The 71,969-nt window shown below is 47.3% G+C and overlaps 1 protein-coding gene across 1 annotated transcript; it reads right to left on the bottom strand.

Annotated features, from left to right (window-relative positions):
• Nucleotides 1-25,689: 25,689 nt before the first annotated feature.
• Nucleotides 25,690-64,589, bottom strand: COMMD4 (COMM domain containing 4). Its single transcript, XM_063930424.1, has 8 exons — nt 64,478-64,589; nt 49,763-49,834; nt 40,592-40,657; nt 40,467-40,506; nt 29,428-29,547; nt 27,950-28,030; nt 26,944-27,108; nt 25,690-26,183 (listed from the first exon to the last, which is right to left on the bottom strand). The coding sequence occupies exons 1-8, from the start codon at nt 64,478-64,480 to the stop codon at nt 26,143-26,145; spliced, it is 588 nt and encodes a 195-aa protein (XP_063786494.1). The 5' UTR covers nt 64,481-64,589; the 3' UTR covers nt 25,690-26,142.
• Nucleotides 64,590-71,969: the final 7,380 nt, after the last annotated feature.

Here is a 71,969-nt window from a genome sequence, read left to right as displayed (position 1 = left end):
ACTGGCAATTCTGACGAGTCCTCTCCTGCCTGGGATTCCTCCGATGCATCCTTGCGTGTAACGCCTACTGCTGCTGGCGCTGCTGTTGTTGCTGCTGGGAGTCGATGGTCATCCCAGAGGGGAAGTCGTAAGCCCACTTTTACTACTTCCACCAAGCAATTGACTGTCCAACAGTCCTTTGCGAGGAAGATGAAATATCACAGCAGTCATCCTGTTGCAAAGCGGATAACTGAGGCCTTGACAACTATGTTGGTGTTAGACGTGCGTCCGGTATCCGCCGTTAGTTCACAGGGAACTAGACAATTTCTTGAGGTAGTGTGCCCCCGTTACCAAATACCATCTAGGTTCCACTTCTCTAGGCAGGCGATACCGAGAATGTACACGGACGTCAGAAAAAGACTCACCAGTGTCCAAAAAAATGCAGTTGTACCCAATGTCCACTTAACCACGGACATGTGGACAAGTGGAGCAGGGCAGGGTCAGGACTATATGACTGTGACAGCCCACTGGGTAGATGTATGGACTCCCGCCGCAAGAACAGCAGCGGCGGCACCAGTAGCAGCATCTCGCAAACGCCAACTCTTTCCTAGGCAGGCTACGCTTTGTATCACCGGTTTCCAGAATACGCACACAGCTGAAAACCTCTTACGGCAACTGAGGAAGATCATCGCGGAATGGCTTACCCCAATTGGACTCTCCTGTGGATTTGTGGCATCGGACAACGCCAGCAATATTGTGTGTGCATTAAATATGGGCAAATTCCAGCACGTCCCATGTTTTGCACATACCTTGAATTTGGTGGTGCAGAATTTTTTAAAAAACGACAGGGGCGTGCAAGAGATGCTGTCGGTGGCCAGAAGAATTGCGGGACACTTTCGGCGTACAGGCACCACGTACAGAAGACTGGAGCACCACCAAAAACGCCTGAACCTGCCCTGCCATCATCTGAAGCAAGAAGTGGTAACGAGGTGGAATTCAACCCTCTATATGCTTCAGAGGTTGGAGGAGCAGCAAAAGGCCATTCAAGCCTATACAATTGAGCACGATATAGGAGGTGGAATGTACCTGTCTCAAGCGCAGTGGAGAATGATTTCAACGTTGTGCAAGGTTCTGCAACCTTTTGAACTTGCCACACGTGAAGTCAGTTCAGACACTGCCAGCCTGAGTCAGGTCATTCCCCTCATCAGGCTTTTGCAGAAGAAGCTGGAGGCATTGAAGGAGGAGCTAAAAGGGAGCGATTCCGCTAGGCATGTGGGACTTGTGGATGGAGCCCTTAATTCGCTTAACAAGGATTCACGGGTGGTCAATCTGTTGAAATCAGAGCATTACATTTTGGCCACCGTGCTCGATCCTAGATTTAAAACCTACCTTGGATCTCTCTTTCCGGCAGACACAAGTCTGCTGGGGTTCAAAGACCTGCTGGTGACAAAATTGTCAAGTCAAGCGGAACGCGACCTGTCAACATCTCCTCCTTCACATTCTCCCGCAACTGGGGGTGCGAGGAAAAGGCTCAGAATTCCGAGCCCACCCGCTGGCGGTGATGCAGGGCAGTCTGGAGCGACTGCTGATGCTGACATCTGGTCCGGACTGAAGGACCTGTCAACGATTACGGACATGTCGTCTACTGTCACTGCATATGATTCTCTCCCCATTGAAAGAATGGTGGAGGATTATATGAGTGACCGCATCCAAGTAGGCACGTCACACAGTCCGTACTTATACTGGCAGGAAAAAGAGGCAATTTGGAGGCCCTTGCACAAACTGGCTTTATTCTACCTAAGTTGCCCTCCCACAAGTGTGTACTCCGAAAGAGTGTTTAGTGCCGCCGCTCACCTTGTCAGCAATCGGCGTACGAGGTTACTTCCAGAAAATGTGGAGAAGATGATGTTCATTAAAATGAATTATAATCAATTCCTCCGTGGAGACATTGACCAGCAGCAATTGCCTCCACAAAGTACACAGGGAGCTGAGATGGTGGATTCCAGTGGGGACGAATTGATAATCTGTGAGGAGCGGGATGTACACGGTGATATATCGGAGGATGATGATGAGGTGGACATCTTGCCTCTGTAGAGCCAGTTTGTGCAAGGAGAGATTAATTGCTTCTTTTTCGGTGGGGGTCCAAACCAACCCGTCATTTCAGTCACAGTCGTGTGGCAGACCCTGTCACTGAAATGATGGGTTGGTTAAAGTGTGCATGTCCTGTTTATACAACATAAGGGTGGGTGGGAGGGCCCAAGGACAATTCCATCTTGCACCTCTTTTTTCTTTCATTTTTCTTTGCGTCATGTGCTGTTTGGGGAGTGTTTTTTGGAAGGGCCATCCTGCGTGACACTGCAGTGCCACTCCTAGATGGGCCAGGTGTTTGTGTCGGCCACTAGGGTCGCTTAGCTTACTCACACAGCTACCTCATTGCGCCTCTTTTTTTCTTCTTTGCGTCATGTGCTGTTTGGGGAGTGTTTTTTGGAAGGGCCATCCTGCGTGACACTGCAGTGCCACTCCTAGATGGGCCAGGTGTTTGTGTCGGCCACTAGGGTCGCTTAGCTTACTCACACAGCTACCTCATTGCGCCTCTTTTTTTCTTCTTTGCGTCATGTGCTGTTTGGGGAGTGTTTTTTGGAAGGGCCATCCTGCGTGACACTGCAGTGCCACTCCTAGATGGGCCAGGTGTTTGTGTCGGCCACTAGGGTCGCTTATCTTACTCACACAGCTACCTCATTGCGCCTCTTTTTTTCTTCTTTGCGTCATGTGCTGTTTGGGGAGTGTTTTTTGGAAGGGCCATCCTGCGTGACACTGCAGTGCCACTCCTAGATGGGCCAGGTGTTTGTGTCGGCCACTAGGGTCGCTTATCTTACTCACACAGCTACCTCATTGCGCCTCTTTTTTTCTTCTTTGCGTCATGTGCTGTTTGGGGAGTGTTTTTTGGAAGGGCCATCCTGCGTGACACTGCAGTGCCACTCCTAGATGGGCCAGGTGTTTGTGTCGGCCACTAGGGTCGCTTATCTTACTCACACAGCTACCTCATTGTGCCTCTTTTTTTCTTCTTTGCGTCATGTGCTGTTTGGGGAGTGTTTTTTTGGAAGGGCCATCCTGCGTGACACTGCAGTGCCACTCCTAGATGGGCCAGGTGTTTGTGTCGGCCACTAGGGTCGCTTAGCTTACTCACACAGCTACCTCATTGCGCCTCTTTTTTTCTTCTTTGCGTCATGTGCTGTTTGGGGAGTGTTTTTTGGAAGGGCCATCCTGCGTGACACTGCAGTGCCACTCCTAGATGGGCACGGTGTTTGTGTCGGCCACTAGGGTCGCTTAGCTTAGTCATCCAGCGACCTCGGTGCAAATTTTAGGACTAAAAATAATATTGTGAGGTGTGAGGTGTTCAGAATAGACTGAAAATGAGTGGAAATTATGGTTTTTGAGGTTAATAATACTTTGGGATCAAAATGACCCCCAAATTCTATGATTTAAGCTGTTTTTTAGTGTTTTTTGAAAAAAACACCCGAATCCAAAACACACCCGAATCCGACAAAATAAATTCGGTGAGGTTTTGCCAAAACACGGTCGAACCCAAAACACGGCCGCGGAACCGAACCCAAAACCAAAACCCGAAAAATTTCAAGTGCACATCTCTACTTTTATTATGTATTTACAGTTTCTTATATAGTGCAGCATATTCCGTTACGCTTTACAATCGGAACCAACAGTGATGAGTCAAACTGGGTAATAACAGACAGACATAGAGGTAGGAAGGCCCTGCTCGCATGCTTACAATCTATAGGGAATTAGGAAGGATACACAATGATAGGCACTATCTAGAGCAGAGGTGGTCAAAAGGTAGATCGTGATCTACCGGTAGCTCGTGGAGCATCCGCTGGTATATAGCGACAGACTTAACAGAAAATAACTGTAAGGAGCCTGCCGCCGCCGCTGCTTCTCTTCACAGTTCCCAGGGATGCAGTGTGCGGGTGCGCGGTGACGTAATGAGGTCACCCACGATGTGAGGAGCCTGAGCACTAGTTGGATCCAGTTTGATCCAGCCGGCGGTGGCGACGAGAGGAGAAGTAGCCAGCGGGAGGTTATGCTGCGTGACTGCGGGGAGAAGGAGGACTGAAGCTAGGCAGCGTGACAACTTGTCAGGTAAGTTATGCAAAGGGGGGTTTCATCACAAAGGGAGGGACGATTTTTTTTACACAAGGGTGGATCTTCAAAGGGTGGAGGATCTGCACAGAGGATTATTGTACAGGGGGCTATTATGCAGGGGAGTGGAAGGGGAGGGTATCTGCAAAGTGGGGGATTTGCACGGAGGAGGGTATTGTACAGGGGGCTATTATGCAGGGGAGTGGAAGGGGGGGTATCTGCACAAGGGGGGATTTGTACAGAGGGGGGTTATTTGATGTTGTCATTCTTAGTGCTATTTTTAAATGTGCGCATTATTATTGGTGCGGTTATTTGATGGCATCATTATTGCTATTTTTAAAATGTGAGCATTATTATTTGTATTATTTGACGCCGGTAGATCACCGGTACGTAAGTGAACAAAAAGTAGATCCCATGAGCACAGAGCCTGCCCAATGTATCCTTGATACCTCCATCCACCCTAGTACATGGTCAGACCATGGCCCGGTCACTGTGGACGTCCCGGGTCCGCAACCTCCTGCTCGCCAACCGGCGTGGAGGTTGAATGACAGACTCCTTCTTAACCCCCAAACGAAAGTTCACATAGCCGCCGAACTATCCCACTACTTTGACACAAACACTTCTCAGTCTGTTTCTCCTATGCTACTATGGGACGCTCATAAGGCGGTTATACGCGGCTGCCTGATCAGTGCCTCCTCCCATAACAAGAGGGTCAGAACCAAACGTATTCGTGAGCTCTCGGACCTGGTCGCTTCCCTTTCGCTGGAGCACAAGAGGTCGGGGTCCGCGGCAGACCTCTCTTCCTTGTCCTCAGCCAGGGGAGAATTAAACATGCTCCTAACGGCTAAGGTAGAAACTGGCTTGAAATGGCTCAACCAGTCTTTTTATGAAAAAGGTGATAAGGCCGATCGCCTACTAGCCTCTAGGCTCCGGACCAGACTGGCAAGGAATAACGTTCTATCTGTCCAGTTTTCCCCTGATAAGAAAACGGGTGATCCTAAGCGTATCACTGAGACTTTCTCTCGCTTCTACGAGAGATTGTACAATGCTCATGGGCCCACTCAATCGAGCCCGGACTTCCATACAGCCCTTCACACTTTTCTGTCTCACTGCCATTTGCCCTGTCTGAGCCCATCGGTCTCTGCAGAACTGAATGCAAAGATCTCCGACGAAGAAATTGCAGCAGTCGTTAAAACCTTAAAACTTAACAAGGCTCCAGGCCCAGATGGCTTCTCGGCCGCCTATTACAAGACTTTTCTCCCCCAGCTGGTGCCCCACCTTTCAACCCTCTTCAATGCTGTCTTACAGGGAGCCTCTTTCTCCAAGTCTGCTCTGGAGGCTAAGATCAAAGTCATCCCCAAGGATGGCAAGGATACATCCAATTGCGTTAATTACAGACCTATATCACTACTTAATTCTGATATTAAGATCTACGCGAAAATCCTTGCCCTCCGATTGAACAGCGTCTTGCCCCATCTTATCCATAATGACCAGGTAGGATTTATCCCCGGCCGCCAAGCCCGAGACAACACGAGGCGGGTTATTAACCTGGCTCACTATATCAACCTCACACATACTCCTGCTCTTTTGCTTTCTCTGGACGCGGAGAAAGCATTTGACAGGATAGGCTGGCCCTTCATGTTTGAAACTCTCGCTCACTTTGGCTTCCAGGGGGAAATCCTCACGGGGATACAGGCCCTGTACTCGAACCCCTCCGCCAGGGTCTCCGTGAATGGAGTGCAGTCGGACCCTCTGGATATCTCCAACGGCACCAGACAGGGCTGCCCACTCTCGCCCCTGATCTTTGCATTAGTAATAGAACCACTAGCAGCCCGTATCCGAGCCTCGACCGACATCGGGGGGCTAGATGTGGGGGGTTCTGTTTACAAGATTTCCCTATTCGCAGATGATGTCCTCCTCTCGCTTTCCTCACCACACACCTCTCTGCCGAACCTTTTTAAACTCCTGTCTGACTACGGCCATGTTTCGGGCTACAAAGTCAATTGGTCTAAAACGGAAGCTCTTCCCTTCCACATTCCCCCCTCTCAACTGTCCCGCATGCAAACCAACTTTAAATTCTCCTGGTGCATATCTAAAATCCGATACCTGGGGATCTTTATCACACGCCGATACGGAGACCTATATAAGGAGAACTTCCCGCCGTTGCTTAACAACCTTAAGGCCGATCTTCATAAATGGCAATCTTTGATTATCTCCTGGCTGGGCCGTATAATAGCTCTGAAAATGAACATTATCCCCCGCTTACTTTATCTGTTTCAGACACTACCAGTGAAAGTTCCGGACTCCGTCTTGGCACAGATCCACTCTTGGTTGCTCCGCTTTGTGTGGAGAAATAAAGTCCCAAGGATAGGCTTCTCTACTCTACGCAAACCGGTGGAAGAGGGAGGCAGAGGTTTCCCAGATATTCGCCTTTACTATCTGGCCACGCATCTTAGCCAAGCGGTGGCATGGTTCGCCTCTCCGCAGTCCACTCGTTGGCTCCAGCTGGAAACGGAGCTTAGCCACACTCCATCTTTGCCGTCCTTACTTTTATCCCCTTCTAGAGCTAGATCTCCTCATTTGCAACTGCACCCTGTGCTGGAATTCACTTGCCAGCTCTGGGACTACTGCACTCGTCACTTTCACCTGCTGTCATCCCCCTCAGTGCTTACCCCCTTGTGGGATAACCCTTCTTTCGCTCCAGGTCACTCTCTGGCCCGCTCCCGCCCATGGTTGGAGAGGAATATCCGCTTTGTTCTGGATGTACTACACGAGGGTACATGTGCACCCTTACCGGAGATCATATCAAAATATAACTTCCCGGACGCGAATCCTTTTACCTATCTCCAATTAAGACACTTTGTCTCTTCTTTGTCGAACTCGGCCCCGTTCCAACCTTTAACCACCCTGGAGTTCTACTGCTATCACAAACCGCTTGTCCGAGGAATCATTTCCCTGCTGTACTCCCTTCTCCAGGCGTGGGGCAAGTCGGCGGCCCCGGCCTTTGTGCTCCAGTGGGAACGAGACCTGGGACCGCTGCCTGATGACTATGACTGGTCGGACGTCTTCACTGCGGCCGCAAAATCCTCCATTTCAACTCTAGTAAAGGAAAACGCCTACAAAATATTATATAGGTGGTATTTTGTCCCCTCTAGACTACACAAAATGTTTCCCTCCTCTTCGCCCATGTGCTGGAGAGGATGCGGCGGTCATGGCTCTTTCCTCCACATCTGGTGGACGTGCCCTAAGATTATGCTATTCTGGGACTCAGTCGCACACTTGATGAGCACAGTACTCCAGACCCAAATATACAAAGACCCTTGGTCTTTTCTACTAGGCCTCCCCGTTGTTATCGTCCCTCCACAAGCCGGTAAATTACTGACACAGATCTTAAACGCGGCCAGGTGCTCAATTGCCCTCCAATGGAAACAGAGAGAGGCCCCCCCTATCAAACAGGTCATCGATAAAGTATGGTTCTTCGCAAGCATGGAAAAAACACTGCATACCTTCATAACAGATCTTCACAGTTTTTCCTGATCTGGGAACTATGGTTCGATTCTCAGGCTCCCGCAAACAGAATACGCTCCCCTGGGGGCTCGGTGGCTCTCCTACTATGATTTCGGTAGTCTCCTGCCCTGTCGAGTAGATTGGGTTTTACCTTTCGTGTTCCCTTTCTGTGTTCCTCAAGGGTTACCTCCCGTATCACACACTAGCGCTCTAAGTGGCGTCTGGAGACGCACCGGCGGTTCCCTCTAACCCTGTCTCTTCTCCCCCCACTCTATCCCTCCCCCCATCTTTCCCTCTCTCTTTCCTTGGTTTGTCTTTAGTCTGTTCCTCTTTACTGCTATATCCACGAGTTTAATGTTTGGTTCCCATCTGATTGTATTGCTTTTGTAACTCCAGAAGTATAATTCACCGCTATTTCCCGCGGTTACATCTCTGCTCTTAGTATCATATTGTTTAACGAAAAGGCTTACCCAGCGTGTGGTGGGGGGCCGTTGTAACCCTTTATAACCTGTAAAATTAAATAAACAATTGAAAAAAAAAAAAGTAGATCCCAGGTGCCAAAAGTCCGGCCACCCCTGATCTATAGCATAGCGGTCCCACAAGATCACAAAAACAGTCCTGATGGGATGTAATTAGATATGAATGCTTCTGAAGGTTATGTGGGCGGTTCAGGAATTTGATATACTTGCCTGAAGAGGTGAGTTATCAGGGAACGCTTGAAAGTTTGGAGGCTTGAGGAGAGTCTTCTAGTGCGTGGGAGGGCATTCTATAGGGTGGGTGCTGACCGAACAAAGTCCTGCAATTGTGAAGATCTTGTGCAGAGCGGAGAGGTAGAGTTGGGAGATATTTTGAGATAAGCGAAGAGATATAGGTTGGTGTAGTTTGGTTAATAGCTTTCTCTAACGTCCTAGTGGATGCTGGGAACTCCGAAAGGACCATGGGGAATAGCGGCTCCGCAGGAGACTGGGCACAACTAAAAGAAAGCTTTTAGACTACCTGGTGTACACTGGCTCCTCCCACTATGACCCTCCTCCAAGCCTCAGTTAGATTTCTGTGCCCGGCCGAGCTGGATGCACACTAGGGGCTCTCCTGAGCTCCTAGAAAGAAAGTATATTTTAGGTTTTTTATTTTACAGTGAGACCTGCTGGCAACAGGCTCACTGCATCGAGGGACTAAGGGGAGAAGAAGCGAACCTACCTGCTTGCAGCTAGCTTGGGCTTCTTAGGCTACTGGACACCATTAGCTCCAGAGGGATCGACCGCATGGAACTGGCCTTGGTGTTCGTTCCTGGAGCCGCACCGCCGTCCCCCTTACAGAGCCAGAAGCAAGAAGAGGTCCAGAAAATCGGCTGCAGAAGACATCAGTCTTCACCAAGGTAGCGCACAGCACTGCAGCTGTGCGCCATTGCTCCTCATGCACACTTCACACTCCGGTCACTGAGGGTGCAGGGAGCTGGGGAGGGGGGGTGCCCTGAGCAGCAATAAAAACACCTTGGCTGGCAAATATATCACAATATATAGCCCCAGAGGCTATATATGTGATAAATACCCCTGCCAGAATCCATAAAAAAGCGGGAGAAAAGTCTGTGAAAAAGGGGCGGAGCTATCTCCCTCAGCACACTGGCGCCATTTTCTCTTCACAGTGCAGCTGGAAGACAGCTCCCCAGGCTCTCCCCTGTAGTTTGCAGGCTCAAAGGGTTAAAAAGAGAGGGGGGGCACTAAATTTAGGCGCAATATTGTATATACAAGCAGCTATTGGGAAAAATTCACTCAATATAGTGTTAATCCCTAAATTATATAGCGCTCTGGTGTGTGCTGACATACTCTCTCTCTGTCTCCCCAAAGGGCTGTGTGGGGTCCTGTCCTCAGTCAGAGCATTCCCTGTGTGTGTGCGGTGTGTCGGTACAGCTGTGTCGACACGTTTGATGAGGAGGCTTATGTGATGGCAGAGCAGATGCCGATAAATGTGATGTCGCCCCCTGTGGGGCCGACACCAGAGTGGATGGATAGGTGGAAGGTATAAACCGACAGTGTCAACTCCTTACATAAAAGGCTGGATGACGTAACCGCTATGGGACAGCCGGCTTCTCAGCCCGCGCCTGCCCAGGCGTCTCAAAGGCCATCAGGGGCTCAAAAACGCCCGCTCCCTCAGATGGCAGACACAGATGTCGACACGGAGTCTGACTCCAGTGTCGACGAGGTTGAGACATATACACAATCCACTAGGAACATCCGTTACATGATCCCGGCAATAAAAAATGTGTTACACATTTCTGACATTAACCCAAGTACCACTAAAAAAGGGTTTTATGCTTGGGGAGAAAAAGCAGGCAGTGTTTTGTTCCCCCATCAAATGAGTGAATGAAGTGTGAAAAAGCGTGGGTTCCCCCGATAAGAAACTGGTAATTTCTAAAAAGTTACTGATGGCGTACCCTTTCCCGCCAAAGGATAAGTTACGCTGGGAGATATCCCCTAGGGTGGATAAGGCGCTCACACGTTTGTCAAAAAAGGTGGCACTGCCGTCTTAGGATACGGCCACTTTGAAGGTACCTGCTGATAAAAAGCAGGAGGCTATCCTGAAGTCTGTATTTACACACTCAGGTACTAGACTGAGACCTGCAGATAGTGCTGCTGCAGCGTGGTCTGTAACCCTGTCAAACAGGGATACTATTTTGCGAACATAAGCCGTTGTCGTATATATGAGGGATGCACAGAGGGATATTTTGCCGGCTGGCATCCAGAATTAATGCAATGTCCATTCTGTCAGGAGGGTATTAGAGACCCGACACTGGACAGGTGATGCTTAGGTTTCCTCACAGCCTAAGAAAGCACTGTATTTTCAGGTACAGTCCTTTCGGCTTCAGAAAAGCAAGCGGGTAAAAGGCGCTTCTTTTCTGCACAGAGAGAGGGAAAAAGCTGCACCAGTCAGCCAGTTCCCAGAATCAAAATTCTTCCCCCGCTTCCTCTGAGTCCACCGCATGACGCGGGGGCTCCACAGGCGTAGCCAGGTACGGTGGGGGGCCGCCTCAAAAATGTCAGCGATCAGTGGGCTCGCTCACAGGTGGATCCCTGGATCCTTCAAGTAGTATCTCAGGGGTACAAGCTGGAATTCGAGGCGTCTCCCCCCCGCCGTTTCCTCAAATCTGCCTTGCCGACAACTCCCTCAGGCAGGGAGGCTGTGCTAGAGGCAATTCACAAGCTGTATTCCCAGCAGGTGATAGTCAAGGTGCCCCTACTTCATCAAGGACGGGGTTACTATTCCACACTGTTTGTGTTACCGAAACCGGACGGTTCGGTGAGACCCATTTTAAATTTGAAATCCTTGAACACATACATAAAAAAATTCAAGTTCAAGATGGAATCGCTCAGGGCGGTTATTGCAAGCCTGGAGGAGGGGGATTACATGGTATGCAATAAATTGTGGAAAACTGCTCTAATCAAGCTGGTAACAATCCCCAGGTGCTGCGGGAGGGGGTTACTCTAGACAAGAAATACAAAAGGGATTTTTCCCACGCACTCTGCTGGCTGTTAGTAAGAAGAACTGTATACACTATGTAATAATAGAAATTTAGAGCTCTTCGTTACATATGTTTTGCAAAAGATATGATAAGCCTCCAGGCCACTTCACGGCTGCTCTATTGCTGGAGGTCCCTAACTAAGCATAAGTCCAGGGCTTGGACCCCACAAAGCCGGCTCAGGCCCGACCACCTTAGGGCAGCACACCATTGAAATACTAAAGTGTTAATATGTGTTAAGAAAGAAGCAGAAGCTATGGGTTAGAAAGTGCTACAAAAATAAGGGTGTTAATAAAATACTCAAGAGTAATATTAGTGAAAAAATAGGAGTGTTACATAAGTGCTAAATAAATAATATGGCGTGCTACTCCAAGGCGGCCCAGCCCCACCAGACCTGGGGGGTACCACTCCCCAAACCCATGCACAGCATAATAATAATAATAATAACATCCACTATGGGTCATACAATTGCTTAATGTATGGCCACATGATAATGGCACATACAAAACATATCCAGATTGAGAGCTAGTTTACCTGGAGGCACCCCTGTATCCTCCAAATGGCACCACAGGACCCAGCATGCCCTCCTAATGCTGGCTCCATCTATGCCTCACTGAACTGCAATAAATTGTGGAAAACTGCTCTAATCAAGCTGGTAACAATCCCCAGGTGCTGCGGGAGGGGGTTACTCTGGACAAGAAATACAAAAGGGATTTTTCCCACGCACTCTGCTGGCTGTTAGTAAGAAGAACTGTATACACTATGTAATAATAGAAATTTACATGGTATCCCTGGACATCAAGGAGGCTTACCTACATGTCCCCATTTACCATCCTCACCAGGAGTACCTCAGATTTGTGGTACAGGATTGCCATTACCAATTCCAAACACTGCCGTTTGGACTGTCCACGGCACCGAGGGTCTTTACCAAGGTAATGGCAGAAATGATGATACTCCTTCGAAAAAGGGAGTTTTAATTATCCCGTACTTGGACGATCTCCTTATAAAGGCGAGGTCCAAGGAGCAGTTGTTGGTCGGAGTAGCACTATCTCAGGAAGTGCTACAACAGCACGGATGGATTCTATACATTCCAAAGTCACAGCTGGTTCCTACCACACGCCTACTGTTCCTGGGGATGGTTCTGGACACAGAACAGAAAAAAGTGTTTCTCCCGCAGGAGAAAGCCAAGGAGCTGTCATCTCTAGTCAGAGACCTCCTGAAACCAAAACAGGTATCGGTGCATCACTGCACACGAGTCCTGGGAAAAATGGTAGCTTCTTACGAAGCAAAATTCCATTCGGCAGGTTCCATGCAAGAACCTTTCAGTGGGATCTCTTGGACAAGTGGTCGGGATCGCATCTTCAGATGCATCGGCTGATAACCCTGTCTCCAAGGACCAGGGTATCTCTACTGTGGTGGCTGCAGAGTGCTCATCTTCAAGAGGGCCGCAGATTCGGCATACAGGACTGGGTCCTGGTAACCACGGATGCCAGTCTTCGAGGCTGGGGGGCAGTCACACAGGGAAGAAATTTCCAAGGACTTTGGTCAAGTCAGGAGTCGTCCCTACACATAAATATTCTGGAACTGAGGGCCATTTACAATGCCCTAAGTCTGGCAAGGCCTCTGCTTCAAAACCAGCCGGTACTGATCCAATCAGACAACGTCACGGCAGTCGCCCATGTAAACCGACAGGGCGGCACAAGAAGCAGGATGGCGATGGCAGAAGCCACAAGGATTCTCCGATGGGCGGAAAATCACGTCTTAGCACTGTTAGCAGTGTTCATTCCGGGAGTGGACAACTGGGAAGCAGACTTCCTCAGCAGACACGACCTACACCCGGGAGAGTGGGGACTTCATCCAGAAGTCTGCCAACTGTTGGTAAACCGTTGGGAAAGGCCACAGGTGGACATGATGGCGTCCCGCCTAAACAAAAAGCTAGATATTGCGCCAGGTCATGGGACCCTCAGGCAATAGCTGTGGACGCTCTAGTGACACCGTGGGTGTACCAGTCGGTTTATGTATTCCCTCCTCTGCCTCTCATACCAAAGGTACTGAGGATAATAAGAAAACGAGGAGTAAGAACGATACTCGTGGTTCCGGATGGGCCAAGAAGAGCTTGGTACCCAGAACTTCAAGAAATGATATCAGAGGACCCATGGCCTCTACCGCTCAGACAGGATCTGCTACAGCAGGGGCCCTGTCTGTTCCAAGACTTACCGCGGCTGCGTTTGACGGCATGGCGGTTGAATTCCGGATCCTAAAGGAAAAGGGCATTCCGGAGGAAGTCATTCCTACGCTGATAAAAGCCAGGAAAGAAGTAACCGCAAACCATTATCACCGTATTTGGCGAAAATATGTTGCGTGGTGTGAGGCCAGGAAGGCCCCAACAGAGGAATTTCAGCTGGGTCATTTTCTGCACTTCCTACAGTCAGGAGTGACTATGGGCCTAAACTTGGGTTCCATTAAGGTCCAGATTTCGGCTCTGTCGATTTTCTTCCAGAAAGAACTGGCTTCACTGCCTGGAGTTCAGACATTTGTAAAGGGAGTGCTACATATTCAGCCCCCTTTTGTGCCTCCTGTGGCACCTTGGGATCTCAACGTGGTGTTGAGTTTCCTAAAATCACATTGGTTTGAGCCACTTAAAACTGTGGATTTTAAATATCTCACGTGGAAAGTGGTCATGTTATTGGCCTTGGCTTCGGCTAGGCGTGCGTCAGAATGGGCGGCTTTGTCATGTAAAAGCCCTTATCTGATTTTCCATATGGATAGGGCAGAATTGAGGACTCGTCCCCAGTTTCTCCCTAAGGTGGTATCAGCTTTTCACTTGAACCAACCTATTGTAGTGCCTGTGGCTACTAGGGACTTGGAAGATTCCAAGTTACTGGACGTAGTCAGGGCCTTAAAAAATTATATTTCCAGGACGGCTGGAGTCAGGAAAACTGACTTGCTTTTTATCCTGTAGGCACCCAACAAAATAGGTGCTCCTGCTTCTAAGCAGACTATTGCTCGCTGAATTTGTAGCACAATTCAGCTGGAGCATTCTGCGGCTGGATTGCCGCATCCTAAATCAGTAAAAGCCCATTCCACGAGGAAAGTGGGCTCATCTTGGGCGGCTGCCCGAGGGGTCTCGGCTTTACAACTTTGCCGAGCTGCAACTTGGTCAGGGGCAAACACGTTTGCTAAATTCTACAAATTTGATACCCTGGCTGAGGAGGACCTTGAGTTCTCTCATTCGGTGCTGCAGAGTCATCCGCACTCTCCCGCCCGTTTGGGAGCTTTGGTATGATCCCCATGGTCCTTTCGGAGTTCCCAGCATCCACTAGGACGTTAGTGAAAATAAGATTTTACTCACCGGTAAATCTATTTCTCGTAGTCCGTAGTGGATGCTGGGCGCCCATCTCAAGTGCGGATTGTCTGCAATACTTGTATATAGTTATTGTTAACTAAAGGGTTATTGTTATGAGCCATCTGTTGAGAGGCTCAGTTATGTTTCATACTGTTAACTGGATATGGTATCACGAGTTATACGGTGTGATTGGTGTGGCTGGTATGAGTCTTACCCGGGATTCAAAATCCTTCCTTATTGTGTCAGCTCTTCCGGGCACAGTATCCTAACTGAGGCTTGGAGGAGGGTCATAGTGGGAGGAGCCAGTGCACACCAGGTAGTCTAAAAGCTTTCTTTTAGTTGTGCCCAGTCTCCTGCGGAGCCGCTATTCCCCATGGTCCTTTCGGAGTTCCCAGCATCCACTACAGACTACGAGAAATAGATTTACCGGTGAGTAAAATCTTATTTTATATTCTAGTAGAAGTATTTTAAATTGAATAGGGTAGAATATGGGGCAACCAATGGAGGTACTAACTAGGGAAGCCAATCCCGGGCCATTTTTTAAATTCCGGGTATCGCGATTGAAAAATGGTCAATCCCGGGATTGGCTTTAGACTGTGTCCAGCCGTCACCCCGCCCCTCCCCACCCGCCCTGCAGACATAAAAAAAAAAAAAAAAAACTACAAACCTGCACAGAGAGGTAGCGGGTGAGGAGGATCCGGCAGGTGAGTGCTGGGGAGCCGGCGGGTGAGTGCTGGGGAGCCAGGAGGAGGCGGCGGGTGAAGTCCGCCGTACTTTCCGGCTCTGCGGCTGCTGACAGCGCTGCGTGACCTCACAGGCACAGGTCACGCTGCGCAGGGGGAGACAGGAGGAGAAAGCCGGGCAGCGTCTGAGCGTCCTGAGGACACTCAACGCTGATCCCTCAATCCCCAGGATTGGAGCTTCCATTCCCGGACGTTTTTGGGCCTAAATCCCGGGATCCCGCCGATCCCGATCCCGGGATTGGCCTCCCTAGTACTAAGAGTGGATCCACAGACGTTGTACATCTTGCTCGGTAGATTAGCCTTGCAGCTGCATTCAAATGGATAGTAGTGGTGAGTCTTTTCTTGGGAAGACCAGTAAGGAGACTATTGCAGTAATCAATGTGGGAGACAGAGTGCGTGGATTACATTTTTTGCAGTGACTTGTGTAAGAAAAGGTATTTTGGATGTTTTTTAGATGTATGTAACATGATTTAGAGACAGACTGAATGTGTGGCACAAAGGACAGTTCAGAGTCATGGATGACACCTAAGCATCAAGCTTGTGGGGTAGGGTCGATTGTCATTGAAATGTTATGGCACACAGGAGTCTTTCTGGGCAATTGTATATGTATCAGAGTTGGTTTACTATTACCTCTTCTCCTACTTTTAAAGCTTCTGCCGGGATTTAATCAATATCTGGTGCTTTTCCATTCTTCAGCTTTTTAATTGCTCATCTAATTTCGTCTGCATTTCGGGGTTATCCATTAAGTCACCACAATATTGATGGTCACTGTTTTTCAGTAACTCAGGGTTTAAGTTTTCAGGCCTGGAGCAATTTAATATGTGCTTAAAGTGTTCTTGCCATTTTTCAAATGTGCTGCTCATCACCGTTCCTTTGTCACAGGAACCACCCCTCCCCTTTTATCCGGGCTTGGGATCGGCTGTGAGATTTATATAGGTTGAGATACTCGCTGAAAACACCAAGCTACCTGGTTGCAGATCGCGGACCACAGCTAGCCATGGAAAGACAAAGGCTGCCAGCGGCATTTCAAATTTGGCATCAGCCGCAGGCCAATTACAGCTTGCAGACTGGCAGCCAATCGGATGAGTAGTGTGGAGGAAGAGTGTCTGTTAAAAGTTCATGTCAATACAGAGTCTGAACTGCTGGCCCTGTGTATAAAGACTTTTTGCTGTGTTTTGCCATGGACCCTAAATAAAGCTGGTGTGTGTGTATATGAAATAACTCCAGACAATACGTTAAGCCAACCCACTACAGGGGCAGATTTTTATGTTTGCAAGAGTAAACACTGCACCCGATTCAGAGATTGAATGTTTTGCACAGTACCTGCATCTTTGGATGCAGAAGCCCAGCTCTGCTCCCTCCCCACTACCACACAGCGCTACGGCTTGGGGAGATTGCAGGACTTGTTCTGTACATGCGCAGGTCCTGCGCATAAGCAGTCCCAGAAACATTGGAGATGTATGTAAACCATCGGGTTTACATACATTTATGAATCAGGGCCAGTGTACTTGTATAGTTTTAGTGCTCTCCACCCCCATTTAGTTTTTAGAACAGAGACAAAATACAAAGGGGGTCATTCAGACCTGATCGCACGCTAGCTTTATTTGCAGGGCTGCAATCAAGTCAGAACTGCGTATGCACCGTAATGCGCAGGCGAGTCGCATGGGTACAAAGCGGATCGTTGCTGTGCGATGGGTTTTACAAATAATCCATTCGCACAGCCGATCGCAAGGTGATTGACAGGAAGAAGGCGTTTGTGGGTGGCAACTGACCGTTTTCTGGGTGTGTTTGGGAAAACACAGGCGTGTCCAAGCGTTTGCAGGGCGGATGTCTGACGTAAATTCCGGCCCCGGACAGGCTGAAGTGATCGCATCGGCTGAGTAAGTTCTGGGCAACTCAGAAAATATACAAAGTTTAGTTGTACCACTCGGCTGCACATCTAAAATACACTCCCCGGTAGGCGGCGACTATCTGATCGCAGCACTGCAAAAAACTGCTAGCGAGCGATCAGGTCTGAATGACCCCCCAAGTGTAGGTAGATTTTACAAATTAAGGAAAATAAACTACACTGGAGAGAAGAAATGCTCTGAAGCATGCACAGTAGAACTGAAGTACAACCAGATTTAATAACTTGCAGTCTATTTGTAAGCTTCTGGGGAGGGGAGACTGTTGTGCAGAGTGAAAACACATACTGCATAGTTATCAAAACAGGTTTATTAATATAAACAAATGTATGCTGTATTCAGTGCAAACTCTTGCCCAAAGTTATTTACATAGTTTCATTTTAGAATAAGGTATTTAACACTTATTGGGTGATCTGTCATCTTAATATCAAGGCATTTTAATATTCATTAACTTTAAGTGCAAGAGGCAGGTCTCGCTAAACTGGCAGCATTCTGCAATGTTATGGATTTTAACAGTGACACGTTTGCGAAGATATATACAGTGACAAAAAGCCATGAATGAGATACATCCATACTAGGCAGAAGTGATATGTGATAGAGCTTGTTGGAGAAAATGCTTTTCTTGCTGTAATATAGGATCTACCTTATCTTATTTAGCTCACATATAATGTAGAGATGAGCGGGTTCGGTTTCTTTGAATCCGAACCCGCACGAACTTCACTTTTTTTTTCACGGGTCCGAGCGACTCGGATCTTCCCGCCTTGCTCGGTTAACCCGAGCGCGCCCGAACGTCATCATGACGCTGTCGGATTCTCGCGAGACTCGGATTCTATATAAGGAGCCGCGCGTCGCCGCCATTTTCACACGTGCATTGAGATTGATAGGGAGAGGACGTGGCTGGCGTCCTCTCCATTAGAATAGATTAGAAGAGAGAGAGAGAGAGAGAGATTGTGCAGACAGAGTTTACCACAGTGACCAGTGCAGTTGTTGTTAAGTTAACTTTTATTTAATATATCCGTTCTCTGCTATATCCGTTCTCTGCCTGAAAAAAACGATACACAGCAGTCACACAGTGTGACTCAGTCTGTGTGCACTCAGCTCAGCCCAGTGTGCTGCACATCAATGTATAAAAGCTTATAATAATTGTGGGGGAGACTGGGGAGCACTGCAGGTTGTTATAGCAGGAGCCAGGAGTACATAATATTATATTAATTTAAAATTAAACAGTGCACACTTTTGCTGCAGGAGTGCCACTGCCAGTGTGACTAGTGGTGACCAGTGCCTGACCACCAGTATAGTAGTATATTGTTGTATACTATCTCTTTATGAACCAGTCTATATTAGCAGCAGACACAGTACAGTGCGGTAGTTCACGGCTGTGGCTACCTCTGTGTCGGCAGTCGGCACTCGGCAGGCAGTCCGTCCATCCATAATTGTATAATTATATACCACCTAACCGTGGTATTTTTTTTTCTTTCTTTATACCGTCGTCATAGTCATACTAGTTGTTACGAGTATACTACTATCTCTTTATCAACCAGTGTACAGTGCGGTAGTTCACGGCTGTGGCTACCTCTGTGTCGGCAGTCGGCAGGCAGTCCGTCCATCCATAATTGTATTATTATAATATATACCACCTAACCGTGGTTTTTTTTTCATTCTTTATACCGTCATAGTGTCATACTAGTTGTTACGAGTATACTACTATCTCTTTATCAACCAGTGTACAGTGCGGTAGTTCACGGCTGTGGCTACCTCTGTGTCGGCAGTCGGCAGGCAGTCTGTCCATCCATAATTGTATTATAATATATACCACCTAACCGTGGTTTTTTTTTCATTCTTTATACCGTCATAGTGTCATACTAGTTGTTACGAGTATACTACTATCTCTTTATCAACCAGTGTACAGTGCAGTAGTTCACGGCTGTGGCTACCGCTGTGTCGGCAGTCGGCAGGCAGTCCGTCCATCCATAATTGTATTATAATATATACCACCTAACCGTGTTTTTTTTTTCATTCTTTATACCGTCATAGTCAGTCATACTAGTTGTTACGAGTATACTACTATCTCTTTATCAACCAGTGTACAGTGCGGTAGTTCACGGCTGTGGCTACCTCTGTGTCGGCACTCGGCAGGCAGTCCGTCCATCCATAATTGTATTATAATATATACCACCTAACCGTGGTTTTTTTTTCATTCTTTATACCGTCATAGTGTCATACTAGTTGTTACGAGTATACTACTATCTCTTTATCAACCAGTGTACAGTGCGGTAGTTCACGGCTGTGGCTACCTCTGTGTCGGCAGTCGGCAGGCAGTCCGTCCATCCATAATTGTATTATAATATATACCACCTAACCGTGGTTTTTTTTTCATTCTTTATACCGTCATAGTCAGTCATACTAGTTGTTACGAGTATACTACTATCTCTTTATCAACCAGTGTACAGTGCGGTAGTTCACGGCTGTGGCTACCTCTGTGTCGGAACTCGGCAGGCAGTCCGTCCATCCATAATTGTATTACAATATATACCACCTAACCGTGGTTTTTTTTTCATTCTTTATACCGTCATAGTCAGTCATACTAGTTGTTACGAGTATACTACTATCTCTTTATCAACCAGTGTACAGTGCGGTAGTTCACGGCTGTGGCTACCTCTGTGTCGGCAGTCGGCAGGCAGTCCGTCCATCCATAATTGTATTATAATATATACCACCTAACCGTGGTTTTTTTTTCATTCTTTATACCGTCATAGTCAGTCATACTAGTTGTTACGAGTATACTACTATCTCTTTATCAACCAGTGTACAGTGCGGTAGTTCACGGCTGTGGCTACCTCTGTGTCGGAACTCGGCAGGCAGTCCGTCCATCCATAATTGTATTACAATATATACCACCTAACCGTGGTTTTTTTTTCATTCTTTATACCGTCATAGTCAGTCATACTAGTTGTTACGAGTATACTACTATCTCTTTATCAACCAGTGTACAGTGCGGTAGTTCACGGCTGTGGCTACCTCTGTGTCGGAACTCGGCAGGCAGTCCGTCCATCCATAATTGTATTACAATATATACCACCTAACCGTGGTTTTTTTTTCATTCTTTATACCGTCATAGTCAGTCATACTAGTTGTTACGAGTATACTACTATCTCTTTATCAACCAGTGTACAGTGCGGTAGTTCACGGCTGTGGCTACCTCTGTGTCGGAACTCGGCAGGCAGTCCGTCCATCCATAATTGTATTATTATAATATATACCACCTAACCGTGGTTTTTTTTTCATTCTTTATACCGTCATAGTGTCATACTAGTTGTTACGAGTATACTACTATCTCTTTATCAACCAGTGTACAGTGCGGTAGTTCACGGCTGTGGCTACCTCTGTGTCGGCAGTCGGCAGGCAGTCCGTCCATCCATAATTGTATTATAATATATACCACCTAACCGTGGTTTTTTTTTCATTCTTTATACCGTCATAGTCAGTCATACTAGTTGTTACGAGTATACTACTATCTCTTTATCAACCAGTGTACAGTGCGGTAGTTCACGGCTGTGGCTACCTCTGTGTCGGAACTCGGCAGGCAGTCCGTCCATCCATAATTGTATTACAATATATACCACCTAACCGTGGTTTTTTTTTCATTCTTTATACCGTCATAGTCAGTCATACTAGTTGTTACGAGTATACTACTATCTCTTTATCAACCAGTGTACAGTGCGGTAGTTCACGGCTGTGGCTACCTCTGTGTCGGCACTCGGCAGGCAGTCCGTCCATCCATAATTGTATTACAATATATACCACCTAACCGTGGTTTTTTTATACCACCTAACCGTGGCAGTCCGTCCATAATTGTATACTAGTATCCAATCCATCCATCTCCATTGTTTACCTGAGGTGCCTTTTAGTTCTGCCTATAAAATATGGAGAACAAAAAAGTTGAGGTTCCAAAATTAGGGAAAGATCAAGATCCACTTCCACCTCGTGCTGAAGCTGCTGCCACTAGTCATGGCCGAGACGATGAAATGCCAGCAACGTCGTCTGCCAAGGCCGATGCCCAATGTCATAGTACAGAGCATGTCAAATCCAAAACACCAAATATCAGAAAAAAAAGGACTCCAAAACCTAAAATAAAATTGTCGGAGGAGAAGCGTAAACTTGCCAATATGCCATTTACCACACGGAGTGGCAAGGAACGGCTGAGGCCCTGGCCTATGTTCATGGCTAGTGGTTCAGCTTCACATGAGGATGGAAGCACTCAGCCTCTCGCTAGAAAACTGAAAAGACTCAAGCTGGCAAAAGCACCGCAAAGAACTGTGCGTTCTTTGAAATCCCAAATCCACAAGGAGAGTCCAATTGTGTCGGTTGCGATGCCTGACCTTCCCAACACTGGACGTGAAGAGCATGCGCCTTCCACTATTTGCATGCCCCCTGCAAGTGCTGGAAGGAGCACCCGCAGTCCAGTTCCTGATAGTCAGATTGAAGATGTCAGTGTTGAAGTACACCAGGATGAGGAGGATATGGGTGTTGCTGGCGCTGGGGAGGAAATTGACCAGAAGGATTCTGATGGTGAGGTGGTTTGTTTAAGTCAGGCACCCGGGGAGACACCTGTTGTCCGTGGGAGGAATATGGCCGTTGACATGCCAGGTGAAAATACCAAAAAAATCAGCTCTTCGGTGTGGAGGTATTTCACCAGAAATGCGGACAACAGGTGTCAAGCCGTGTGTTCCCTTTGTCAAGCTGTAATAAGTAGGGGTAAGGACGTTAACCACCTCGGAACATCCTCCCTTATACGTCACCTGCAGCGCATTCATAATAAGTCAGTGACAAGTTCAAAAACTTTGGGTGACAGCGGAAGCAGTCCACTGACCAGTAAATCCCTTCCTCTTGTAACCAAGCTCACGCAAACCACCCCACCAACTCCCTCAGTGTCAATTTCCTCCTTCCCCAGGAATGCCAATAGTCCTGCAGGCCATGTCACTGGCAAGTCTGACGAGTCCTCTCCTGCCTGGGATTCCTCCGATGCATCCTTGCGTGTAACGCCTACTGCTGCTGGCGCTGCTGTTGTTGCCGCTGGGAGTCGATGGTCATCCCAGAGGGGAAGTCGTAAGCCCACTTGTACTACTTCCAGTAAGCAATTGACTGTTCAACAGTCCTTTGCGAGGAAGATGAAATATCACAGCAGTCATCCTACTGCAAAGCGGATAACTGAGTCCTTGACAACTATGTTGGTGTTAGACGTGCGTCCGGTATCCGCCGTTAGTTCACAGGGAACTAGACAATTTATTGAGGCAGTGTGCCCCCGTTACCAAATACCATCTAGGTTCCACTTCTCTAGGCAGGCGATACCGAGAATGTACACGGACGTCAGAAAAAGACTCACCAGTGTCCTAAAAAATGCAGTTGTACCCAATGTCCACTTAACCACGGACATGTGGACAAGTGGAGCAGGGCAGGGTCAGGACTATATGACTGTGACAGCCCACTGGGTAGATGTATGGACTCCCGCCGCAAGAACAGCAGCGGCGGCACCAGTAGCAGCATCTCGCAAACGCCAACTCTTTCCTAGGCAGGCTACGCTTTGTATCACCGCTTTCCAGAATACGCACACAGCTGAAAACCTCTTACGGCAACTGAGGAAGATCATCGCGGAATGGCTTACCCCAATTGGACTCTCCTGTGGATTTGTGGCATCGGACAACGCCAGCAATATTGTGTGTGCATTAAATATGGGCAAATTCCAGCACGTCCCATGTTTTGCACATACCTTGAATTTGGTGGTGCAGAATTTTTTTAAAAACGACAGGGGCGTGCAAGAGATGCTGTCGGTGGCCAGAAAAATTGCGGGACACTTTCGGCGTACAGGCACCACGTACAGAAGACTGGAGCACCACCAAAAACTACTGAACCTGCCCTGCCATCATCTGAAGCAAGAAGTGGTAACGAGGTGGAATTCAACCCTCTATATGCTTCAGAGGTTGGAGGAGCAGCAAAAGGCCATTCAAGCCTATACAATTGAGCACGATATAGGAGATGGAATGCACCTGTCTCAAGTGCAGTGGAGAATGATTTCAACGTTGTGCAAGGTTCTGATGCCCTTTGAACTTGCCACACGTGAAGTCAGTTCAGACACTGCCAGCCTGAGTCAGGTCATTCCCCTCATCAGGCTTTTGCAGAAGAAGCTGGAGGCATTGAAGAAGGAGCTAACACGGAGCGATTCCGCTAGGCATGTGGGACTTGTGGATGCAGCCCTTAATTCGCTTAACAAGGATTCACGGGTGGTCAATCTGTTGAAATCAGAGCACTACATCTTGGCCACCGTGCTCGATCCTAGATTTAAAGCCTACCTTGGATCTCTCTTTCCGGCAGACACAGGTCTGCTGGGGTTGAAAGACCTGCTGGTGACAAAATTGTCAAGTCAAGCGGAACGCGACCTGTCAACATCTCCTCCTTCACATTCTCCCGCAACTGGGGGTGCGAGGAAAAGGCTCAGAATTCCGAGCCCACCCGCTGGCGGTGATGCAGGGCAGTCTGGAGCGACTGCTGATGCTGACATCTGGTCCGGACTGAAGGACCTGCCAACGATTACGGACATGTCGTCTACTGTCACTGCATATGATTCTCTCAACATTGATAGAATGGTGGAGGATTATATGAGTGACCGCATCCAAGTAGGCACGTCACACAGTCCGTACTTATACTGGCAGGAAAAAGAGGCAATTTGGAGGCCCTTGCACAAACTGGCTTTATTCTACCTAAGTTGCCCTCCCACAAGTGTGTACTCAGAAAGAGTGTTTAGTGCCGCCGCTCACCTTGTCAGCAATCGGCGTACGAGGTTACATCCAGAAAATGTGGAGAAGATGATGTTCATTAAAATGAATTATAATCAATTCCTCCGCGGAGACATTGACCAGCAGCAATTGCCTCCACAAAGTACACAGGGAGCTGAGATGGTGGATTCCAGTGGGGACGAATTGATAATCTGTGAGGAGGGGGATGTACACGGTGATATATCGGAGGGTGAAGATGAGGTGGACATCTTGCCTCTGTAGAGCCAGTTTGTGCAAGGAGAGATTAATTGCTTCTTTTTTGGGGGGGGTCCAAACCAACCCGTCATATCAGTCACAGTCGTGTGGCAGACCCTGTCACTGAAATGATGGGTTGGTTAAAGTGTGCATGTCCTGTTTTGTTTATACAACATAAGGGTGGGTGGGAGGGCCCAAGGATAATTCCATCTTGCACCTCTTTTTTCTTTTCTTTTTCTTTGCATCATGTGCTGATTGGGGAGGGTTTTTTGGAAGGGACATCCTGCGTGACACTGCAGTGCCACTCCTAGATGGGCCCGGTGTTTGTGTCGGCCACTAGGGTCGCTAATCTTACTCACACAGCTACCTCATTGCGCCTCTTTTTTTCTTTGCGTCATGTGCTGTTTGGGGAGGGTTTTTTGGAAGGGACATCCTGCGTGACACTGCAGTGCCACTCCTAGATGGGCCCGGTGTTTGTGTCGGCCACTAGGGTCGCTAATCTTACTCACACAGTCAGCTACCTCATTGCGCCTCTTTTTTTCTTTGCGTCATGTGCTGTTTGGGGAGGGTTTTTTGGAAGGGCCATCCTGCGTGACACTGCAGTGCCACTCCTAGATGGGCCCGGTGTTTGTGTCGGCCACTAGGGTCGCTAATCTTACTCACACAGCTACCTCATTGCGCCTCTTTTTTTCTTTGCGTCATGTGCTGTTTGGGGAGGGTTTTTTGGAAGGGCCATCCTGCGTGACACTGCAGTGCCACTCCTAGATGGGCCCGGTGTTTGTGTCGGCCACTAGGGTCGCTAATCTTACTCACACAGCTACCTCATTGCGCCTCTTTTTTTCTTTGCGTCATGTGCTGTTTGGGGAGGGTTTTTTGGAAGGGACATCCTGCGTGACACTGCAGTGCCACTCCTAGATGGGCCCGGTGTTTGTGTCGGCCACTAGGGTCGCTTATCTTACTCACACAGCGACCTCGGTGCAAATTTTAGGACTAAAAATAATATTGTGAGGTGTGAGGTATTCAGAATAGACTGAAAATGAGTGTAAATTATGGTTTTTGAGGTTAATAATACTTTGGGATCAAAATGACCCCCAAATTCTATGATTTAAGCTGTTTTTTAGTGTTTTTGGAAAAAAACACCCGAATCCAAAACACACCCGAATCCGACAAAAATAATTCGGTGAGGTTTTGCCAAAACGCGTTCGAACCCAAAACACGGCCGCGGAACCGAACCCAAAACCAAAACACAAAACCCGAAAAATTTCAGGCGCTCATCTCTAATATAATGTGGAATATACTAATAAGCATCACGTTCAGGGTATTACAGGTTTGAGATGCTATCTGAAGACAAATAGTCGACTGCCTCTTATGAAAAACACCAATTCAAAGCCAATAATCTCCCAGAATCCAATGCACCATGCCTGGCCAGGAATACCGCTCCTTGCCAGGAGGCTGAGAACACCTTACATCAGTGGTTCCTAAACTTTTTTGAATCACGGCACCCTAGAGTATCAGATTTTCTTTCATGGCACCCCTAGGCCAAAAGTTTTTTATTGAGAAATTTAGAAAGAAATATTAAAATAAGTAAATTGTGTTATATGTCATCCTTAATTTAAGGGACAAGATTTGCATCAGTTTGTCCACATATTTCAAGATTCACAGCCACCAGCACTGGTTTTGCCTTTAACACTGACCATAAATAATTTATAATTAGTCCTGGACCACAACCCAGGGCACCCCTGCAAGTGCTCTAAAGCACCCCAGGGTTCCACAGCACACAGTTTGAGAACCACTGCCTTACATGGTTACGAAGACTTGGGAAGTCCACACAAGTCAACCTTTCTAAATATTCACAAGGTGTTGTTCTTATAGAACAGATTTCCTACTGAAGCTATTCCCAGCAATGTGTGACATCTTATTGCTCTGAAGATCTTCAGCTGAACATAATAGTTCTCCAAGAGCACAGCTCTCAGTTCAGGGCATCCATCATCTCACGAGCCTGTTTTAGTTCTAGAAACAAAAAAAAACAAAAAAATCTTGTTATTAGTGATGCACTGTTCAGTCAAAATAAAATTATTTAGATACAGCACACACAGAATAAGAAGTCAGTATAGTAGTGTTCACGCTAGGCTGTTTTAGCAGGGCGCCGCGCCCTGCCCGATTTTTTTAAGGGCAAAATCCGCCCGGCCCTTTCTGCGGCGCCCTGCTAGAACAGCCGCCCGCTTTTTGCCCTCCCAGCGTGTAAAGATGCCGTGCGCATGCGCGCGGCATCCATTCACGCTGTGAGAGAGCTTGGGGAAAGCCCAGCACCCCAACAGTGACACCGCCGGCCGCCCGCGCCCCCCAGTCTGTGGGCTGAACCGCACACTTTTATTACATGTATTGACCACGCCCCCTATTTTGCATGGCCACACCCCTTTTGACGCGCACACGCTTGTGCCACTCACAGTCCGGAGCCCTGCGTGTGTGATAGATAGATAGAGAGATATACACACACACACATATACATATATATACATATACATACATATATACACACACATACATACACTTATATACATATACACACATACATATACACACGCACACAGACAGACAGGGCTTTGATATACCAAATCATTAGCTAGAAATTGAACATAGTTAAATTTGATCTTTCAGCACTAAGGGACTAGAAATACTTTTTCTGTATCCATGTACCTGTTCTCTATACACACAATGAAACAGTGGCAGGATAGGTAGTTGCCTTCAGTTCATATAATAGCCTTCTCACCTGTAAGCAACACTCTTAATTTACTGGCCGACAATGTTACAGGTCTGGAGCGACCAGTGTTGGTCACATGAAGATTTAGATGGACCAGAGGCTCATTCACTTCATGTAGAACACTGGAGCTAAGGGTCTGGTCTACACGCCAGCTCAAAGATGATAAGCGTGACACTGCAGAGATATAAGAGCACCCATTAATAACTGTGTACCAATAATAAACCGTAGTTACAAGACTGAAAGCAATAATTAAAAAAAAAAAAAAAAAAAATATATAGCAATTTAATTTTCCAAGCAAAACACAGTTTACAAGAGCATAATAATTTTTCATTTTAAGTAATTTTACAGTCCGATATATCAACCATAACAACATAAAATGTCGCAGGTTCTTGGCAAAGGACTGAAGTCAAGTATTTCACCCAATATAATTATACGAAGATGTGTTTATCGGGTGAATAAAGCATATAAGCTTCCACTAAGTTGATAAAAAACCTTATCAAATGTAAAAAACACATTTGGAACCTAAGCAGATTGTAAATGCAAAATGTGACAACCAGCTCTGCGTAGGTAGTAAAATGCATTTAATTTCTCTTTCGATTTTTGGGAAGCATTTTATATTTGCAGGCAAATTGAATCAAACTCTGCGTTGGCCCCATAAAGTAACTACTGTAACATAACTGCGCCATGGCAGTTGACTGGAACTAAAATATAGCAATGAAAAAGGGGCAAGGGATGTGGTGTAACCTGGCCGCACACGCTGCTGGACCCAAGGACTGGGCAGCCGGATCTCATCTGCATTACCCATCTATACATGTGGGCAAATTCTGAATGATCCTTCTGTTCAGCTCTCATATGGATTGGGAGAATTAGATCATGCACTGTATAACAACCCTTGAATTAATAATAGAGGAAGTCTTCCAGAAAGAGGAGGAAGTTTTCTTTAAAAATATATTTAAATATAGGCGTGCAATAGAAATTTAGCAATGTATAAAATAACTGTTTTATGAATACTTACAGCGAAGGCTGTTTTCCCTCAAGGTCTCCTGTAAAGCAGTCTGCTTCTCTTCATAAGAGCGACAGAGAGAGGCTGCGTGTTCTAACAGAAAACATTAAGACATAAGATAAACAGATAGGTCACATAACTCACATATGCACACACAGACCTGACAAGCATCACATAAACAGTATTCCTCAAAAGTAACATTCATACAACAAACTAACAAATGTGACATGCTAAAAGTAAGTTACGTTCAATACATTCAATAGAATCAAACACCTTATTGCACGTACAAGCGGTTTAACAATGGGGTTAATTCAGCGCTGATCGCTGCTGTGCGTTTCCGCACAGCGGGTGATCAGCAATAGACTGCGCATGCACCGCAATGCGCAGGCGCGTCGGACGGCTACAATGGCCATCACCGGTCAGCGACGGGATGGTGCGAAGGATCCATTCACATGGGCGTTTGCAAGGTGATCGATAGGAAGAGGCCGTGGGAGGCAATTGAGCGTTTACAGGGAGTGTCCGGAAAAATGCAGGTGTGACCAAGCATTTTGTGGGATGGTGTCCGACGTGAGCTCCGGCCCCCGATCAGCAGAATTCAATCGCACTGGAAGAGTATGTCCTGGGCTGCGCAGACACTGCACAAACTGATTTTTATCTGCTAAACAAACTTGCACAGCGAAAATACACCCCACCCCCCCCGTAGGCGGCAACTATCTGATCGTAGGACAGCAAAAAACCGCATCCCAGCGATCAGATCTGAATTACCCCCAAAGATCCAAAAGATAGGTCAGCAAAGAATAAAAAGAAAATTGGAAGAGCAACTTAGTGCCTGACTCAGATGTACGCTATTGCACAGCCGCTGCGACTTTGTACTAATATGCCAATCCTGCAAGATGCGTCTTGGCTTCTCTGATCTGCTGCTATATCTGTAGAAGCAGGCACTGGATCATCTGAGTGAATATCCAACATCTGAGTAACCCTCAGGTAACTCTGGATGGCCGTGTTTTCGTGCTGTTAGAGCCAGTGTATCCGAGTCTGTGGAATCAGCCACTGGCTTCAGCATGCTCCGAAAATGGCGCTGCGGCTTAGGGGGCACTGTAACAGTCATCACAGACGGATCTGAACATGCGCAGATCTGAAAACATCTGAGATGTTATAGCAATCTCTCCACTATGAATGCTATCACGCTAACTACTTTTGATCAATAATACAATAATATGTAATTGGATTGCGATCTTCTGCAACCCACTTAAATAGCTTAAAATAAGATAATCCCTTCCAGGATAGCCAATCCTCAAACTGGTATTCACAACTCTCACTTTCCCCATCTTCACCACATTCTCATGTGTGCATTTGTAGGTAATTATTTCACTTTATATCTAGACTGCATGACTGCAAAGGGTACAATAACCAATGCAATTGAACTAAAACAAACCATGTTCTAGAAAAACAGCCAGAGTCTGGACTGGAATAACAGACTTCCTTCTCACCTCTGGGAAGACCCAACTGCTGGAGCTCACTGGACAGATTGTCACTGCTCACATTATGCTTGGCTGCACTTGAAAGAATGAAGCACAGGACAGCAACTGTGGCTTTAATGTCACCAGATTCTGCAGAACAAGGAAGAAGACATCCCATGAAAAATACACTATTTGATTACACACAAATGCAAATATAAATCAGGGACTGGATAGCAACTTTTTACCTGAAAATGGGGGGAAGGGGGATGGGGGGGGGGGAATAATAGCAAGTGTCCCTGTGTCTCTACAAGCACACCGCAACAACAGAAGATAGGCATAAACTATATGTATGCAAGTACGACTAAAGCACGTGTGCATTTCGAAGACATCTCCACTTATGGATAAAGATGCGTAGCTGGGCTGTAATTGCCAAATTCCTGTGTGATAGAACTGCAGCAACAGAGTTGCTTAGTGTAAATACGCCTGTATCCATGCAAATCTTTTGCAACTAGTCTAGACTGATGTGCAATGATGATTAATTTAAAAAAATAAAATAAAATAAAAATCAGGGTTGGAAACACCAAAACAAAACAAGTTTAAAAAAAATAAATAAAAAAAGTTTAAATTGAATCATGTATTAGAAACCTTGATCAACCAGGTTTTAGGGTTTTCTAACATTGATAACGTTACTAGGTTTTGATTTGATTTATAATTTCTATTTCATCTGAACATGTAGATTTTTCCTTCTCTTACTTAAACCATCTTCTATTCCAAACTCCCTTTGACTGCACCAAATCCCTCGGTTTTATGCCACCCCGATACTTATTTCAGTGTCATCTGCTGATGTACATATGTTTATATAGCCTGTACTTGTCTCATATTGTTTTGAATTGTAAGTCATTGTTTCCTTGTTTTGCTTATTTGTTTATGTACTCTGTAACTGGGCGCTGCGGATCACATGTGGGATTATTATAATTATTATTATACTAAACATACAAAAAGTACAATTGGCAGGGTTGGCTGGTTTAAACCAAATGTGTTGTTTTGTTTTTTTGTGTTTTTTTTTTTTTTTAATGCTATTATCTATTCTGGCACGGCGCTGTGACTTCTTTAAAAAAATGAAAGCCTATTATACCAAAAAAACTAGTTTATTTTTATTCAAAATGTTTAACGCTTTTGTATGTGTTTCTCTGAAAAGTGCTTCTGCATTTGCCATGTAGTAGTGGTGGTAGTAGTAGTAGTAGTAGTGTCGTCGTCAATTTCATCTATATCGGATTGTACTTTTTGTATGTTTAGTATAATAATAATTATAATAATCCCACATGGGATCCGCAGCGCCCAGTTACAGAGTACATAAACAAATAAGCAAAACAAGGAAACAGTGACTTACAATTCAAGACAAAACCAGCCAACCCTGCCAAACACACTCATACAAGTTGGGTGTACCACAAGATCTATACAGTTCTGCATGGTGGATAATATTCACAGGCTTTTCCATACATGCAAAGCAGGAGCCTGTGTGTCCAAGTCCATCTACCCATCCTCAAGCACAAAGGGAGAAACTGCCCATCTCTTACAAACAAATCTATCTAAAATCAACATACAAACATGACCGCTGACACGGATCACAAAGGCAAATCATAAATATTATGATTAATACATGCAGTTAGCAACATACCACTCAATTAGTAGCAAAAGGAGTGTGCCATTGTAACAGTGTTTAAACACCAGCAACAATAACTAAACTCGCCCCAGACTTGCTTTTTTTATGTACACAGGGCTGCAAAAAAAAGCCAACCCGGTCAAAGCTACCGTTACTGCGGCATATAGCTGCACTTTCTTCCACGGTGACCCTCCTTGCGCCTAATTGAATCAACCCCTATAGCAGAGGTTCTCAAAAGCAGTCCTCAAGGCACCCCAAACAGTCCAGGTTTTAAGTATATCCATGCTTGGCCACAGGGGACTTAATTTGTACTTCATAGTAACAGTTTCTGAGGTTGAAAAAAGACAATTTGTCCATCGAGTTCAACCCATTTATGGTCTCCTATGCTGTATTATTTTTAGGACTAATTTTATCTGCTGTGGATGACGGCCGTTGTGTTTATTCCTCTTTTTTTGACTATAGTGCGTGATCTTCCCACCATAACTCTGTATATACTTATCCATTAAGAATTTATCTAGCCCATTTTTAAAAGTAATGACCGATTCCACCTTTACTACTCTCTCAGGCAGGGAATTCCAAACACATACTGTCCTTTCTGTGAAGAAATTTTTTCGCCTGTGTGCGAAATCTCCTCTCCTCCAACCTGAGCTGATATCCATCTCATCAAAAACAGATCCCCTGCAAGCTCCGTATATTGGGGGTAATTCCAAGTTGATCGCAGCAGGAATTTAGTTAGCAATTGGGCAAAACCATGTGCACTGCAGGGGAGGCAGATATAACATGTGCAGAGAGAGTTAGATTTGGGTAGGGTGTGTTCAAACTGAAATCTAAATTGCAGTGTAAAAATAAAGCAGCCAGTATTTACCCTGCACAGAAACAAAATAACCCACCCAAATCTAACTCTCTCTGCAAATGTTATATCTGCCCCCCCTGCAGTGCACATGGTTTTGCCCAACTGCTAAAAAATTTCCTGCTGCGATCAACTTAGAATTACCCCCATTGCCCCCTTATTTGTAAATGTTAATCATGCCCCCTCGTAATCTCCTCTTTTCCACTGTAAACATGCATAGCCTAGCAAGCCTTTCCTCGTATTCCAGCATCTCCATTCCCTTGATCAGTTCGGCTGCCCGCCTCTGAACCTTTTCTAGTTCCAGGATATCCTTTTTGTAGTATGGTGCCCAAAATTGTGCACAGTATTCAAGATGTGGCCTCACTAGTGATTTATATAATGGGAGTATAACACCCTCGTCCCTTGCATCAATTCCCTGCTTAATGCATGCCAATACCTTGTTTGCCTTCTTAGCTACAATCCTACTTTGGGTACTGTTGCTAATTTTATCTATGTGAACGCCTAAGTCTTTTTCCAGTACAGAATCCCCTCATTTTACCCCATTTAGTGTGTAGTGGGTATTTTTGTTCTTGCTACCAAAGTTCATTACCTTACACTTGTCTGTATTGAACCTCATTTTCCATATTGCTGCCCATGCTTTAAGTTTAAATAAGTAATTCTGAAGAGACTCAGCATCTCCCTCCGAATTTATAACCTTACACAGTTTGGTATCATCTGCAAAAATTGACACCATGCTCTATAGACCTATTGCTAGATCATTTATGAAAATGATGAACAATAGTGGTCCAAGGGGTAATTCAGACTGGATCGCTGCAGCGCCCACAATCTAAATTACTATGCGCAGTGTGCATGTGCAGACAGTGAGATGCTATCAGCATCTCACTGGTGCGATCGCCTCTGCCTGATTGAAAGGAAGAGGCGGAGCAGGAGGGGGCGTGCCAAAGGCGTTAGGACGCCGTTGGCGGGGCGGGGTCTGGACAACGGAGGCGTGCCTGGACCGTTAGGGGTGGGGAGCTGGGGGAGGCAGCGGGCCACGGCAACTGCGTGACGACACGCACAGCCGCTGCGACCCAGGACGCGGCCAGTAGCTCCCTGCCAGCTGCGCTGGAAGGGTGCTACTTGTCAGGTACCGGATGCTTTTGTACCTGCGGGGGAGGGGGAGAATGAGGGTCTGACATGTGGGGCGGATGAGCCCTGTGCTGGGCGTCCACCCGCATGTCAGAGTAAATGATCGTAGATGTGCTAAATTCAGCACATCTATGATCAACTCTGAATAACCCCCCAAGTACAGGCCCTTGTGGCACTCCACTTAGTGCTTCAGTCCAATTTGAAAAAGTTAAATTTTCCACAACTCAGTACTCCCTATTATCTAACCCAAGTGCATATTGTGCTCCCTAGCCCCAGTTCTTGTAACTTATAGATAAGTATCATGTGCGGTACTGTGTCGAAAGCTTTAACAAAGTCTAAAAAGATTACATACACCTCCTTACCCTGGTCTAGGTTTGCCCGGTTTCATAAAAGCCTAACAAGTTTGTTTGACATGATCTATCCTTCTCAAATCGATGTTGGTTCCTAATAACCTTATTGGCTTCAAGGAAATTCTGTACACTATCCCTTAAAATACCTTCCAGTACTTTCCCCACTATAGATGTAAGACTAAATGGTTTATAGTTACCTGGTTCAGATTTACTTCCCTTTTTGAATATCGGCACTACTTCCGCTATAGGCCAGTCTTTGGGAACCATGCCTGACGTAAGCGAGTCATTGAAGATCAAAAATAATAGGATTTTAATACTTACTGGTAAATCCTTTTCTCCTACTCCGTAGAGGATGCTGGGGTCTCCAAAAGGACCATGGGGTATAGACGGGATCCGCAGGAGCTTGGGCACACTAAAAAGACTTTGACTGGGTGTGAACTGGCTCCTCCCTCTATGCCCCTCCCCCAGACCTCAGTTATAGGAACTGTGCCCAGGAGAGACGGACATTTCGAGGAAAGGATTTCTGTCAACTGAAGGGCGAGACACATACCAGCCCACACCACAAACATACCGTACAACCGGAGTAGCAGGAAACCAGATAACAGTATGAACTAACAACAGCAACAAGCTGAATATAACCGATACACAACCCACGTGTAACCAAAAAATAACCAGTAACACAACAACAACTGCAAGGAACAGTCTGCACTGGGATGGGCGCCCAGCATCCTGTACGGACTAGGAGAAAAGGATTTACCGGTAGGTATTAAAATCCTATTTTCTCTTACGTCCTAGAGGATGCTGGGGACTCCAAAAGGACCATGGGGTCTATACCAAAGCTCCAGAACGGGCGGGAGAGTGCGGACGACTCTGCAGCACCGATTGAGCAAACGTGAGGTCCTCGTCAGCCAGGGTATCAAACTTGTAGAACTTAGCAAAGGTGTTTGAACCCGACCACGTAGCTGCTCGGCAAAGTCGAAGTGCCGAGACCCCTCGGGCAGCCGCCCAAGATGAGCCCACCTTCCTGGTAGAATGGGCCTTTACAGACTTCGGCAATGGTAGCCCAGCCGAAGAATGAGCTTGCTGAATCGTATTACAAATCCAGCGTGCAATAGTCTGCTTACAAGCAGGATTTCCAATCTTGTTGGAAGCATACAGGACAAACAGAGCCTCTGTTTTCCTAGTAAGAGCCATTCTGGCGACATAAATCTTCAAGGCTCTTACAACATCAAGAGATTTTGGAACCGCCACAGCATCCGTAGCCACAGGCACCACAATAGGCTGGTTTATGTGAAACGAAGAAACCACCTTCGGCAGAAATTGTTGACGAGTCCTCAATTCCGCTCTATCAGAATGAAAGATCCTGTGAGACAAAGCCGCCAACTCGGACACTCGTCTAGCAGATGCCAGAGCCAAAAGCATGACCACTTTCCAAGTGAGAAACTTTAACTCAACCTTACGCAAAGGTTCAAACCAGTGAGACATAAGAAACTGTAACACCACTTCAAGATCCCATGGTGCCACGGGTGGCACAAATGGAGGATGTATATGCAGCACTCCCTTCACGAAAGTCTGAACCTCAGGAAGGACAGGCAATTCTTTTTGAAAGAAAATAGATAAAGCCGAGATCTGCACTTTGATGGAACCCAATTTCAGGCCTGCATCTACGCCTGCCTGCAAAGAATGGAGGAAACAACCAAAATGAAACTCCTCCGCAGGAGCTGCCTTGGTTTCACACCAGGACACATACTTCCTCCAAATACGGTGATAATGTTTTGCCGTAACCTCCTTCCTAGCCTTAAGGAGAGTGGGGATGACCTGCCCAGGAATACCCTTCCGAGCTAGGATTTAGCGTTCAACTTCCACGCCGTCAATCGCAGCCGCGGTAAGTCCAGAAACACGCAGGGCCCCTGCAGTAACAGGTCCTCTCTTAGAGGAAGCGGCCAAGGATCTTCTACCAGCAATTCCTGAAGATCCGGATACCAAGCCCTCCGTGGCCAATCTGGAACAACGAGTATTGCCTGAACCCCTGTTCGTCGTACGATCCTCAGCACCTTTGGAATGAGAGGAAGCGGAGGGAACACATACACCGACCGAAACACCCACGGACTTACCAGGGCGTCCACTGCACTGGCTTGGGGGTCCCTTGACCTGGAACAATACCTCGGAAGCTTTTTGTTGAGGCACGACTCCATCATGTCTATCAGAGGAATTCCCCAATGCCTTGTCACTTCTGCAAATACTTCTTGATGAAGAGCCCACTCTCCTGGATGGAGATCGTGTCTGCTGAGGAAGTCTGCTTCCCAGTTGTCCACGCCCGGGAGGAAGACTGCGGACAGAGCGCTCACCTGCTGTTCCGCCCAGCGAAAGATTCTTGTGGCCTTCGCCATTGCCGCCCTGCTCCTTGTTCCGCCTTGGCGGTTTACGTACGCCACCGCTGTTAAGTTGTCCGACTGGATCAGGACAGGGAGACCATGAAGAAGGTTCTTCGCTTGCAGCAGGCCGTTGTAAATGGCTCTTAACTCGAGAACATTTATGTGGAGACAAGATTCCTGGCTTGACCACTTTCCCTGGAAATTTCTTCCTTGCGTAACTGCGCCCCAGCCTCGGAGACTTGCATCTGTTGTCAGCAGGACCCAGTCCCGGATTCCGAATCGTCGTCCCTCTAGGTGAGAACCTTGCAGCCACCACAGGAGAGAGATCCTGGCCCTGGAAGATGGACTTATTTTCCGGTGCATGTGCAGGTGAGACCCAGGCCATTTGCTTAGCAGATCCCACTGAAACACCCAGGCATGAAACCTGCCAAACGGAATGGCTTCGTAAGCCGCCACCATCTTCCCCAGTACCCGAGTGCATTGATGAATCGACACACTTGTCGGCCTCAGAAGCTCCCTGACCATGGTCTGGATTTCCAGAGCTTTGTCCTCCGGAAGAAATACTCTCTGTAGGTCCGTGTCTAGGATCATGCCCAGGAAGGTCAGCCGAGTCGTCGGAGTTAAGACTTTGGCAAATTTAAAATCCAACCGTGATGTTGCATAACCGTCAGGGAGAGTTCCACATTCTTTAACAATTGAAAGTTTTCAAGTATGGATTGAGGGATTTTAGGTTCAGAATCGGTCTGACCGAACCGTCCGGCTTCGGTACGCCAAAGAGGCTCGAATAGAACCCTTCCCCCCGACGGGGGAACGGAAACAATGACCCTCTGTTGACACAACTTTTGTATCGCAGCCTTTACCACTTCTCTTTCGGGAAGAGAAACTGGCAAGGCCGACACAAAAAAGCGGCGGGGGGGGGGGGGGGCGGCATCTCCTGAAACTCCAGTCTGTACCCCTGGGACACTATGTCTAAGACCCAAGGATCCAGGGCCGATTGGACCCAGACCTGACTGAAGAATCGGAGACGGCCCCCCACCGGTACGGACTCCCGCAGGGGAGCCCCAGCGTCATGCGGTGGACTTGGTAGAGGCGGGGGAGGACTTTTGGTCCTGGGTGCCTGACACTGCAGGCAACTTCTTTCCCCTTCCTCTACCCTTTGAGGCGAGGAAGGACGAGCCCTTACCTCTTTTGTATTTATTAGGCTGAAAGGACTGCATCTGCTGATGGGGTGCCTTTTTCTGTTGTGTGGGAACATAAGGAAGAAAAGATGACTTACCCGCAGTAGCAGTAGACACCAGGTCAGCCAGGCCGTCACCAAACAAGACACTACCTTTAAAAGGGAGAGCTTCCATATTTTTCTTGGAGTCGGCATCTGCATTCCATTGATGAATCCACAGCGCCCTCCTGGCCGAGACCACCATGGCATTGGCTCTTCATCCCAAGAGGCCAACATCCCGCGCCGCATCCTTTAGGTAATCTGCAGCGTCCTTGATATAACCATGAGTCAAAAAAATATTATCCTTATCAAGGGTATCCATATCAGAAACCAAATTTTCAGCCCACTTAGCAATAGCACTACTCACCCATACCGACGCCACAGCAGGTCTGAGCAATGCACCAGTATTAACGAAAATGGGCTTCAATGTCGTCTCCAACTTGCGATCCGCTGGGTCCTTGAGAGCAGCTGTGTCCGGAGACGGAAGCGCCACCTTCTTGGACAAACGGGATAGAGCCTTGTCCACATTGGGAGACGACTCCCATTTGTCCCTGTCGTCAGAGGGGAAAGGATATGCCATCAAAATTCTCTTGGGAATCTGCCACCGTTTGTCAGGCGACTCCCAAGCCTTTTCACAAAGCGCATTCATTTCATGAGAGGGGGGAAATTTTACCTCAGGCCTTTTCCCTTTAAATAAACAAACTCTTGTGTCAGGAACGGCAGGTTCCTCAGATATATGTAAAACATCTCTGATGGCTATAATCATGTACTGAATACTCTTGACAACCCGTGGATGTACAGAAGCGTCATTGAAATAGACATCGGAATCAGAGTCCGTGTCGGTACCTGTATCTGCCATCTGGGTAAAAGAACGCTTTTGTGACCCTGAGACGGTCTGTACCTGAGACCAAGCCTCCTCCATGGATTTTCTCCATGTTTGTGTCTGCGAATCAGATTTATCCAGTCTCTTAGATAATAGAGCCACATTTGCATTCAGTGTACTCAGCATAGTCATCCAATCAGCAGTCGGCTGTGCCGTCAGAGTCATACCTAAATCCCTCTCTGCACCTCCAATAACTTCCTCCGGGGAGGAACACCCAGGCTCAGACATGTCGACACGGAGTACCGACACACCCACTGGCCACAAACACGGGGACAGACCCACAGGGAAGCCTGTAGAGAGAAACACAGAGGGAGTATGCCAGCTCACACCCCAGCGCCCATATACTAAAAGAAATAATATATGTGACCAGTGCTGTCTATAATCTTATGAAAGCACCAAATTTTATGTGCCCCCCCCCCCCCCCCCCCGTTTTTGCCTCCCTGTTACTTGCAGGAGCTTGGAGGTCCGGGCCAGCATCTCTGCAGCACTGTAGAGAGAGAGAAAATGGCGCTGGTGAGCAATGTGCGGCTAAGCCGCGCCCCTTCCCGGCGCGCTGTAGCCCGCTCAAATTCAATTTTTTTTATCCTGGCGGGGGTACTCTATACGGTGCCCGGACACCATATAATCCGTTCTGCCAGCCCACCGACCCCAGTAACTGCTGCCCAGGGCGCTCCCCCCTAGCGCCCTGCGAGTGCCGTTGGTGATACGTGTGGGAGCATGGAGCGCAGCGCTAACGCTGCGCTGTACCTCGTTACTGAAGTCTTCTGCCGTCACTGAAGTCTTCGGTTCTTATAATACTCACCCGGCTTCTTTCTTCTGGCTTCTGTGAGGGGGGTGACGGCGCGGCTCCGGGAACAAGCAGCTAGGCGAACCAAGTGATCGAACCCTCTGGAGCTAATGGTGTCCAGTAGCCTAAGAAGCAGAGCCCTTAACTAAGAAGAAGTGGGTCTGACTTCTCTCCCCTCACTCCCACGATGCAGGGAGCCTGTAGCCAGCAGGTCTCCCTGAAAATAAAAAACCTAACAGAAGTCTTTCTAGAGAAACTCAGTAGAGCTCCCCTACTGTGTGTCCAGTCACTCCTGGGCCCAAAGTCTAACTGAGGTCTGGGGTAGGGGCATAGAGGCAGGAGCCAGTTCACACCCAGTCCAAAGTCTTTTTAGTGTGCCCAAGCTCCTGCGGATCTAGTCTATACCCCATGGTCCTTTTGGAGTCCCCAGCATCCTCTAGGACGTAAGAGAAAGTGGTCTTGCTAGTTCGGAGTGTAGTTCCATTAGAACCCTAGGGTGAATTTCATTGGGACCAGGTGACTTATTAATTTTATTTATTTTTTCTGTCAATTTGATTTAACCATCTGTGCTAAACCTTGGATATACTTTAAACCTGGACTGTTGAGGTGCCTTAAGGACCATGTTTGAGAACCTCTGCCCTATAGGTAAAAACAATTAAGATCTGACACCCCACTCTTAATTAAAACTTGGTTCCCAGATCTGCCTTCCCCTTCCACCCTCATTTAAACCAGATGCCAGATCGGACAGCCTCCCTCCTCCCTCAATTACTGTTTAAGCAGTCTCAAACCTATAACTCGCTCAAATCATATCCCAGAACTGCCCTTCTCCTCCAGATGTGAAAAACCCTCCCAGTGAAAAATCATGTCCCAGAACTGCCCCACCTAGATTTAACAACCCCATCTTTGTCCCTGAATTAAAATCAGTTCCCAAAACTGCCTCCCCTATACCTGACAACCCCTCCTTCTCTCTCTCTCTCTCTCTCTCTCTCAAGTAAAATCATGTCCCAGCTGCCCTCCAGCCAATAAGAGATCCATTTCAAATGAGACCCAAGATCTATGGGGGGTGGCCCAGTACAACTACTCACCCTCCTCCTGCTGAGTGGATGGCCAGCACAGCCTGTAGTGTAGTGATGCCGCAAAGGCTATGCTGTTGTATGTGTCTGTAGAACCGACATGACAGGTGGCTGGGAGGAAGGCAGAAGATGCTGCTCAGGTGCTCCAATTGTGGCCAGGAAGCATCTTCTGCTTGCCTACTGCATACCTCCCAACATGACCCTCTCCACGAGGGACAAAATGCACTGCTTCTGGATTTTTCTCTTAATGTATGATTGCCGGCACCTGTTTTGAACTGGTTAATGGATAAGAAAGGTGTTTCCCCACAGGTGATGGTAATCATACATTAAGCAGGAAGTCCAAGAGCAGAGCATTCTGTCCCTCCTGGAGAGGGTTATGTTAGGAGGTATGCCACTAGACGCAGCCCTAAGTCCTTAGAAGTATACTGGCCCACCACACTATTATAGTGAGGGTGGAGCCATGATCAAAATTTTGCAATTTATCTGAGTGCACTTGGTCATGACTAATATAGAAGTTGTACACTGCAAGGGACACTGCAGAAAGTTATGTAACAATTATAAGATTCTATTTATGTGCCTGGATTACTTTTAACAAAAAATATATTTGGTACATTTCATCTAAATCTTATTTTACAGTCTGCCAGTTTCAGGAAAAGTTCATCTTCTGTAGCAATCTGTGGTAAGATATGGAAACAAACATATACTAACAAAAACATATGGAAGGTATAAAGTCAAATTTCTCACCAAAGCGAGCATCTGATGTCAGCTTTAGAATCTTTTCATACTGTTCAGTAAACAAAACAGGCATGAGGGAAGCAGGTCACTATTATAGCCTTCACACAACTTTCTACCATGCCAATATGACTTACGTCAATAACGTCCCCCAGCTGTTCCTTCAGTACTTGGGCACATATCAGCTTCAACTTGACAGAGGACTGAGAAGAAGAAAAACAAAAAGACAATACTGAGTATAGGATATGGGGGTGCCCGGCGGTCAGGAGACTGCCGGTTACAATACCGATACTGGGATCCCGGCATCTGAAAATCCCGCCTATTCCCACTCGTCCATGACACCGACAGAATGGGAATAGAACCTGTGGCAAGCACAGCAAGCCCGCAAGGTGCTTTGTTACTCTGGTTTCTAGGTAGACATGAGTTTTTCACAATTTTTTAAATTTTTATTTTAACCTTTTCATACTTTACGATCCACGTGGACTACAATTGGGAATGGTAACCTGTGCCGAGTGCAGCGAGGCACCTCGCCCCGAAGCATGGAGAGCGAAGCGAGCCATGCAAGGGGACCTGGTGCACTATTTGGGGTTCCCATCACTCTACGAAGAAAACAACACCCAAAAAAAATAAGAATTTACTCACCGGTAATTCTATTTCTCGTAGTCCGTAGTGGATGCTGGGAACTCCGTAAGGACCATGGGGAATAGCGGGCTCCGAAGGAGACTGGGCACTTTAAGAAAGAATTAGGACTACCTGGTGTGCACTGGCTCCTCCCTCTATGCCCCTCCTCCAGACCTTAGTTAGGGAAACTGTGCCCGGAAGAGCTGACACAATAAGGAAGGGATTTGGAATCCCGGGTAAGACTCATACCAGCCACACCAATCACACCGTACAACTCGTGATACTAAATCCAGTTAACAGTATGAACAACAACTGAGCCTCACGAACAGATGGCTCATAACAAAAACCCTTTAGTTAGGCAATAACTATATACAAGTATTGCAGACAATCCGCACTTGGGATGGGCGCCCAGCATCCACTACGGACTACGAGAAATAGAATTACCGGTGAGTAAATTCTTATTTTCTCTGACGTCCTAGTGGATGCTGGGAACTCCGTACGGACCATGGGGATTATACCAAAGCTCCCAAACGGGCGGGAGAGTGCGGATGACTCTGCAGCACCGAATGAGCAAACTCAAGGTCCTCCTCAGCCAGGGTATCAAACTTGTAGAATTTTGCAAATGTGTTTGAACCCGACCAAGTAGCAGCTCGGCAAAGTTGTAAAGCCGAGACCCCTCGGGCAGCCGCCCAAGAAGAGCCCACTTTCCTCGTGGAATGGGCTTTTACAGATTTAGGATGCGGCAGTCCAGCCGCAGAATGTGCAAGTTGAATCGTGCTACAGATCCAGCGAGCAATAGTCTGCTTAGAAGCAGGAGCACCCAGCTTGTTGGGTGCATACAGGATAAATAGCGAGTCCGTTTTCCTGACTCCAGCCGTCCTGGAAACATATATTTTCAGGGCCCTGACTACGTCCAGTAACTTGGAATCCTCCAAGTCCCGAGTAGCCGCAGGCACCACAATAGGTTGGTTCACATGAAAAGCTGAAACCACCTTAGGAAGGAATTGGGAACGAGTCCTCAATTCCGCCCTATCCATATGAAAAATCAGATAAGGGCTTTTACAAGACAAAGCCGCCAATTCTGATACACGCCTGGCTGACGCCAAGGCCAACAGCATGACCACTTTCCACGTGAGGTATTTTAGCTCCACGGTTTTAAGTGGCTCAAACCAATGCGACTTTAGGAAATCCAACACCACGTTGAGATCCCACGGTGCCACTGGAGGCACAAAAGGGGGCTGAATATGCAGCGCTCCTTTAACAAAAGTCTGAACTTCAGGCAGTGAAGCCAGTTCTTTTTGGAAGAAAATCGACAGAGCCGAGATCTGGACCTTAATGGAACCCAATTTTAGGCCCATAGTCACTCCTGACTGTAGGAAGTGCAGAAATCGACCGAGCTGAAATTCCTCCGTTGGGGCCTTCCTGGCCTCACACCAAGCAACATATTTTCGCCATATGCGGTGATAATGTCTTACGGTCACATCTTTCCTAGCTTTAATCAGCGTAGGAATGACTTCCTCCGGAATGCCCTTTTCTTTTAGGATCCGGTGTTCAACCGCCATGCCGTCAAACGCAGCCGCGGTAAGTCTTGGAACAGACAGGGCCCCTGCTGCAGCAGGTCCTGTCTGAGCGGCAGAGGCCATGGGTCCTCTGAGATCATTTCTTGAAGTTCTGGGTACCAAGCTCTTCTTGGCCAATCCGGAACCACAAGTATAGTTCTTACTCCTCTCCTTCTTATTATTCTCAGTACCTTGGGTATGAGAGGCAGAGGAGGGAACACATAAACCGACTGGTACACCCACAGTGTCACTAGAGCGTCCACAGCTATCGCCTGAGGGTCCCTTGACCTGGCGCAATATCTTTTTAGCTTTTTGTTGAGGCGGGACGCCATCATGTCCACCTGTGGCCTTTCCCAACGGTGTACAATCATTTGGAAGACTTCTGGATGAAGTCCCCACTCTCCCGGGTGGAGGTCGTGCCTGCTGAGGAAGTCTGCTTCCCAGTTGTCCACTCCCGGAATGAACACTGCTGACAGTGCTAACACATGATTTTCCACCCATCGGAGAATCCTTGTGGCTTCTGCCATCGCCATCCTGCTTCTTGTGCCGCCCTGACGGTTTACATGGGCGACCGCCGTGATGTTGTCTGACTGGATCAGCACCGGCTGGTGTTGAAGCAGGGGTCTTGCCTGACTTAGGGCATTGTAAATGGCCCTTAGTTCCAGAATATTTATGTGTAGGGAAGTCTCCTGACTCGTCCATAGTCCTTGGAAATTTCTTCCCTGTGTGACTGCCCCCCAACCTCGAAGGCTGGCATCCGTGGTCACCAGGACCCAGTCCTGTATGCCGAATCTGCGGCCCTCTAGAAGATGAGCACTCTGCAGCCACCACAACAGCGACACCCTGGTCCTTGGAGACAGGGTTATCAGCCGATGCATCTGAAGATGCGATCCGGACCACTTGTCCAACAGATCCCACTGAAAGATCCTTGCATGGAACCTTCCGAATGGAATTGCTTCGTAAGAAGCTACCATCTTTCCCAGGACTCGCGTGCAGTGGTGCACCGACACCTGTTTTGGTTTTAGGAGGTCTCTGACTAGAGATGACAATTCCTTGGCCTTCTCCTCCGGGAGAAACACCTTTTTTTGTTCTGTGTCCAGAACCATCCCCAGGAACAGTAGACGCGTTGTAGGAACCAGCTGCGACTTTGGAATATTCAGGATCCAGCCGTGCTGTTGTAGCACTTCCCGAGCTAGTGCTACTCCGATCAACAACTGTTCCCTGGACCTCGCCTTTATAAGGAGATCGTCCAAGTACGGGATAATTATAACTCCCTTTTTTCGAAGGAGTATCATCATTTCGGCCATTACCTTGGTAAATACCCTCGGTGCCGTGGACAGACCAAACGGCAACGTCTGGAATTGGTAATGACAGTCCTGTACCACAAATCTGAGGTACTCCTGGTGAGGAAGGTAAATGGGGACATGCAGGTAAGCATCCTTGATGTCCAGTGATACCATGTAATCCCCTTCATCCAGGCTTGCAATAACCGCCCTGAGCGATTCCATTTTGAACTTGAACCTTCTTATATAAGTGTTCAAGGATTTGAAATTTAAAATGAGTCTCACCGAACCGTCCGGTTTCGGTACCACAAACATTGTGGAATAGTAACCCCGTCCCTGTTGAAGGAGGGGTACTTTGGTTATCACCTGCTGGGAGTACAGCTTGTGAATCGCCTCCAGCACCGCCTCCCTGTCTGGGGGAGTAGTTGGCAAGGCTGATTTGAGGAAACGGCGAGGGGGAGACGTCTCGAATTCCACCTTGTACCCCTGAGATACCACTTGTAGAATCCAGGGATCCACCCGTGAGCGAACCCACTGGTCGCTGAAGTTCCGGAGACGGGCCCCCACCGCACCTGGCTCCACCTGTGGAGCCCCAGCGTCATGCGGTGGACTTAGAGGAAGCGGGAGAGGACTTTTGTTCCTGGGAACTTGCTGTTTGGTGCAGCTTTTTCCCCCTACCTCTGCCTCTGGGCAGAAAGGACGCGCCTTTAACCCGCTTGCCTTTCTGGGGCCGAAAGGACTGTACCTGATAATACGGTGCTTTCTTTGGCTGTGAGGGAACATGGGGTAAAAATGTCGACTTCCCAGCCGTCGCTGTGGAAACGAGGTCCGAGAGACCATCCCCAAACAATTCCTCACCCTTGTAAGGCAAAACCTCCATGTGCCTTTTAGAATCCGCATCACCTGTCCACTGCCGAGTCCATAATACTCTCCTGGCAGAAATGGACATTGCATTTATTCTAGATGCCAGTTGGCAAATATCCTTCTGTGCATCTCTCATGTATAAGACTACGTCTTTAATATGCTCTACAGTTAGCAATATAGTGTCCCTGTCAAGGGTATCAATGTTATCAGACAGGGAATCTGACCACGCAGCTGCAGCACTGCACATCCATGCTGAAGCAATAGCCGGTCTCAGTATAATACCTGAGTGTGTATATACAGACTTCAGGATAGCCTCCTGCTTTCTATCTGCAGGCTCCTTTAGGGCGGCCGTATCTGGAGACGGTAGTGCCACCTTCTTTGACAAGCGTGTGAGCGCTTTATCCACCCTAGGGGATGTCTCCCAACGTATCCTATTCTCTGGCGGGAAAGGGTACGCCCTTAGTAACTTTTTGGAAATTACCAGTTTCTTATCGGGGGAAACCCACGCTTCATCACACACTTCATTTAACTCTTCAGAAGGGGGAAAAACCACAGGTTGCTTTTTCTCCCCAAACATAATACCCTTTTTTGTGGTACCAGGGTTAATGTCAGAAATGTGCAACACATTTTTCATTGCCGTAATCATGTAACAGATGGCCCTATTGGAATGTACACTAGTCTCATCGTCATCGACACTGGAGTCAGTATCCGTGACGACATCTGTGTCTGCCATCTGAGGTAGCGGGCGTTTTTGAGCCCCTGATGGCTTTTGAGACGCCTGGGCAGGCACGGACTGAGAAGCCGGCTGTCCCACATCTGCTATGTCATCAAACCTCTTATGTAAGGAGTTGACACTGTCACGTAATTCCTTCCACATATCCATCCACTCAGGTGTCGGCCCCGCAGGGGGCGACATCACATTTATCGGCACCTGCTCCGCCTCCACATAAGCCTCCTCATCAAACATGTCGACACAGCCGTACCGACACTCCGCACACACACAGGGAATGCTCTGACTGAGGACAGGACCCCACAAAGTCCTTTGGGGAGACAGAAAGAGTATGCCAGCACACACCACAGCGCTATAAATCACAGGGATGTACACTATAATGAGTGATTTTACCCTATAGCAGCTATATATATAGTATTTGCACCTAAATTTAGTGCCCCCCCTCTCTTTTTTACCCTATTGAGCCTGGAAACTGCAGGGGAGAGCCTGGGGAGCGTCCTTCCAGCGGAGCTGTGAGAGGAAATGGCGCCAGTGTGCTGAGGGAGATAGCCCCGCCCCCTTCACGGCGGACTTCTCCCGCTTTTTTTATGGATATATGGCAGGGGATTTTACACATATATAGTCTTAATGACTATATTATGTGTATTTTTTGCCAATGTAAGGTAATCTTATTGCAGCCCAGGGCGCCCCCCCCCCCCAGCGCCCTGCACCCATCAGTGACCGGAGTGTGAGGTGTGCATGGGGAGCAATGGCGCACAGCTGCAGTGCTGTGCGCTACCTTAATGAAGACCGGAGTCTTCAGCCGCCGATTTCCTGGACGTTCTTCTTGCTTCTGGCTCTGCAAGGGGGACGGCGGCGCGGCTCCGGGACCGGACGACCGAGGCTGGGCCTGTGTTCGATCCCTCTGGAGCTAATGGTGTCCAGTAGCCTAGAAGCCCAAGCTAGCTGCAAGCAGGTAGGTTCGCTTCTCTCCCCTAAGTCCCTCGTAGCAGTGAGTCTGTTGCCAGCAGATCTCACTGAAAATAAAAAACCTAAATATACTTTCTTTTCTAGAAGCTCAGGAGAGCCCCTAGTGTGCATCCAGCTCGAGCCGGGCACAGATTCTAACTGAGGTCTGGAGGAGGGGCATAGAGGGAGGAGCCAGTGCACACCAGGTAGTCCTAATTCTTTCTTAGAGTGCCCAGTCTCCTTCGGAGCCCGCTATTCCCCATGGTCCTTACGGAGTTCCCAGCATCCACTAGGACGTCAGAGAAAAACTCATGTTGACTTTTTGTCATTTCAACCTAATGCTTGTGTCGACCTAGTTACTGTCGACCAATAGTGGTCGACCTAGACACTGTCGACCCTATGATCCACACCCAAGACAACACCTTGAACTCTTTGTCATGTTCCCCAAGCCATGCCTGACCATGTTTGCAGTGTGGAAGGGCGCACTATCCTGCTGACAGAGGCCACTGTCATCAGGGAATATAGGCCCTCATTCCGAGTCGTTCGCTCGTTCTTTTTTTTCGCATCGCAGTGAAAATCAGCTTAGAGCGCATGCGCAATGTTCGCACTGCGACTGCGCTAAGTAATTCTGCTATGAAGAAAGGATTTTTACTCACGGCTTTTTGTTCGCACCGGCGAACGTAGTGTGATTGACAGGAAATGGGTGTTACTGGGCGGAAACACGGCGTTTTATGGGCGTGTGGCTGAAAACGCTACCGTTTCCGGAAAAAACGCAGGAGTGGCCGGAGAAACGGGGGAGTGTCTGGGCGAACGCTGGGAGTGTTTGTGACGTCAAACCAGGAACGACAAGCACTGAACTGATCGCACAGGCAGAGTAAGTCTGGAGCTACTCTAAAACTGCTAAGTTTTTTTTGTTCGCAATATTGCGTAAACTTCGTTCGCACTTTTAAGATGCTAAGATACACTCCCAGTAGGCGTAGACTAAGCGTGTGTAACTCTGCTAAATTCGCCTTGCGACCGATCAACTCGGAATGAGGGCCATAGTTGCCATGAAGGAGTGTAGTTGGTCTGCACCAATGTTTAAGTAGGTGGTATGCTTTAAAGTAACATCCACATGAATATCAGGAACTAAGGTTTCCCAGCAGAACATTGCCCGAAGCATCACACTGCCTCTGCAGACTTGGCTTCTTCCCATAGTGCATCCTGGTGCTATCTCTTCCCCAGTTAAATGATGCACCCGGCCGTCCACATGATGTAAAAGTAGATGCGATTTATCAGACTATGTGACTTTCTTCCACTGCTCCACGGTCCAGTTCTGACCACTGAAGGTGCTTTCAATGGTGGACAGGGATCAGCATGGCCACTCTGAGCAGTCTGCGACTATGTGGCACATGCGATCCACTGTGTATTCAGACAACTTTCTATCATAGCTGTTAGGTTCCTGGTGCTCAGAACGAGGGAGATGTTGCGTAGTGAGTCCTGAGCACCAGAACGTGACGCTGAAACAAGGTGTGGTGTGGAAATAGCCCCTAGCACCCTACCTTTGTTGTTTTACCAGTGTGGTCAGTTCACGCCTGAGTGACTATGGTTTCTTGGGCCCACGGCAGCCGCGTTTGAAGGGCGGATTATGTCTGCCCAACTCCGATGCCCCCAGGTCTTAGCGTGAGTCAAGGCGTGAACCAAGACAGGATAATAACAAGGGGACCTCTGACTAAAACAAGAGAAAGCTAGGGGCTACTAACTACCCTAAAACTAAATATATGTGCGGCACGCCGCCAAAGGAAAAGAACAACAAAGGAAATGCTGTCCACACGCCGACACAATACTTTTGTGTACCAACGGTGACAGCATAAGCAGAACCCTCTGCAAAACACCAGGAACTAAATATAACAAAAGAATACTGCGGCCTAGGCCGACGGACGCGGCAAAGCCGCTACTCACGGAACCGGTACAAATGCTGGCAAACAGACAGGAACCCCCAATGTAGCCGACACAGACTCTCAGAACCGGAGGACTGGCAGAATCCCAAACGACAGAACCGGTGGACACCAAGAAGCTAGATACTCGACCAGGCAAAGACTAAGCCACAGGACTTCTGGACAGGAATGCTTCACGGCAGGACACGGAATCAGACACAGGAACTGACACAGGAATCGACACAGGAACAGACACAGGAAGCAGCTAGACAGACACTGCTAGACAGGAGCTCAGGAACTGGCAGGGACTAGCTCAGAACTCGAACTCTGGAACCCTGGAAATATCACCAGCGTCTGTGAATTGCACTGAGTCAGAATATAACAGAGAGTCTTAATTAATTATGTCGTGCAGCTGCCCTGTTGCATGACTCCAAACTGACAAGATGCAATTAGCAGACAGGTGAGGCCAACCACATGGAAACAGGCTGCAATTACACAGACTCACCACTGACAACAAACAATAATCTTCTAAACCAGAGCAAAGGGAAATCCTGGCCTGCAAGAGAACTATAAACATAAAATAGGAATGAACCACTACCTGTGGTTCATAACAGTATCCTCTCCTTAAGGGTGAGCTCCGAGCACCCCATGACACCCACGGGGAACATAAACAGAAGTATTAACATAAAATGCAAAACAGGAATGAGCCACAGCCGTGGCTCATAACAATAGCCAGCATTAACTTTTTTTTTATTTCACCAATTTGTGCCACAGTTGCTCTTCTGCGGTATCGGATCATGTGGGCTAGCCTTCACTCCCCACACGCATCAATGAGCCGTGGGTGCCTATGACCCTGCTTTTGACTTTTACACAAACTTTAAAATGATAACTAATACAGCTTATGTGAAATGCATGCAGTCAGCTGTGTTATGGCATACACTTTACTAAGTATCCAGCGCTTTCCATAGTATCTGCACAGGAAACACTCCACATACAGAATATCAACAATTATGTGGACAGCATAATATCAGCACGGTATTTATCTGAATTAAAACATTTTAACCAGACCACCATTATAGCTTTAAACGTGATGCTTTAAGTTATAAAGTCAACACTGTTAAAGTGCTTTTAGCATTAGTACCGCACTGGCATTATGCTGTCCACATACTAACTGTCGTAAAATCATACCACTCCTACCTACACAACTTTATAGAAGTTGTTTCAGGAGACATATGTTCAGTTTAAAAGTATTATCCTCCTATTTCCCACTGAACAATTTGAAAAAGCATGCAATGTATCCATGTATTGCGGCTTCTAGTGTACCCCAGTTCTCCACTCTTGTATCGTACACTGAGGTTAGTTTCAAACAGCCCTAAATATACTCAACTATTTTAGCCAAGGTGCTGATCTCTGCCAAAACCCAATCAGGGCAGTCCAAATCACCACAGAAACGGAACCTCTGAAAAAGAAAAAGTAAGCGACAAATGTTGAGCATGTAGAAATATAGACGGTTAAAATATTAACTTAACAATATATAAACACATTAAATAATGATTACATAGAAATGTAAAAGTGGTGGTGCTGGGGCAAATGGGCAGTGAATAGTAGCTTTTCACTAATACCCCTTTCACACTGCACAAATACCCCGGTATGTTGCAGGGTCACTGTGCGTTGTGAAAGAGGTCACTGACAAATTCCCGAGTCGCCTGACCCAGAAATTCAACCCGGGAATAAATAAGGGTTATTCTCGGGTTATTACCTGGTCAGGAGCAGTGTGAGCGGGTTACCCAGGTCGATGTGACCCGGAACCCGTTCACAGTATAGTTAGAGGTGGTGTGGAGAGGATTTAATCTCCCAGGGCCGCCTCCACACTTGCCCCCGATGGCAACCCAACATATTGCCCGGTCGGGAAGCCAGTGTGTAAGGGTCCAATGCCGGGTCACACCTGGCAAGGACCCATTTCCAATTCCCGGGTGCGATTGCGAAAGAGGTAGCAGAAAATAAGATTTTACTTACTGGTAAATCTATTTCTCGTAGTCCGTAGAGGATGCTGGACCTCCGTAAGGATCATGGGGAATAGACGGGCTCCGCAGGAGATAGGGCACTTTAAGAAAGCTTTGGATTCTGGGTGTGCACTGGCTCCTCCCTCTATGCCCCTCCTCCAGACCTCAGTTAGGGAAACTGTGCCCAGAGAAGATGGACAGTACGAGGAAGGATTTTTGTAAATCTAAAGGCGAGATCCATACCAGCCACACCAATCACACCGTATAACTTGTGATAAACTACCCAGTTAACAGTATGAACAACAACATAGCCTCGGTTCAATCGATAAACTATAACATAACCCTTATGTAAACAATAACTATATACAAGTCTTGCAGAAGAAGTCCGCACTTGGGACGGGCGCCCAGCATCCTCTACGGACTACGAGAAAATAAGAATTTACTTACCGATAATTCTATTTCTCATAGTCCGTAGTGGATGCTGGGGACTCCGTAAGGACCATGGGGAATAGCGGCTCCGCAGGAGACTGGGCACATCTAAAGAAAGCTTTAGGACTATCTGGTGTGCACTGGCTCCTCCCCCTATGACCCTCCTCCAAGCCTCAGTTAGGATACTGTGCCCGGACGAGCGTACACAATAAGGAAGGATTTTGAATCCCGGGTAAGACTCATACCAGCCACACCAATCACACCGTATAACCTGTGATCTGAACCCAGTTAACAGCATGATAACAGAGGAGTCTCTGAAAGATGGCTCACAACAATAATAACCCGATTTTTGTAACAATAACTATGTACAAGTATTGCAGACAATCCGCACTTGGGATGGGCGCCCAGCATCCACTACGGACTATGAGAAATAGAATTATCGGTAAGTAAATTCTTATTTTCTCTAACGTCCTAAGTGGATGCTGGTGACTCCGTAAGGACCATGGGGATTATACCAAAGCTCCCAAACGGGCGGGAGAGTGCGGATGACTCTGCAGCACCAAATGAGAGAACTCCAGGTCCTCCTCAGCCAGGATATCAATTTTGTAGAATTTTACAAACGTATTTGCTCCTGACCAAGTAGCTGCTCGGCAAAGTTGTAATGCCGAGACCCCTCGGGCAGCCGCCCAAGATGAGCCCACCTTGCTTGTGGAGTGGGCATTTACAGATTTTTGGCTGTGGCAGGCCTGCCACAGAATGTGCAAGCTGAATTGTACTACAAATCCAACGAGCAATAGTCTGCATAGAAGCAGGAGCACCCAGCTTGTTGGGTGCATACAGGATAAACAGCGAGTCAGATTTCCTGACTCCAGCCCTCCTGGAAACATATTTTCAGGGCCCTGACAACGTCTAGCAACTTGGAGTCCTCCAAGTCCCTAGTAGCCGCAGGCACCACAAATAGGGAGAAACAGAGGACGAGTCCTCAATTCCGCCCTGTCCGAATGGAACATCAGATAAGGGCTTTTTCAGGATAAAGCCGCCAATTCTGACACGCGCCTGGCCCAGGCCAGGGCCAACAGCATGACCACTTTCCATGTGAGATATTTTAACTCCACAGATTTAAGTGGTTCAAACCAATGTGACTTTTGGAACCCAAAACTACATTGAGATCCCAAAGTGCCACTGGAGGCACAAAAGGAGGCTGTATATGCAGTACCCCTTTTTACAAACGTCTGAACTTCAGGGACTGAAGCTAGCTCTTTTTGGAAGAAAATTGACAGGGCCGATATTTGAACCTTAATGGACCCCAATTTCAGGCCCATAGACACTCCTGTTTGCAGGAAATGTAGGAATCGACCCAGTTGAATTTCCACCGTCGGGCCTTACTGGCCTCGCACCACGCAACATATTTTCGCCAATTGCGGTGATAATGTTTTTGCGGTAACATCCTTCCTGGCTTTGATCAGGATAGGGATGACTTCATCCGGAATGCCTTTTTTCCTTCAGGATCCGGCGTTCAACCGCCATGCCGTCAAACGCAGCCGCGGTAAATCTTGGAACAGACAGGGTCCTTGCTGGAGCAGGTCCCTTCTTAGAGGTAGAGGCCACGGATCCTCCGTGAGCATCTCTTGAAGTTCCGGTTACCAAATCCTTCTTGGCCAATCCGGAGCCACGAATATAGTGCTTACTCCTCTCCATCTTATCAATCTCAGTACCTTGGGTATGAGAGGCAGAGGAGGGAACACATACCCTGACTGGTACACCCACGGTGTTACCAGAGCGTCTACAGCTATTGCCTGAGGGTCCCTGGACCTGGCGCAATATCTGTCGAGTTTTTCCCAACGGTTTATAATCATGTGGAAGACTTCTGGGTGAAGTCCCCACTCTCCCGGGTGGAGGTCGTGCTGAGGAAGAATGCTTCCCAGTTGTCCACTCCCGGAATGAATACTGCTGACAGTGCTATCACATGATTTTCCGCCCAGCGAAGAATCCTTGCAGCTTCTGCCATTGCCCTCCTGCTTCTTGTGCCACCCTGTTTATGTGGGTGACTGCCGTGATGTTGTCCGACTGGATCAACACCGGCTGACCTTGAAGCAGAGGTCTTGCTAAGCTTAGAGCATTGTAAATGTCCCTTAGCTTCAGGATATTTATGAAGTGATGTCTCCAGGCTTGACCATAAGTCCTGGATATTCCTTCCCTGTGTGACTGCTCCCCAGCCTCGCAGGCTGGCATCCGTGGTTACCAGGACCCAGTCCTGAATGCCGAATCTGCGGCCCTCTAGAAGATGAGCACTCTGCAACCACCACAGGAGGGACACCCTTGTCCTTGGTGACAGGGTTATCCGCTGATGCATCTGAAGATGCGACCCGGACCATTTGTCCAGCAGGTCCCACTGGAAAGTTCTTGCGTGGAATCTGCCGAATGGGATTGCTTCGTAGGAAGCCACCATTTTACCCAGAACCCTTGTGCATTGATGCACTGAGACTTGGCTCGGTTTTAGGAGGTTCCTGACTAGCTCGGATAACTCCCTGGCTTTCTCCTCCGGGAGAAACACCTTTTTCTGGACTGTGTCCAGGATCATCCCTAGGAAGAGAAGACAAGTCGTCGGAACCAGCTGCGATTTTGGAATATTGAGAATCCAACCGTGCTGCAGCAACACTACCTGAGATAGTGCTACACCGACCTCCAACTGTTCCCTGGATCTTACCCTTATCAGGGAATTGTCCAAGTAAGGGATAACTAAAATTCCCTTCCTTTGAAGGAATATCATCATTTCGGCCATTACCTTGGTAAAGACCCGGGGTGCCGTGGACCATCCATACGGCAGCGTCTGAACTGATAGTGACAGTTCAGTACCATAAACCTGAGGTACCCTTGGTGAGAAGGGTAAATTTTAACATGAAGGTAAGCATCCTTGATGTCCCGAGACATCATGTAGTCCCCTTCTTCCAGGTTCGCAATCACTGCTCTGAGTGACTCAATCTTGAATTTGAACCTCTGTATGTAAGTGTTCAAAGATTTTAGATTTAGAATCGGTCTCACCGAGCCGTCCGGCTTCGGTACCACAACAGTGTGGAATAATACCCCGTTCCCTGTTGCAGGAGGGGTACCTTGATTATCACCTGCTGGGAATACAGCTTGTGAATGGCTTCCAAAACTGTCTCCCTGTCAGAAGGAGACATCGGTAAAGCAGACTTTAGGAAACGGCGAGGGGGAGACGTCTCAAATTCTAATTTGTACCCCTGAGATATCACCTGAAGGATCCAGGGGTCTACTTGCGAGTGAGCCCACTGCGCGCTGAAATTCATTGAGACGGGCCCCCCACCGTGCCTGATTCTGCTTGTAAAGCCCCAGCGTATACTGAGGGCTTGGCAGAGGCGGGAGAGGGTTTCTGTTCCTGGGAACTGGCTGATTTCTGCAGCCTTTTTCCTCTCCCTCTGTCACGGGGCAGAAATGAGGAACCTTTTGGCCGCTTATCCACGAAAAGACTGCGCCTGATAATACGGCGTCTTCTCATGTTGAGAGGCGACCTGGGGTACAAACGTGGATTTCCCAGCTGTTGCCGTGGCCACCAGGTCTGAAAGACCGACCCCAAATAACTCCTCCCCTTAATAAGGCAATACTTCCAAATGCCGTTTGGAATACGCATCACCTGACCACTGACGTGTCCATAACCCTCTACTGGTAGAAATGGACAACGCACTTAGACTTGATGCCAGTCGGCAAATATTCCGCTGTGCATCACGCATATATAGAAATGCATCTTTCAAATGCTCTATAGGCAAAAATATACTGTCCCTATCTAGGGTATCAATATTTTCAGTCAGGGAATCCGACCACGCCAACCCAGCACTGCACATCCAGGCTGAGGCGATTGCTGGTCGCAGTATAACACCAGTATGTGTGTAAATACATTTTAGGATACCCTCCTGCTTTCTATCAGCAGGATCCTTAAGGGCGGCCATCTCAGGAGAGGATAGAGCCCTTACAAGCGTGGGAGCGCTTTATCCACCCTAGGGGGTGTTTCCCAACGCACCCTAACCTCTGGCGGGAAAGGATATAATGCCAATAACATTTTAGAAATTATCAGTTGTTATCGGGGGAAACCCACGCATCATCACACACCTCATTTAATTTCTCAGATTCAGGAAAACTACAGGTAGTTTTTCCTCACCGAACATAATACCCCTTTTTGGTGGTACTCGTATTATCAGAAATGTGTAAAACATTTTTCATTGCCTCAATCATGTAACGTGTGGCCCTACTGGAAGTCACATTTGTCTCTTCACCGTCGACACTGGAGTCAGTATCCGTGTCGGCGTCTATATCTGCCATCTGAGGTAACGGGCGCTTTATAGCCCCTGACGGCCTATGAGACGTCTGGACAGGCACAAGCTGAGTAGCCGGCTGTCTCATGTCAACCACTGTCTTTTATACAGAGCTGACACTGTCACGTAATTTCTTCCAACAGTTCATCCACTCAGGTGTCGACCCCCTAGGGGGTGACATCACTATTACAGGCAATCTGCTCCGTCTCCACATCATTTTTCTCCTCATACATGTCGACACAAAAGTACCGACATACAGCACACACACAGGGAATGCTCTGATAGAGGACAGGACCCCACTAGCCCTTTGGGGAGACAGAGGGAGAGTTTGCCAGCACACACCAGAGCGCTATATATATATATATATATACAGGGATAACCTTATATTAGTGTTTTTCCCCTTATAGCTGCTGTATAGTTAATACTGCGCCTAATTTGTGCCCCCCTCTCTTTTTTAACCCTTTCTGTAGTGTAGTGACTGCAGGGGAGAGCCAGGGAGCTTCCCTCCAACGGAGCTGTGAGGGGAAATGGCGCCAGTGTGCTGAGGAGATAAGGCCGCCGATAAGGGGGCGGAGCCTATCTCCCGTTTTTTTATGTATTTTGGCAGGGGTTAAATGCATCCATATAGCCCAGGAGCTATATGTGATGCATTTTTTGCCATCCAAGGTGTTTATTATTACGTCTCAGGGCGCCCCCCCCCAGCGCCCTGCACCCTCAGTGACCGGAGTGTGAAGTGTGCTGAGAGCAATGGCGCACAGCTGCAGTGCTGTGCGCTACCTTGTTGAAGACAGGACGTCTTCTGCCGCCGATTTTCCGGACCTCTTCTGCCTTCTGGCTCTGTAAGGGGGCCGGCGGCGCGGCTCTGGGACCCATCCAAGCTGGGCCTGTGATCGTCCCTCTGGAGCTAATGTCCAGTAGCCTAAGAAGCCCAATCCACTCTGCACGCAGGTGAGTTCGCTTCTTCTCCCCTTAGTCCCTCGATGCAGTGAGCCTGTTGCCAGCAGGTCTCACTGAAAATAAAAAACCTAAACTAAAACTTTCACTAAGAAGCTCAGGAGAGCCCCTAGTGTGCACCCTTCTCGTTCGGGCACAGAGATCTTACTGAGGCTTGGAGGAGGGTCATAGGGGGAGGAGCCAGTGCACACCAGATAGTCCTAAAGCTTTCTTTAGATGTGCCCAGTCTCCTGCGGAGACGCTATTCCCCATGGTCCTTACGGAGTCCCCAGCATCCACTTAGGACGTTAGAGAAATAGATTTACCGGTAAGTAAAATCTTATTTTCTCTAACGTCCTTGAGGATGCTGGGACTCCGTAAGGACCATGGGGATTATACCAAAGCTCCCAAACGGGCGGGAGAGTGCGGATGACTCTGCAGCACCGAATTGAGCAAACAGGAGGTCCTCCTCAGTCAGGGTATCAAACTTACAGAACTTTGCAAAGGTATTTGACCCCGACCAAGTAGCAGCTCGGCACAGCTGTAGTGCCGAGACCCCTCGGGCAGCCGCCCAAGAAGATAAAAGCCTCCAATTCCGAAACTCGCCTAGCCGAAGTCAAGGCTAACAACATGACCACCTTCCAGGTGAAATATTTCAACACCACTGACTTAAGTGGTTCAAACTAATGAGACTTAAGGAACCGTAACACCACGTTAAGGTCCCAAGGCGCCACCGGCGGTACAAAAGTAGGCTAAAAATGCAGTACTCCCTACACAAACGTTTGTACTTCAGGAAGAGAAGCCAAATCTTTTTGGAAGAAAATGGATAAGGCCGAAATTTGAACCTTTATCGATCCTAATTTTAGGCCCAAATTCACTCCAGTTTGAAGGAAGTGAAGCAGACGGCCCAAAAGGAATTCCTCCGTAGGAGCATTCCTGGCCTCACATCAGGAAACATATTTTCGCCATATTCGGTGATAATGTTTCAATGTCACTTCCTTCCTAGCCTTAATTAGGGTAGGAATGACCTCCGGAGGAATACCCATTACCGCTAGGATCCTGCGTTGAACCGCCATGCCATCAAACGCAGTCGCGGTAAGTCTGGGAACAGACAGGGCTCCTGCTGCAGCAGGTCCTGTCTTAGACGAAGAGGCCACGGATTCTCTGTGAGCATTTCCTGCAGATCTGGATACCAGGTCCTCCGTGTCCAATCTGGAACAATGAGAATTGTTCTCACTCCTCTTTTTCTGATTATCCTCAACACCATGGGTATGAGAGGAAGAGGAGTAAACACAGAAACTGACTGGAACACCCACGGTGTCACTAGGGCGTCCATACCTTACTGCCTGAGGGTCTCCTGACCTGGCGCAATAACTCTGCGGCTTTGTGTTGAGGCGGGACGCCATCATGTCTATCAGTGGCAGTCTCCACCGAATTGCAATCTGTGCTAAGACTTCCTGATGAAGTCCCCACTCTCCAGGACGTAGGTCGTGTCCGCTGAGGAAGTCTGCTTCCCAGTCGTCCACTCCCGGAATGAACACTGCAGACAGTGCGCTTACATGATTCTCCGCCCAGCGAAGAATTCTGGTGGCTTCTGCCATCGCCACTCTGCTCCTTGTGCCGCCTTGGCGGTTTAGATGAGCTACTGCGGTGACGTTGTCCGACTGGATCAGAACCGGTTGGTCGCGAAGTAAGGTCTCCGCCTGACGTAGGGCGTTGTATATGGCCCTTAGTTCCAAGAAGTGAAGACAAGTCTCTTGACTTGACCAAAGACCTTGGACATTTTATTTTTCCCTGTGTGACTGCTCCCCAACCTCGGAGGCTCGCGTCCGTGGTCACCAGGATCCAGTCCTGAATGCCGAACCTGCGGCCCTATAGAGGGTGAGCATCTTGCAGCCACCACAGGAGAGATACCCTGGCCCTGGAAGAGAGGGTGATCCGCTGATGAATCTGTAGATGTGACCCGGACCACTTGTCCAGTAGGTCCCATTTGAAAGACCTCGCATGGAACCTGCCGAAGGGAATGATTTCCCCCGGACTCGGGTGCAGCGATGCCGACACCTGTCTTGGTTTCAAAAAGTTCCTGACCAGAGTCATGAGTTCCTGGCCTTCTCTATCTGAAGGTAAACCCCTTTCTGGTCCGTATCCAGAATCATACCCAAGAAGGGCAGACTAGTCATAGGAACCAACTGTGACTTCCGGATATTGAGAAACTAGCAGTGTTGCTGTGACACCTTCAGCGAAAGTGACACGCTGTTCAACAACTGCTCTTTTGATCTCGCCTCATAGGAGATCGTCCAAGTATGGGATAACTGTGACTCCTTGCTTGCGTAGGAGCACCATCATTTCTGCCAATTACCCTTAAATTGGTAATGACAATACTGTACCGCAATTGTCAGGTATGCCTGATGGGGTGGATAAATGGGAACATGAAGGTATGCAGCCTTTATGTCTAGATACACCATCAAATCCTCCTTTCCAGGCTGGCCATGATCGCTCTGAGCGATTCCACTTTAATTTTTAACCTTTTCTAGTATAGGTTCAGAGGTTTTAATTTTAAATAGGTCTGACCGAACCGTACGTATTCGGAACTACAGCCAAGGTTGAGTAATAGCCCCTTCCTTGTTGCAGGAGGAGAACCTTGAGCACCACCTGTTGGAGATACAATGTGTGAATTGTATTGAATATAACTCCCCTTCTGGGGGAGAAACCGGTAGGTCCGATAAGGAAAAAAACGGCGAGGAGGCACCTTTCGAATTCCTTTGTAACCCTAAGAACAATTTTTATTGCCCCGGGATCCACCTGTGAGTGAACTCAGATGTGGCTGAAGAGTCGAAGACGTGCTCCCCCTGGGACGGACTCCCTTAGCGGAGCTCCCGCATCCTGCGGTGGATGTAGTAGAGGCCGGGGAGGACTTCTGTTCCTGGGAACTAGCTGTGCCCCGTGCCCTACCTCTGGTAAGAAAGGACACTCCTAATACTTTTTTGTTATTCTGCGACCGAAAGGACTGCATTTGATAATGTTGTGCTTTCTTAGTCTGCGAGGGAATATAAAAGGCAAAAGATCAGAATTACCAGCTATAGCTGTGGAGACCAGGTCCGAGAGCCCTTCTCCACACAATTCCTCAGCCTTGTGAGGTAAACCCTCCCTATGCCTCTTTTAGTCGGCATCACCTGTCCATTGCATGTTCCACAGGACAAGTCTAGCAGAAATCGACATAGCGTTGACTCTAGAACCCAGTAGACTAACGTCTCTTTGGGCATATTATATTTATATATATATATATTATATTACATATATATATATACCAACATCTTTTTTATATATGTATATATACCCACATCATATATATATATATATATATATATATATATATATATATATATATATATATATATATATACATACACACACACACACACACACACACACTAAGGACAATAATATGTCATCCTTATCTAGGGTTTCAACCTCCACTGATAAGGTATCCGACTACGCTGCTACCGCGCTATAAACCCATGCCGACACAATCGCCGGTCTGAGTAGTGTACCAGAATGTGTGTAAATGGACTTCAAAGTACTTTTACTGCATGCTATCTGCAGGATCCTTGAGGATAGCTGTTAAGTCAGCGCTACCTTTTTGGTTAAACGTGTCAATGCCTTGTACACCCTAGGGGAAGATTCCCATCGTATCCTGGCCCCATTAGGGAAAGGATACTCCCTGAGAATTCTTTTTGGGAAGCTGCAGTCTCTTGTCTGGAGATTCACGCTCTTTTTCTTCATGAGAGGAGGGAAATTTACCTCAGCTTTCTTCCCCTTAAACATGTGTACCCTCGTGTCAGGGACAGATAAGTCATCAGTGATATGCAAAACATCTTTTATTACAATAATCATATATTGAATACTTTTCTGCCAGTCTTGGCTGTACTTTGCATTAACGTAGTCGACACTGGAGTCAGACTCCGTGTCGATGTCTATTATTTTGGATAGTGAGCGTTGTGAGACTCTGAAGGTCTCTGTGACATAGGGGCAGACATGGGTAGATTCCCTGTCTGTTCTCTAATCTTTTGTAATAAGTTCATCTTAACACCCGATTTCACATATCCAATCAGGTGTCGGCATAGTCGACGGAGACACCACGCACCCACACATATTTGCTCCATCTCTTCCTTAGGAGAACCTTTTACCGCAGACATGTCGACACACACGTACCGACACACTTTATACACACACACACACACACGGAATCTCTTATCTGAAGACAGGTTCCCCCCCAGTCCCTTTGGAGAGACAGAGAGAGAGAATGCCAGCACACACCCCAGCGCTATATAACCCAGAAAAAAAACACAGAATGTTTACCCAGTAGCGCTGCTGTAATGTATAATCGCCAAATATGTGCCCCCCCTCTACTTTAAAACCCTCTTCACCGTGTGTCAAGCAGGGGAGAGTCCGGGAGCTTCCTCTCAGCAGTGCTGTGGAGAGAAAATGGCGCTGGTTAGTGCTGAAGGAGAAGCCCCGGCCTCGGCGGCGGGCTTCTGTCCCGCTCAAACTTACTAAAATATGGCGGGGGCTCTTTTATATACATGTACAGTGCCCACCTGTACATGTATATATACTTTTTGCCATAAGAGAGGTGTTATATTGCTGCCCAGGGCGCCCCCCCCTTGCGCCCTGCACCCTTACAGTGACCGGAGTATGTGAGGTGTATGGGAGCAATGACGCACAGCTGCGGTGCTGTGCGTTACCTCAGTGAAGCTCTGAAGGAGTCTTCTGACTTCGTTTCTTCTGGTTCTGTGAGGAGAATGGCGGCGCGGCTCTGGGGGTGGACGCCCAGTAAGAACCTGTGTTCACCCCCTCTGGAGCTAATGGTGTCCAGTAGCCGAGGAAGTAGAGCCCATCTTAGACAAGAAGGTCTGCCCCTCTCTCCTCAGTCCCTCGATGCAGGGAGCCTGTTGCCAGCAGTGCTCCCTGTAAAAATGTAGAAAAAAATCCAAACAAAAATGCTTTCTAGACAGAGAACTCAGGGAGCTCCCTGCAGTGCACCCATCTCGCTCTGGGCACAGTGTAAAACTGAGGTCTGGAGGAGGGGCATAGAGGGAGGAGCCAGTGCACACCCAGAATCCAAAGCTTTCTTAAAGTGCCCTATCTCCTGCGGAGCCCGTCTATTCCCCATGGTCCTTACGGAGTCCCAGCATCCTCAAGGACGTTAGAGAAACAGGATTTTTTTTTCAATATAATGCACGTATAAAGAAATCTGCAGCACACACTGTGGGGGAAGGGGCATTTATTTATTAGCACAGCTACAATCATCTTCCCCGACATGCAGGGGGACGTCCAGCACAGGGTTAGTCCCCCCCGCATGTCACTCCGGCCCCCCTCCACACAAGTATAAAAGCATCGCACAGCAGCGATGCTTTTGTACTTGTGGAGTAACTCCCGGCTAGCGCAGCTCCTGCGGCTGGCCGAGAGTTGATAGTCGCTGCCCCTGGTCGCAGCGGCTGCGTGTGATGTCACGCAGCCGCTGCGCGCCCCCCCCCCGTCCCCCCCCCCCGTCCGGCCACGCCTGCGTTAACGGACCGCGCCCCCATAACGGCAGCCAAACGCCGCCGTGCCGCCCCCTCCCACCCAGAGACCGCCTCTGCCTGTCAATCAGGCAGAGGCGATCGCTAGGTAACGACGGCCTTCTGCCATCCGGCATGCGCAGGTGCACTGCGGCACCGGCGCAGTTCCGACCCGATTGCTGCGCAGCGGTAAACTGTAGCTCCTGCTCCTTATTCTGTTTCCCAGGAAAACAACAAGCATGATACTGTCACAGTACATGAGCTGTTCATGCACAAATTAGTTCTCAAGCATGTTTATAGCTACACAGAATTTTTTGCACATGAAAAAGTAAATATAGAAGAGAACACACAGCTGTAATACACAGTAGATACAAACATAAATCTTGTTAAGTGGCAGCATGTATTATTTAAAGCCATACTCTCCCAAAATGCGTGGGGAACTCTGCACATAGGCCTGCCAGACTCTCCGGGGTAAATTTACTATAGCTTCTAAAAATGAATAGTGGTGATGTTGCCTATAGCAACCAATCAGATTCTGTCTATCATTTTATAGAATGCAATAGAGAACTTGCAGACAGAATCTGATTGGTTGCTATAGGCAACATCACTACTTTTCAGTTTTAGAAGCTTTTGTAAATTTACCCCTACATGTGGAAAAGGAAAATGTTCCAGGGAGAGATTCCACTATGAAGCCCAGAGTGAGAAGATAGTGGCAGGGGGCAATTACATGAATGACCTGCAAGCTGGGTGAGACCATGAAGCACACAAGGCCACGCTCCCAGGATTTCAGTGAACTGCCAAATTTGAACAATAGTCTCCTGTGGAAGTGGGCAATGCGAGAAGATGTGATTCACTGTGAACCTCATCAAAATGGTCTTGTGCCCAGTGATGTAGTGCTGGAATTGTAGCAAAGTACGCCATGAAGTCGTACTCATCTCAATCCTTGCCTCAACATTTTCCGGAAGCAAGGTAGGAAAAGTGATACCAATCTTACACCAACTCAAAATCCCAGGTTATTGCCGTGTGTACAGTATAAAATGTCTAAAAAACAACAACAACAAAAAACCCGGGTCCTGTGACTGGGAATCCAACCAGTGATTCAACCAGGGTTGAACACTGGTAGGACTCATGTTGAGAGGTAGTGTAAACGGGTAACCCGGTTCATCCGACCCAGGATCTGTTTAATGCAATGGGAGAGCCCAACCGTAGCGTCCTATGGGCGGCCGAGAGGTTTGGGGACAAGGCACACGGTCTCCGCTGCTATCTGCCCTGCTATGCAGACAGCAGTGGTGTTGGAGTGAAGAATGAATGGATGCCGTGTGCATGAGTGCAGTATCCATTCACTACATAGAGACAGAGGCTGGTGGCAGCCCAGCAGTTGGCAGGGCGCTGGGCTTGCCCCCAGTGTGACAAAGGTGCCCCAGGGGACCTGATCAGCAAGTTTCCCGATGCTTGTAGATTATGGCTGTCGCTTGGAGATGACATAAAGAAACTGCACCCATGTGCAGTGTGAACAGTGCCGAGCCGGTAAATCCCAGTGTAAATGGGGTAAATCCCGGGTCTGAGCCGGATTGGATTTACCCCGTTTTAAAGCTCTGTTTAAAGCTCTGGCAATAAAAACAACGGGGGGAAAAAGCTAAATAGCAGTCATTCTCAAACTCGGGCCTCGGGACCCCACATGGTTCATGTTTTCCATGCCACCTAGCAGGTGCACAAGTGTATTCATTACTCACTGACACATTTTAAAAGATCTACAAGTGGGGCTAATTATTTCATGTTTTATTTGTGATTCTGTGTAGAGATTTGGAAAACATGAACTGTTTGGGGCCCCGAGGACAGAGTTTGAAACCTGTGCTATATAGTAATACTTAACATGTACATTTTTTTCCCTTCCCACTTTATGAATCGTGTGTGGCTTCTTAAGGGCCCTACACACTGGCAGATAATACTGCACAATATGAACGTTTTCGCTCATTAATGAACGAGAACTCGTTCATATCGTGCAGTGTGTAGGCACCAATGATGAACGATGCCCAGCCCCGCGCTCGTTCATCATTGGTGTCCAGTCGCTTATGCATGCAGGCCAATATGGACGAGATTGTCCATATTAGCATGCATTGCTATGGCGCTGGGTCACCTCCCCTACGCCGCTGGGTTGCTGGTTTGCTGTATCGGCGGTCGGGCAGTTTGGCGGCAGGTCGCCCAGTCTGTAGGGTCCATTAGTGTCTATAGTGGAAGTATAGTTATCAATAAAGTGGCTCTTTGGATCACCAACAAAAGCAAAAAATTAATTTAAAAAAAATAGCACAGGGCAGATACAGAAGGATATTAAATAGAAAAATGACAATTTGAGAGTAGCCTATGTAAACTTTAGTTCTATGAACGTTATGTTATACAGGAGAGGAGACCACTGTTCAAAACACATCTTCCACGTTTCTGACATGCCCTAGTTTTAATAGATGATTCTCATTGATTGGCAAAGAAAAGTTTCCCAGGGATGATTCTTAATCCTGGAGCCATCTATGAAAATCAAGGAAGGTTTTAGCTATATACAGTATATTTATGAAGTTTATAGCTGCTGATATCTCTGCCTTACAGATATGTAGCAAGAGACAGACATATGGTATAGAAATATGTAAAACTTTAGATAGAGTACATATAAAAAATAAATGCTTCAGTCTACGTAGTGTACTGTTTAACACCCACAGTAATACACAGTGCATGTATTACATGTTCAGTTTTACACAATCGTTGTTAGCCTGAAAACTAAACAATAATCACACAGGCTAAAATAGGATAAACAGAACGTAAACCATAAGTCACACAATGTATGCATGAAAGATCTTACCATTGTACTAACGGTAGATGCTAGAATCTTGTACTAACAGCTGCAGTCTTTCCTGTCAGCTGATCTCATCACGATCATGTGACATTTGTCAGGCACGCCTTACAAAAAAAAAAAAATGACAACTTTATTCATACAAACATTGCAATCAAGAAAGTGCAAACCTGCTGTTTTTATCTCAATACAAATCATGTAATTAATATTCTTGCCAACTAGCTTACTTAACACAGATAGTGGGGTGGCAGTATACAGCAAGCTGAGGGGCTGTTTCATTTTCCAGAAGAGACAGATTTCTGTACAATTTGTTGAATGACATTTTAGAATTTAAATTTAGATACTGCTCTTTTAAACCCTGAATTCTTAATAAATAATTGATGGCACAAATTGTAGATGTCATGTGGCCACATGTTACTAGGGATGTGGCCCTTTTCTTTGCACTTGGGCAGCCTAATTGAGCCTAATTCAGCATGGATTGCTGAAGTGCGGAAAATGCTATTCGGCGATTTCTGCGCAAGCGTGCACGCTGCTGAGCGCACGCGAGAGGACTTAAAATGCGATCACACAAATACAGTTTAAGAGCCAGCAAAGGGCAGCATCATGACGTTTTGGAGCCAGCAACGCATTGTGGGGGGGCGTGGTCCAGACAACGGAGGCGTGTCCAGATCGCTTGCAGGGCGGCCTGCAGGATGTCACATGCAGTCACTGCGACCCAGAACATTGCTTTCGCAGCTAGGCTACCTTTAATATTCCAGTCCATTGCTATTTAGTAGGCTTGCATTTATGCAGGAGGTGGGGGGGCAGAGGATGCGGCATGTGGGCGGCCTTGTTCTGTGCTGGGCGGCCTCCCTGCATGCTACGAGTTGTAGTTTTGCAATTTTTCACAAAACTACAACTCATGCTGAATTAGGCCCTCTGTTACTTGCTCTTTGGTGCAGCTAATATTTTTTTTCAGAGTAAATTAAAAATGATAAAAAGCAGCATGTTCAGATGGTAATTTTATCATGGTAAACTTTGCATGCAGCATGACAATTGAAACCATTTTACACTTTATTGCTTTGCTCTTTAATTTATTAGCTTATTATTATTATTTTAAATAAGCAACTAACTTAAAGAAGAGCAAAGCAATAATGTATAAAATGATTTCACTTGTCATGCAACGCTTACCATGTTAAAATTCCCATCTGAAAATACAGATTTCTGCAGCAGGGTACACTGGTATTCCACAGGAAATAACATTGGGGTGTAGAGTTGGATCTTGATCTGAGGCACCAACAGGCTAAAGCTTTGACTGTTCCCAGGATGCACTGCACCGCCTCCTCTATAGCCCCGCCTACAGGCACTGGAGCTCAGTTTGTAAGTTGGTGCCTGCAGTGTAGGCAGCTAACAGGATGGGTTGCTCTAAGCAGCCCTAAAAAGAGCTTTTCTGAAAAGAAAGAAGACTTCAAGGGCCGCAGCAGGCACTAGTTGCTATATGTCATGCTGATATATTGTGCTGCGGCTACTTCACCCCCCCCAGCGGCGCTGTATACTCCCGCACCCTGGTTCCCGGGCACTTACAGCGGAGGTGCTCCGGTTTCATCAGGCACACACATACCGCCGCTGCTCTCCTGGATCGCGTGGCCGCAAATCTAGGGAAGAGGGTCCCCCAGGCGGGACCCGCCAAAAATTGTGATCTGGACGCGGTCTCCGGAGACGGACCGCGCCACTAGCGTGGACACTATGGCCGTGCAGGGAACCCACTGTATCCACCAGGGCAAGGAGCACTGGTCGAATTTACTAAAATCCATTTTATATAGGCTCTATGGTACCCGGTGGTGAAGCCTAGCAGAGGGGATAAGGCGCTGACTTGTAGCCCCTCCTCCAGCCCCAGATGCCATCTACAGCAGATGTTCCCACTCTGGAGCTGCATCTCCCTCACTCCCTTTCAGCGTTTGGGCGCCATTACACAGTGCTGCGCTGATTCTGGGACTGTTGGTCACTGTCTCCTCTGTAATGCCGCCTGTCTCAACAGCGCTGTGCTTTTACAGGACACTTAAGTCAGGGCCGAAAGTAGGATTTTCGTCACCCGGGGCAAGGCAATAGTTTGCGCCCCCCCAAAAAAAAAAAACAACAACAGTAAAACAAACTTTGTCAGACTAAAATATCAGATTACCAGGAAATTTGAAAAAAGGGGATACTATTGGACAATATTCCCCTATGTGCCTCAAATGCCCTACAGTATGCGTCACATGCCCTGCCAGCGTGTTCAACTACATGCTCCACTGTGTGTCCCCATACATTGCACTATATCATAACACTTCATTCCCCTATCCCTTGCACTACATCACTATACTACATCCCCTATACGCTGATCTACATCACTATACTACATGCCCCTAGGCACTGCACTACATACCATATATGCTACACTACATCACCACACTACATCCCCTTATATGCTACACCACATCAGTGCACTACATGCCCCTATATACTGCAATACATTACTACACTACATACCCTATATGCTACACTACATCACTACACTACATCCTCTTATATGCTACACCACATCAGTGCACTATATGCCCCTATATACTGCAATACATTACTACACTACATACCCTATATGGTACACTACATCACTACACTACATCCCCCTATAAGCTACACCAAATCCCCCCATCTGGGAGGTAAAGCGGAGGTTGATCCTGCTAACTGGGAGTACAGTGCGCTTCTATAGCTTGTACGGTACACCGCACGCTAGTCGCAGCACTGCATGGCAAAGAAGAGAGTTTAAGACCGTAACCGGCATAGGAGAGATCCCAGGTACTGGAGCTCACCCGCACAGCGCTGGAGCCAGCTGTGGGCAGACAGGTGGGTCAGAGACATTGCCAAGGGAGCTGTCTGCTGCCTCACTGGAGCAGCACAGCCCTGCCGGTAAAAAACAAAACAAAAAACACCCCTGTTCCTCTGTAACTCCATGGCACCCCCTCAAATCCTGCACCCGAGGTGCATGCCGCCCCCCCCCCCCCTAGTTACGGCCCTGCTTAAGTATTCTACATGTCGTTTAGACAGTGTTAGTTAAGAACAAGTGCATACTGTATGAATATTTAGTACAAGTATTCTGTGATATACATCCAGTGTTTACTGTGCATTGTTATATCTGAATACATACATAGCTTTATGTAGTATTACTAGTTCAATGCAGTTTTATTGTTGTATGTAACAATTTCTGCATTGTACATGTGACTGTGTGTGCCAATAGCTGCTGTGTGGTTTCCATTCAGTGTATCTCACACGTATTGCTATCCCTATATTCTGTACCCTGAGGGGGGCTAAGTGCGTCAGGGTCATATATATAGTGTTTCACAGGATATACTATTTAGTATTTTTCTCTGTGTATTTTCAGTCACCCTATACCGCTTATATTCTATGTTATGTGCTCTGCATTTGCAGTCACATTACACAGGGTTTTTTTTTGTCTGGTACTGTGTTTATCTAGCTAGATTGTACTACTACGCCCTAAGGCTACGTTTCCAAATAATGTCTGCTACACAGGGCGGGAATTCCATGGACGCTCCTGCCTCATGTAGTACTGACGCCAAGGTTTTACCTGAGGAAAATATTTCAGCTGAGGGTCCAGGTACTGGGTGTTCTGCACCCCCTAGTCAGCCTGCAGCACCGGTGGCACACAACGACCCACCTTGGGCTGCTTTCTCTGATATGCTGACTACGCTGGTAACAAGACTTACGCCCCCTTTAGGACCTCCTGTGTCATTACAGCCACATATTGTCCCTGTAGTTAATCCGCCATGGGCGGATACTCTGTCAACTCAGTTACAGCAATTAAATCAGTCCTTGGATACACAAACACCTAACCCTCGTCCTCCTAGGACCAAAGGGTCATCTAAGCGGGCCATTTCTTCCTCACAATCCACTCATGTTTCGGATACTTCATGCGATGAAGATGGGGAATATACTGATCCATCAGACACTGATACAGCTTCTGATGGGGAATCTACAACACAGGTTGATGTAGCTGACCTAGTGGAGGCTATCACACTGATTCTTCAGATTGATGATGAGACTGACCCTCCAGCTACGTCTAAGAAACCTGATAAGTTCAAACATCAGAAGGTTACTAAATTAGTCTTACCACATTCTGACCATTTAATTGACATACGTTAGGAATCCTGGAAGTCTCCAGGAAAGAAATTTTCCCTGTCTAAAAAGATGCTAGCTCGTTATTCTATCGCTGCAGAGTTAAGTACCAAGTGGGAAAACCCGCTACCAGTGGACTCACATGTAGCTCGTCTTGTGGTGTCATCTACTCTGCCTGTCACCTCTCTGAAGGAACCGACGGATATGTGTGTGGAGGGCTGCTTGAAGTCTATTTACACTCTCGCAGGTGCTGTACATAGTACTATGGCAACCTCTTGGGCAGCAAAACGTATTGAAGCCTGGGTTCAAGCAGTTGAGGCAGAGCTACCTCTAAATTTTCATGATAATGCCAGACAGTGTTTATCATATATTACCACAGCCTCCCCTTACATTCAGGAGGCGGCCTCTGATGCCGATGTTATGGCGGCCAAAGCGTCTACTACGTCCATTCTGGCCTGCCAGATTCTGTGGTTGCGGTCCTGGTCGGTGGACCTGGACTCTAAAATACCTTGGAGGTACTCCCTTTTAAGGGAGATATACTATTTGGGGAAGATCTGAACAAGTTGGCGTCTGCCAAGACTGTGTTAGGGTATGTTAACCTGTTCAGGTCTGGTCTATAAACTCTCTGCAGTCATCAGTCAGAATTCTGTTCAACCGGTTGGAGGTCAGTAAATGAAAAAAGGACACAGGATCATGTGTAACCTTAATCAAATCATAAATGACCTGCTAGGGGCCGTCATAGGTTTATTATTTATAGCTTAAACAAAATCACGCTTGCCAATACATTTTAGCCAATCAGAATACACCATGTATGTCTTGAAATACATCGATTGTCATACAATGTTCCAAGTGGCAACTAGAACAGCCTTGAAAATGGTTATTGTTTCGTTTATCAGTCTTTCGAACATAAACTCAAAAGATTTCTTTCAACATTCTTCTCAATTAGCCTTGGATATATCTGGTGTTGCTTTGTCCGCCTTGGATACATTTAATGTTGCATTGTCCTTGTACAAGTCATGCTTTAAAACAAGATATTCAGCAAATACAGTTTTTTGATTATCTGTGCAATATTTTTAAGGACACATGAACACATTTTGTGATTAACAGTAAATATCTTAATAAATGCGAAAAAGCGTGAATCAATATTTATTTGCTATATTGCGGAAGCTCCTACACCATCATTTCCCCTCTTTTTGAGTCCACTTTTTCTCCCTATTCTACCTACACTAGGCCTGAACTATTCCCTTTCAGTAAACCAGTACCCTGGACTTATAGTCCAAACCTTGGGGATTACCCTTAATAACAACCAAAGGATAAGCAACTTCATTCTTCTGGCTGGAGAGTCACTGTCAGCTTCTTCGAGTGGGAGGCGTGTAATCAGGTATCACGACCTTTCACCTTAATTTGAGGTAGGCATGGTTAGCAGCACTTGATTTGGACCATCATATCTTGGTTCAAAGGTCTTTCTCACATGTTTCTTTAAATAGACCCAATCTCCTGGATTTAGCTTATGCGTAGCTGATCCTTCTGGGTCTGGAATGGAAGAAAACACTCAGCAATGGAGGTTAGTTAATGTTTTACAGACCTCCTGTACATAACCTGTTAAATTACCATGATTATGTTGTAATTGTTGTGGATAATAACAACCTGTTCTTGGAGCTGACCCAAACAATATTTCATATGGAGTCAGTTTACTAGGTCTCATGGGTGTGGTCCTAATATTGAACAAGACTATAGGTAGGCATTCTGGCCAAGTTCTTTTGGTTTCTGTCATCATTTTCTGTAGTTTTAGCTTAAGGTCAAAGTTCAGATCTTCCCCCTCCCACTCGCCGGGGGGCGATAAGGCACGTGGAAGGCCTGCTGTACCCCCAAATCTTTCATTATATGCTGCATGACTTCTCCTGTGAAATGTGTACCTCTATCTGATTCTATAACCTCAGGTATCCCAAATCTACATACTACTTCTGCTATCAGTTTCTTTGCAGTGGTTTTTGCTGTGGCTTTGCTTACTGGCCAGGCTTCGGCCCAGTGACTAAACATGTCCGTTGTTACTAGTACATATTCATATGGACCGCTTTGTGGCAACTGTATATAGTCGATTTGTAGTCTTTGAAATGGGTAAGAGGCTTTGGGTATAGTTCCTAGAGGTGTCTTGGTTCTTTGTCCTGGATTGCTGATTCCACAGATCCAGCATCCTGCTACAAAGTTTGTTGCAGCTTTATTAAAGCCTGGAGCTATCCAATGCTCTTGTACTCTATTCACCATGGCTTCCTTTGAATGATGTACTTGTCCATGAGCTACTTGTAACATAGGTGGAAATAGAGCTGCTGGTAGACAGTACTTTAATTCTCTTGACTTCCAAAGTCCATGTTCATCTTCTTCTGCCCCCAATCGTGTCCATTTCTCCTTTTCTCCTTGTGATGCTTGTTGTTGAATTTTGATCAACTCCTCTTCACTGGGCATTTGCTTCACATCTTGAGCTACTAAGACTTGCTCAGGTTCTTTTGATTGTAAGGCAATTCTCTTGGCTTCTGCATCTGCAAATGCATTTCCTTTAGCTTCCATGGTTTGGCTCTTAGTATGTGCTTGTACCTTGATTATGCCAATTCTTTTAGGTAGTTCCAATGCTCTGAAGAGTTCCATAATCAAACTGGCATGTTTGATGGGTTTTCCGTTTGCACCTTTGAAGTCCCTACTTTTCCAAATAACAGCGTAATCCTGGGACACCCCCCAAGCATAGCGTGAATCCGTGTAGATGTTAGCTGTCATGTTTTCAGCATGTATGCAGGCTTTGTTCATTGCTATGAGTTCTGCTTCTTGTGCTGACATGCTTGGTCCAGAATCTATGACTTCAGTTTCAGTTGTTACTGCATATCCTGTCCTTGGGGATCCATTATCATAATATCTTGATCCATCGACGAACAGGTTCATGTCTGGATTGTCCAGTGGTGTATCTTGGACATTAGGAAGAGGTAAAGTCTCTAATTCCATGAGGGCTAGGCAATCATGTGGAAATGTTTGTGTTGTATTTTCTGCGTCTGTACGTAGCAGCATTTTCCTCCTCATCTGACGATTTACCATCATTACCATTTCCCCCTCTCCTCCCCTCTTTTGAATCGTTGATGGGAAGGAGTGTAGCTGGGTTTAGTACAGTGCATCTTGTGATGGTGACATGGGAGGCGCTTAATAGTGCTACTTCATATTTGGTAAGTCTGGCTGCAGAAAGATGCTTGCTTTTTTCTTGACTTAGTATTTATGTTACAGCGTGCGGTACTTGTATACACAGTGGATGATCAAGCACAAGGTCTGTCACCTTTTCCCTCAGTATTGCTGCTGCTGCCACTGCTCGGAC

The sequence above is a fragment of the Pseudophryne corroboree genome, chromosome 6 (assembly GCF_028390025.1).
Source record: "Pseudophryne corroboree isolate aPseCor3 chromosome 6, aPseCor3.hap2, whole genome shotgun sequence".
NCBI lineage: Eukaryota > Metazoa > Chordata > Amphibia > Anura > Myobatrachidae > Pseudophryne > Pseudophryne corroboree.
Note: the sequence above shows the minus strand (reverse complement) of the source record. Positions and strands in the feature narration are given on the sequence as shown.

Coding starts and splice junctions, on each gene's coding strand:
- COMMD4 (XM_063930424.1), bottom strand. Junction 40,507..40,591: donor AGCTGGGGGACGTTATTGAC/GTAAGTCATATT, acceptor TTTACTGAACAG/TATGAAAAGATTCTAAAGCT. Junction 29,548..40,466: donor GACATCAGATGCTCGCTTTG/GTGAGAAATTTG, acceptor CTTGTTCTGCAG/AATCTGGTGACATTAAAGCC.